We start from the raw sequence: 72,089 nt of genomic DNA, 5'->3' as shown, positions 1-72,089 counted from the left end.
ATGTAAAATGTAAATGTTTCCCAACATTAGTTCTGCAATTGATACAGTTTTTTTATACATTAAACTCATTCAGAACTGGTTGATATCCCGTGTTTAACACACATTTCCTTTATCAGATGTTTAGTTTTCTGTAAAAACTACATTTAAAAATGTCGGTATAGAAGACAAGAAAAAGCTTGAATAACTTTTGCAGTTCAGCTCTAATGATGCGTCTCTCTAGTCTTAATTTTGCCTGAAAAGTAAGTTTATAATTTAAACCATGAACGGATTAAAAGTATTTGGTAAAACCCAAACTACACACGTTCTTCAATCATGTAATTTTACATTGTTTTCAATTGAAATGTTGCAATACTTTTTTTCCTGCCGTATAGATATACATTGTAGGTTAAATTTTTCAACAGTTTTGTTTTTATGCCCTTTTAATGACCTCTTTTTGTCTGTTTTATATCTAATATAATTGATATAAGACACGCCTTGAACATATCCTTATGCTTTTTTTATTGAATTGCAATGTTGTTGATATCTATTTTTGTCATTCAAGGAACATGGATGTAACCTTTTTCCGTGTTACAACAATTCTAAAACAAGGTGTAGTATAGACCTATTCTTTAATCACAATATAGATATTTCCGAAATCAAAAGAAGAAGTAAAATCATATGGTTTTTCAGATCTAAATTTAAGTTTCTTTTAAAACAATTTTTAAAAATATATTATTGTGCTTATTATTTTTGATATCAATATTCAAATGTATTATAAACAAGGGAATGCATAATGTATGATAATTAAACAAAAAAAAAATCGGTTACAAAACACTTACATTTTCTTCTTTAACAGTTACTCGTTATTTTTACAATCATTCAAGGAACATGGATGTAACCTTTTTCCGTGTTACAACAATTCTAAAATAAGGTGTAGTATAGACCTATTCTTTAATCACAATATAGATATTTCCGAAATCAAAAGAAGAAGTAAAATCATATGGTTTTTCAGATCTAAATTTAAGTTTCTTTTAAAACAATTTTTAAAAATATATTATTGTGCTTATTATTTTTGATATCAATATTCAAATGTATTATAAACAAGGGAATGCATAATGTATGATAATTAAACAAAAAAAAAATCGGTTACAAAACACTTACATTTTCTTCTTTCACAGTTACTCGTTATTTTTACAATCATTCAAGGAACATGGATGTAACCTTTTTCCGTGTTACAACAATTCTAAAATAAGGTGTAGTATAGACCTATTCTTTAATCACAATATAGATATTTCCGAAATCAAAAGAAGAAGTAAAATCATATGGTTTTTCAGATCTAAATTTAAGTTTCTTTTAAAACAATTTTTAAAAATATATTATTGTGCTTATTATTTTTGATATCAATATTCAAATGTATTATAAACGAGGGAATGCATAATGTATGATAATTAAACAAAAAAAAAATCGGTTACAAAACACTTACATTTTATTCTTTAACAGTTACTCGTTATTTTTACAATCATTCAAGGAACATGGATGTAACCTATTTCCGTGTTACAACAATTCTAAAATAAGGTGTAGTATAGACCTATTCTTTAATCACAATATAGATATTTCCGAAATCAAAAGAAGAAGTAAAATCATATGGTTTTTTCAGATCTAAATTTAAGTTTCTTTTAAAACAATTTTTAAAAATATATTATTGTGCTTATTATTTTTGATATCAATATTCAAATGTATTATAAACAAGGGAATGCATAATGTATGATAATTAAACAAAAAAAAATCGGTTACAAAACACTTACATTTTATTCTTTAACAGTTACTCGTTATTTTTACAATCATTAAAACCAGAAAACCAAGTAAACGATTGGGTTCGATTTAAACAATTGTTCGTCATATGATTATCTGTATAACTTATATAAGGTTCATCGACACATGAATTAAATGATTCGAAATGAGAAGCTTATTATCATTATGACAAATTCACTAACATAAATAAACACTATCTAAACAAGGTAAAGATTGAAAATAATTTAAACGATCACTTCTTAAGTTCATCCAAATACTTAAGAAATAAATACATAGGCAAGTTTTTAAAGGTCAGGATTTAAAAGATAAAAAAGATACTTACCAATAACAAGTAGCTTGTTGATAATATTAAACGTCAATAAATCCTTTATTCTTTTCAACACGATCAACAGTATCAGACACATCTATTTGGTCCTTGTTCGGGTTATTGCCTCTTTACCTCATTCTATTTCCAGTCTCAATTTTATATAAATAATATTTACATTTAACAATATATTAATATTTCCAAAAAATATAAAATCCAAAGTAAAATTATCTACTTATATCTATTGGGTTTTTTATGGGTTATTATTACAATGAATTACAACACAATAATTTCCGTCGGGATTTTGTTTATACATCAGTAACAGTAGAAAGCCTTAGAGATCATGATAAGAAGTTTACGTGCAAATAGTTATTTTTCATTTTAGGCACCTTTAAAACGTATTAGGCAAAGAAAAATTGACAACTCCATTCAATAATGACCTCACTATATTTAAACTATGGAATCTTTCTCTTGTTTTAATGTGTGTCACAGTGAGATTATTTATCGATATGAAAGTAAATTGTTATATTGTGCTGGTAATGAAGTCAAAGTCAACAAATTGACTATAAACAAGCATAGATAAGGAATAAATAATTTCACTGACCATGTACAGTCTTCTAATTAATGTATCTTGTAGTCTTTATAACTCTAATACCGTGTTCACACTATGAAATCTTAATAGAGTCAAACTCCGGCTAATTATTCTGAAGTATCCCAGTTCACTTTCAATGAAAAGTAACCTAGTTTAGGATTTTCACTTTCATCAAAAATAAAAATGTAAGAGCCAAAATTGAAACCCGCATTTTTCACTGTATATAATTACATTATTTGTAATCACAATTGCATGATTTCAGAGTCTGAAATTCATCACCGCACTCCAGATTGACTACTTTGTAGGAATTCCACATCAACTACTTTCCGTTTTTTTCCGTTTTTCAAAAAACGATTATCCAAACTGCCCCAAAATAAGCGAGGGAAATCTTCGTTCGTATTTTCATAATTTGTCATTATGTAAGTCTTCCAACATGCCTAAATACACTTATCCCTCTTTCTGCCCCTTATTCAATGTGGTTATATTTTGTGTGCTAGAAAATACATGAGCTCAACAGCTGTGACGTACAATGTGAAAATATGTGATGTTATACAATAACTACGTTACATTTATGACAAAGGAGTAAGTCCGGTAAGGGCAGATTTTGGCCTCAAATTTCAGGTTCATCTAACGAAAGATTTTGAACATTTTTTAAACACTTAAGTGTCTATTTCAATTGATTCAATTAGTTCATGTATTTTTTTTTAACTGATTAATTAGTCATTAAAAACGCTCCGATTCAATCTTAAATATGAAAAATCTATCAAATATGCAACAAAAACGTCACTTTTCAGATGGTTTTGTCAAAAATGAAAATGGCCTCCTCAACCTTTATATATGTTATGTGCTATCATCAAACACAACTTCATTTCAATATTATGAATGAACACGAATGAGGCCACTTTTTTTTAAGACGGAAACCGTCTAAAATTTAACTAAAATGCCAAAATTGTGAAGATCTCAGTAATTCAGCATGATTTGATGGTGCTAGTACTCGATATATGTGAACTGTATTGTCGAAAACAGCCCATATTCATGTGGCAGACGCATTCTACTTTCCAATAAATAGCTAAAAGAATACATTTTTACAATTTTGTAACACTGCTATATTTTTGGGCCAAAAAGAGATCTTACTGAACCTACTCCTTTTAAGCAAAACTGAATGTTGTACTTTGTTTTGACATTTTAATAGGATTGTAACTTTTCTGATTGGAATTTACAATTTTAGTTTAGTCATTTAATAGTACTTTCTGAATATATTATATCCTAAATACCAGAAAGTGATACTGCTTACTTCAGATAAAAATTGTTTTTAATGTGTTTTTTTTTGCGTGGGGGGAGGGCATGCTTTTTTTATTTTCACTGAACTGAAGTGAACGCCACAAAATAGCACAATAGTGTTGCAATGGCGTAAGACACCAATCAAATGCATCCATCCATTCATTTATGATATTTAAGATGATACGATATTTTTTTTTTTTTTTTTACCAAAATTTGTATGCAAACTACTTTTCATCTAATGCTTCAAATATGTAATTAAATATGGGTTCTCGTTGATTGAAGTCTTGATATACTTTAAACTTATCATTTTTGTCTAGGAGTAGAACGGAAATGACAACACAAAGCTTTTCCTCGTATATCAAAAAGTGCAAGTTAATAATTGATAAAATGCCAATAGACCTATCGTTGGATCTTTTTGAAGTTTAAAGGTTTGACGGTAATTGAAATTGTACTTCTGTAAGGGATATAAGCCGATAACAGTCCATTCTGTAAAATATTGAACAGGTCCTCGGCCTGGTGCCTCAGACCTGTACAATATTTTACAGAATGGATTGTTAGAGGCTTATATCTTACTTAAAATATTGTTTAACACGTTCAAAAAGGTAAAACGAAGAAAAAGCAAGCAAAGATTTATTGTATGTATATTGTTTTGTGAATGAACTATTTTTTTTATTAAAATATATCCCACATGTTAGCCCCTTTGAACAGTAGATCAACTTTGAAGAATAGACAAAAAGAAAGCACAGCTAAAGGTAAACAACATGTATTGCTATATGGAGGATAAGACACAGGGTATGCGTATCATGATTTTTGCGGGCGCAAGTACTACTAATAGTTTCCGCTCATAGTCATTGTTTCCGTGAATACCTTTACATGCGTTTTGTGTTTCAAAATGGATAAATTGTTGAGAGTACATTCCTTATGCAAAAAACAAAGAAAGAGATGTCTTTATTAGTGATTGTGTTGTTTCAAACTTTGGATTTAAATCAATATGTGTATTCAGAATCTATTCAGATACATTATTTCAGTGTGGATTACAAAGAGAATATAGTCAAAGCAGCTAATAATGGCAAGTTTTATATATATTATATTTTAAAATTTAATCCTCTACTATTATTTTCTTGTTTCTTCTCGGGTTTCAAACTTTACATAGTTAATGAGAAAAAAAGAATAACATATGAAGACAGGTTCTTGTTGGACTATATCGAGTGCACCGAAGTCGATTTTATTTCAAATACATAATTAATATGAAAAAACGTAGAGATAACAATATGCAATCAGTTATATTCGATTTTCAAGAGACTGTTATTGTGTACCCAAACGGTACCACTTGAATACCCCCCCCCCCTTTCTGTATTTTTTTTCTTTCTGCAAGGTCGTATAGCTCTTTTTTTGTTTATTTGTGTATTGAGTCCCTTGTGTTTTTTAAATGTTCTTTTATAAAATTATCACTGCGAACAAAGTGAGAATCGGACACACGATTGGTTTTTAACAGATAAAATGCGTGAATGTCCTCCTTTATTCTGCTTCCCATATTCATCGTCGTTCATAAGCAAAATTCTAAATTCGCACTGTGTACACAGGATAAGGTTGAGGTTGTTCGAGGACATTGTATTGCGGCATGATCTATTAAATTTTAGAAGCATTACTTAATTGGTTTTCTTTTAATTTTAATTATAGTTACTACATATTAATTGTAGTAAAATGATATTAGGAAGAATAAGAGCAACTTCAGAGGTCAACTCTGATTACCTAAAGACGGATGAGGATAAATCTTTCTAAAAAAGAAATTCATAAAGGCAACGAAAACAAGACTTGCAACAAAATCAAGACTTACTTGTATTGCTTGTATTTTTCTTTACATGATGAAAACAATTAGGGTAATTTTGTTTCAGTCATTGAACTATCATTTATCTTTAAGAATTAGTTATGCTACCTTTAGCTGTCCAATATTTTTTAAGAAAGAGGAGAGCTATTCTTAAAAATATTGGTCAGCTAAATGGTTTCTTACAGGTAAATGATAGTCCAATCACTGAAATAAAGAACAGGTAGAACAAGAGAATGACGTCACAACAATGTTTCAAAACAAAAAGGTCCCTAAATCAGCAATTTTTTTTTTTTTTTAAAGTTTAGTGATATTTCTCAACTAAACATCAACATCGTCTAAAACCTACAGTTAAACTATAAATGGTCTTTCGATTTTGTGCAACTGTAGCCCTCGTGATATTGACTATTGATAGACTTTCACTTAATGTAAGATATGTGAAAAACAGTTTGTTTTGCCAAAACTCTGACATTGCTACTTAAAGTACGCAAAACATTCATCTGAAACTGTTCCGAATAAAAAGGTAATAATACGTCCTACGAATTGAAGATCTGAACGCTTGAATATAGTTCGGTGTTGCAATTTCTCGTATTCTTATCAATAGCGCGATTCGAGTATATAATTCTCCCATTTATTTATTATAAAAACATTTTAACATAAACCCATATTGCAAATGTATCAGTATGTACGTCATGCATTCTATACAATTGTATCTTTTAAAACACAATTTGGTTTAAGATCGAATGAATTATAGTGCAGCAGATATAGTATTCTTTGTCTTTATAATTATTATGTGTATGTATTTCTTTTGAAGTGGCAACGTTTGCCATAAAATTCTTCAGTTGTTGTCCAGTCGTTCCATTGGTTGATCTAACGTTTGATTTTGTCAGGTTTTTGGAACTTTTCCCTTTTCTGAACTTAACTAACTTAACTAAGATTCCTGAAATTTCGGTAATGAGATGTATTTTGCATTCAGGCCTGTACGTTGGTATGACGAATATTCCTTTTATGTTAAGCTATGTTAGTTTATCTGTGAATGTCTAAAAATAAGGTGATGTCAAGCTTACAAATGTTAGTGTCTATAGTCGTTTACCTACTGTCTGGTTGATTCATAAGCACATTCTAGTTAAGATTATATTTCAACTTTCCTGAATCTTCGCAAATATTTATACATAGCAAACAGCTTTTGCAGTAGTGAATTGGTGTTTGATCAATCATATATATCATGTATAGTGTGTAGATTTAAAACAGATTCTAGATTTTAATCAAACAATGTATAAAATTGGGAGTAATGAGACAAATAAAAACCCAAGAAACAATAGATGAATTAAGTGCTAAATATCTAACGTTTGCTTTATATTCTCTTCTTTTTCCAACTTGCGATACTGTATTTCACTAATAGTTGTTTACAAAGCCCCGTAATGTTGTTTCAACAATAACAATGCTTTATATCGTCTCTACTTTTTTTAGTATGGTGTTCGAGATTAAACGATATGGTTTCGCACATAATGTTTCTTGTAACTTGCGGTTTGGTTTCCTCAAACAGCATTTTCGGTTGTAATTTCATTGATAATAGTTGTTGGAATTGATGTGGACCATGTGTTAGGTACATATATGTTGTTTTATTAAAAAAAAAATGCTCTTTTCGTTGAGATGTCTCTTTCTGTGATTTTTATTACTCTATTTGTAAATAGATCTGGGGAATCGATTAAATTCTGCACGATAAATTTGTCCGAGGTTAACTTTTAAAAGATGCCTATGGTATATACAGTTTGTCACGCTTTTGAACGTTAAGGTTTTTTTTCATTTTACATTGTGTTCACCTGGTTTTCTTTTCTCCATAATACTTATAGTATGTAGCAGCGAAATATTATGTGTTTTATTCTTACTATGCAGCAAAAAACACCTCTGATAAGTAACCATTATCAACCCTATTGACATTTCGGGGGTAACCATAGTGTCTGTAATCTTTACGCACATTCAGACGGAACAGGGGCAAAACCAATAATCAAACGCTAATTGACTATATATTTGGGTTTTTTTATATTAAAAAATTACTACATTTCCAGAAATATATATATTTACGCTGATAAAAGTTTCATTACATTTGTTTAAAGTGATCTCATTATAATTCATAAATTCGCAACATACATAGCCGAACTATTAGATAACACCTCCATACCCTCCTGTCTTATAACATAACATTTTAAGAAAGAAAAAATAACCTTAATAAAAACAAAAGTTTGATACTTAAACAGTATTGTATAACAAGAATATTCTCATTATTAATTGATTTCAGATTAATATTTAAGGATTTATGTTAGTTACCTAGTTAGGATACATGTTTTTTACGACATTATATTCATATTTTATTTTACCTGTTTTTACACTCACTACATTTGGTCAGTATCAAGGATATGTTACGATACATGTGAACTGATAATAAATTCCTGATATGATTTGGATCTGTTATTAACAGTCTAAATCAAATATTACTAGAACATGTCGAAATAGAATTGTAGAACTTCTTTTCCTAAATTTAACAAACACAGCAGAAAAGTTGCATAAGTTTATTCATACATTAAATTTAGAATTGAATACTTTTAAATAAAACTGTTGGGAAGACAATGTTATTAGTGGATATATTTTGTAGTACGACATCTGTATATTCGTACGTCTTCTATATAACTTATGGCAAATGATACAAACTTATAAAAAGAGGTAGAGGAATAAAGTTAAAGAAGAACAGGAATCTTAATGAAGATGAACAATTGATCAAACCAACACTAGGAAAAGAAAAAGGATATTTGATATGTTCTGTATATCGTAACAAAAGTCCTGTTCTCTTTTCCTCTTTGTATTTTAACATACACTCTGTAACATAACGGGTGACATTAGTTGAACTGCTTTCATTTCCACAGCAGTTGGATGCACTTCCGCTTTCTATGGGGTTTTTTTACAGAAGCGCTCTCACCAAACATGTATCGCATTAGATCACTTGCATACTATGAAATTAATAATATTGATACTTTTTATATCACCTCGGATATGTTATACATGTCGTAGCCGAAATCATTTCGTCTTTTGTAATTTAACGAACAGTTTGTAACACTACGGATGTCATCATGTAATCATGAACTGCTTATCTTTCCACATTATTTGGGCTCCACCCTGCTTTTTGTTGTCCTCGTTGTGCTTAATGTTTCGATTTCAGCGGGGTTTGCCTGTTTCTTTTTTATATTCTTTTTTTGGGGGGATGAATGGGGAGGGGGTTATCGTATAGCTCTTAAAGTGTTTTGGTTGCCTATACGTCTTATACAAGGGTGCATGCAATTTAAACCAGGCTTTTAACCATATTGTTGTACACTACCTATTTCGTGTTTCATTTTGTTTTCATTCGAATTGGCTCTTCAGAATTTTCTTTTATTGAATATTATAGTGATTTGTGTTTACAGTAAAAAAACATTGACAGTTGGAAATTATTCATTTGTCTGTGTTTTATCCTTTTGACTTTTGACTTTTGATAACGGCGATATGTTTATAATCGCAATAATTTAAACTCGCATTTTAAAATTTTTCAAATGAGATGGACAGGATTTTCTCAATATCGGAAAAATAAAAATCGCAATTAAGTCCAAAATGACAAAATAGCAATAATAAATGCACGCAATGATTTCTGAATTTACAGTAATCTGTTAGTTAAATGGAAAGGACAAAAAATATTACGTAAATTAGTCTTGGTTTATTAAAAAGCCAGAAAAGTAAGTATGCATGAAGTTAGTAGCAAATTGTGAACTTCCAGAAATGCCAACAACTTCCGTCCACACTTCGTCACCAGCAGTCACGTGTATTATTATAGCATCTCTGTTCTTCAGCCATTGCCCTTGCAGTAAATCAAAAAAGATATAGCCAACTTCTGTCCCGTTTTTTTTAATCTTAATTTTCATGGTTTTCCTGGTTGATTCTGAAACCGTTGCTGCTACATTTATGTAATAAATTGGAGCAATAAAAGTGCCATGAAACTTGTGGTAGCCATGTCCAGTGTTAAGATGAACGGTGCTATAAATAAGGTGTTGGTCGACAGTAGGAGTAAATAAGAACTACCAAGTCCAGCTAGGAAAGCAACAACTAGAAATAAAGCAACATACAGTTCTTATTTAGACAATAAAAGAAAGATATGATGTACCGTCAAGGAAACTAAGCTGTAGATTAGATCCATGCAATGTATTTTTAAGAGAAATTAAGGCTATTCATTCGATAATATTTTACATTGTTGAAGCTTTTCGGATTTGTAATAAGGTATTGTGCATTTTTTAAATGATTCGCTTTATACCTTTGAGTCCGTCTCTGGAATTATTTCCCATTACAGTAATGTAAATTCAAGTTATTACACGATGGTATTCAATACAATTAAAACAACCGGTGATAATCCGTGGGAAAGAAAATATAAGATGCACAGGATGCAGTCTTGTTTCGAGGTATTTGACTTCCTCGAAAAATGCTCCCCACATGGGTTATCGTTTGATTGTGTGGTATGTTTAGATATGCAGTCAAGTTCAGTTGGTATAGGACGTTAATTGATAGGATGCACTCTGTACGCTGAAGACTTTGTGGTGTTTTTTGTGGACTGTTATAAAGCCAAGTATTTGCTCTTATCCAATACTTTTATTTTCAAGTCAAAATTATAGTCCCTTATATGGTTAAACTTTAGGACATTCTCATTCTTATTATACCGGTATATAACAAATAGTTTCCGTCTTGAATATACATAACCATCTAGTGTTGTTCAGTTTGAAAATGAGCACTCCAACCACAAGAGAATTTGAAACCTATTGTTAAGTCGGAGGACATAAAACTCTTAGAGCATACATTTCAGTCACGAGAACACGTTGTACGGCATAACAAATTCAAAGTCATGAAAAATTCAGGTTGTAAAGTTTGTTAATGCCCATCTGTATATCCCAAACCTAAAATTTAGTACGAAGTAGTTTTTTTTAACTTTTCAACTACCTTTCCTAGCTTATATTTCTATGCTCTGGTAAGTGTTAGTACTTTTACTTGCTACCAAATTGTAATATTAACATGTTTTCAAGATTTACACAAATTACTGTGCTGAACTTAGTCATTGGTGTGCCCCTGTGACGACAGGAAAAGTAGTCACGTAATAAAATATAAATTCAATTATGTATGATGACGACATAATATTCCGGTTGAGGTTTTTAGGTTTCATATTCACTTAAATTAATTGTAACATATATTATTTGATTGTTAATAATCACTCGGGAAGACTTTGCAAAAAGTTGGTTTTGAAATTTGCAAATAATTTCCCTCATTGCGTAATAAATCATATGAAATCGAGAAGGTATCCAAGGATCGTTTAAGACATAATCCTGAACACAATATTTGCCAAATGAAATATATTGCTTGGGGAGCTTTATGGAGGTTTTTGTATGTTCATCGTCTATTCTGGTTTCTATTTTTATTATAAAAATTGATAAGATATAAGAAGATGTGGTATGAGTGCTATATGAGACAACTCTTTATTCAAGACACAATTTGTTAAAGTAAACCCTTATAGGTCAAAGTACGGTCTTCAACACGGAATCTTGGCTTACACCGAACAACAAGCTATAAAGGGCCCCAAAATGGCTACTGTAAAACCGTTCAAACGCGAAATCTAAGGCTCTAATTTGCGATTAATTATAAACCAAGTAAATACGAAATTAATCAATAAAAAAACACTGCCAATACAGTCGCCATCTATTTTACCAGAACATTTTATGACAATACGTAGAACCCCATAAACTGATTCTAAATGTGCTACAAATACCTGTTGGGTGTTTTAGTTTTTCAACTTCTTGTTTCAATACAGCCACTGTTTGTTTCAATTCGTCAACGTCGTGCTGCAATGTTGATTGGGCATTGTTATCCAATAGTAAACTATTTATATTTCCAAATAAGAAAAATAGAAAAATAGTCAACAAATAACACATTCGTCATTGTAATTTGAATAGGTATTTCGTTTGAGCGGTCGACTGATAAGGAACATTTTCAGAATTGTCGGTTTATAGAACATCGAAGCTGTTATCTTTATGTATAAGGTAACATTATGGACAGGTCAATAGTTCTTAGTCTAAATACAATGATGGCAACTATTGAAAAGGCGTGTTACCCTATCTCCCATGTTTTATAATAGTAATAAACAAAGGAACAAAAGGAATTGCTTTTAAAAGCAATATTGTCGAGGTTTACAACTGTTTCGACATGTGTAGCCTTCATGAGCACCTGAGATCATTCACGTTTATTTTAGGTTCATGGTTCTCACTGTAGTTTTTTATGAATTGTATTTTGTGTTTTGCATTGTTGTTTGTCATTTTTTACCATGTCATTACATGTCTGTTTATTTTTCACTTATGATTTCGAATGTACCTTTGGTATCTTTCGTCTCTGTTTATTTTATATAATTTAATTTTGGATGTAACGCGTCTTCTGATTGACTGACGTTATTTTGTTGTCAGCCCATAGACATAATTTAGTCATGTGACCGTGACGTCATCAACGTTTTTTCATGGTTTCAACGGTTTAAAATGGAATTTAGAATTAAATTATAAGAACTGACTGTAATATTTTTTCTGTCTATTCGAAATAACATAAAAAATGTTTTGCACACTGTAAATAACCCGCTACTCGCGTTATTCAGTGTGCACCACATTTTTTATGTTATTTCTTCATAGACAGAAAAAATATTACTGTCATTCCTTAAATGAAACAATACATACTAGTAAATAAACTCATCATAGATACGAGGATTGAAATTTTATATTTACGCCAGACGCGCGTTTCGTCAACAAAAGACTCATCAGTGATGCTCAAATCATAAAATGTTATAAAGGCCAAATAAAGTACGAAGTTGAAGAGCATTATGGACCAAAAATTCCTAAAAGTTTTGCCAAATACAGCTAAGGTAATCTATTCCTGAGGTAGAAAAGCCTTAGTATTTCAAAAAATCAAAGTTTTGTCAATAGTTAATTTATAATTATGAACATATCAATGATAATTCCAGTCAAAACAGAAGTTCTGACTACTATAATATATATAGAGAATAATACATGGCAAAATCCGTATCATATGTCGTATCATCCCGAGACATCAATATCAGCCCGAGGGATGATATTGGTCGAGGGTGATACGGCATGTGATACGGATTTTGCCATGTATTATACGCTTTATCATATATTTCAACAGAAGAGTATTATATTATAGGAACTGTTTTCTGATCCATAGCACTGGGTTACCTTCAGTTCTGCTTTTTTCTTGTTTCAAAGCCTTAAAAAAACTGCTCAAATTTATATGAAGCACCTGGGTTACCTTACAATCTGTTGTTTTAAATATTTTGTTTATTATTGTATTTATTTGAGTGTTTTGTATGTTTATAGCCAAAAAATATGTTGTAAAAACGTAATGTTCGTGACGTCACATAGAATATGAAAACTTAACGTTCGTGACGTTACATACCAAACAATGACGTCATTCAAAAAATTGACCTATTTTTTTGAAATTTTTTCTAAGCAAAAAAAAACTAAAAAACTGACTTGATGTATAAAAAAAAAAAAAAAAAAAAAAAAGGTATGCGATACGGATTTTACCATGCGATACGGGGTATGCGATACGGGTTTAGCCATGCGATACGGGGTATGCGATACAGGGTAGGTGATACAGACTGGAAAAAAGAACCTTTATTAGATATACAAAATAGCTATATTTGGTACTAAATATATGATAAAAATGAATACAGTGTCCAAATTACAGTATAGTGTGTGCTTCATTACTTATGAAAAGCATATGATTATTTGTAATGCATGGCAGTTGTTTGTCGTTTTGCATTTTCTTTGGCAACTAAGATTCGGTATTAGCACGAGGACCTATCAGTTGATTCCCGAAACAATTTGAAATTTTTTTGATTATATGAAACAAGCGATTATCAATACAATCTGTTTGAAATTATAGGGGAAAAAATCACAAGAAATTAACATTCATATACTAATATATGAATTGTATTGCATTAAAGAATAGCATAGAAATATGTGACCAATGTTATTTCAGACTGAGTTTCAGTGTTTTCGCACAATTGACAGCGGATTGAACGGATCGAGTATAACATGCTGGATCTTCCTTATTGATAATACAATGGTTTCTGGGTCACTATAATATGTAGAATATTTTCAACTAGAATAAACAGCTGCGCCATGAGCGCATGATACGCCCGACGTCTTGTGTGGAACTTTTATGCAATAATCATAAATAGTTTCTGAGGAAGTTTTAAGCAATAACCATTTATTGTTTTTGAGACACGGTGGGACATGTAAACCCCCCCCCCACACCCTGTTTTTTTTTTTACAAATATCACTAAAATAAAATTTTGAATCAAACCAAAAAGTATACAGATCTCTAAATTAGTATAACAAAGAAGTGTGTACAGTTTCAAGCAATAATCATAAATTGTTTTTGAGATACGGCGCGACATGTAAAAAAAACCCTCCCCTTTTTTACAAAATACTCAATAACTCAAAAATATAATTTTGAGTCATCACCAAAAAGTATACAGATCTTTAGATTAATATAACAAAGAAGTGTGTAAAGTTTTAAGCAATAATCATAAATCGTTTTTGAGATACGGCACGACATGTAAAAATACCCTCCCCCTTTTTTTACAAAATACTCAATAACTCAAAAATGAAATTTTGAATCATCACCAAAAAGTATACAGATCTTTAGATTAATATAACAAAGAAGTGTGTAAAGTTTTAAGCAATAATCATAAATCGTTTTTGAGATACGGCACGACATGTAAAAAACCCCTCCCCCTTTTTTACAAAATACTCAATAACTCAAAAATGAAATTTTGAATCATCACCAAAAGGTATACAGATCTTTAGATTAATATAACATAATAATATGGCTAATATCTCGAAAACAAGCACATTGGCCCCTATATTTTTTTCTTTTTTTATTCCTCAATTTATGAAAAGTTATTTATTTTGAAACTGAGCAGCGAACATCCTTAAGGGGCCTTACTCTATAACAGAAAATAAATCAAAACCAAATCGAACTTTGATTGAGAGATGTATTGCTTAGCATTGTGTATGAGTTTCATAAGATTTGAACGAGAGAATACAAATAATTAGAATAGGAAACGACGAAAAAATCCATTTCTTTAGAACCGTACTTTCTAATATCCTTATATGTGCGTTATTGACATTTCTTAGTGCAGATTTATCATAGATTATGTTTTATGTCAGATGATTTCATTTATTTTTAAACACTTAATGTTGCATGTTGTTTTACAAATTTAATCTGTTTTTGGATTATTCCTTCATCATGTTCATCTAAAGTATGTCTGATTTTGTTAAAGACCAAGCACACATTATTGAACATCATGTTGAACGGAATTTTAAGACGAAATAAGTTTTATTGATAATGATGTAAATTACTGCTGTACATGACTATGGTAAATGCATCACTCAATAAAATTAAATGATTATTTGAGAGCTTCTTGGTTATAACCTCTAAGGGAGAAAACATGCAACTGATATCTAAAAATATTTAATTAAAAGTTTGAACAACAAACACAATTTAACAGTTATACTCTTTAAAGAGTTACATTTCATCATCCGCACTCTTTTAAACAAACAAAAAACGTACATATGATGTCTCATTGCTGAGTTTTTAGATCTGTAACAATGACATTGACATGACATATATAAGAGTTTTTAAAAAAAATGATTAGTCTTTGCTTATCAGAAAGCCTGAAAAGTACGAATACATTTTCATGATCTGGCTAGTGGCAATTTGTGGTCTTCCCTGCAGGTAAGTTACTTGGCTCATAACTTTATCATTAGCATTCAAATGTATAATGATAGCATCACTTCTCTTCACCCATCGTGACATTGGTGATTCAAAAGATAAAAAGCCTACTTCGTCTGCATTACGCTTGATTTTAACATGCATTCCATTGCTTGAGGATTCTGAAGCCGTGACCGCTACATTAAAATAATATATTCCACTGACTGGGGCCGTAAAAATGCCTTGATACTCGCTGTAGCCGTGACCAGTGTTAAGATGAACTTGGCTGTATATTAGTGTTTGTCCGTAAGTTGGAACGAAGTAGTTTCCTCCAAGCTCAGCTAAAAAGGCTACCACTGGAAATAAACAACAGAATATTGTTCATTGCTGAATCAAACTAGGATCATAATAACTTATACTTGGAACGTAACATCTTCAATATTATTCAATTGACTTCTTTTTTCACATCTAGTAGAGAGTTTTCTTTTTCAAATTCGAGATAATTCTTTGACATGCTTGAGATGTTTGAATTTCAATAACTGTAAAGTAATTTATTATTATCAAACATAATTAAGTGACATATGTTTTTAAGATGTACATTTATGACAAACGATAACATGTTTGAAAAATTGCAGCTTATCGTGATGTTAGACAAATATAGCACTTAAGGTCCTAATGTAAAATGGCAAAAATGACGAAATGGAAGCACCATGTTTAATTTTAATTAATTTGTGTCATTTCTGCATTATTTGATCAACTCATAATCATTATCAGAAAACTAGATTTTGCAGACCAACATAGGCATACATAATCCAAGTATTTTTTTTCGTAGAAGACAAGTTTGTTAATACACTCAAGCACACATTTTTTACAACAAGAGCAACATGATATAGGAACCAAAATAATAAATTTGTCAATAATTTTTTTTGGATTCGAGCGTCACTGATGAGGCTTTTGTAGACGAAACGCGCGTCTGGCGTATATACTAAATTTAGTCCTGGTATCTATGATGAGTTTATTTACAACCACTGGGTCGATGCCACAGCTGGTGGAGATTTATTTCCCCGAGGGTATCACAAGTCCAATAGTCAGCACTTTTTGTGTTGACATGAATTGTCATTGATAAGGTTATATTTATAAATTTACTGTTTACAAATTTTTGAATATTTTGAAATACTAAGGCGTTTCTACCTCAGGCATAGATCATCTTAGCTGGCAAAACTTTTTGGTTCTCAATGCTCTTCAACTTCTTACTTTATTTGGCCTTTTTAACTTTTTTGGATTCGAGCGTCACTGATGAGTCTTTTGTAGACGAAACGCGCGTCTGGCGTTTATACTAAATTTAATCCTGGTATCTATGACATGTTTATTTGACATAGAAAGCAAAACGCAACCCTTTTATATATCCTTTTGTTGATCTTCACAAAACTCGACATAACAAGTGTCGATAATACAAATTTTCAATCCTGGTATCTGTGAAGAGTTTATCTATTTACCGACCATGCTGATTTCTAAATTCTTGCTATACAAATGTTTTTGCAATTCATGTGTGCCCCTAAAAGATCTGTAAAATACCTTTTGGGTGTCTCAGTTCTTCAACTTCTTGTGTCAATCCAACAACTGTTTGTTTCAACTCGTCCACGTTATGTTGTAGTATGGCTTGAGCAGTTTCATCTAATGGTAAACTTTTTACACTCCCGACCAATAAAAGTATAAAAATATGCAAAAAGAATGTATTCGACATTTTATGATATAAAATTTATATCGTATGACCTGTCTATCTTGCAGTCGGATTTTTTTCTGAAAACAGCTACAAGGTCGTGATGTTATTTATTGTGTATATAAAGAATAATTATAGATAGCCAAAGGTTTGTTTACTTTATAAAGACAAAAATGAACACGATAAAAAGAAATAGCTCCGTCGACACATTTGATATGTCTTTTAAGGTTAAGATATAATAAGTACTGATAAAGGTTGATATTGAATTTCTTTTGCAAACGCACTTATTAAAAACAAAACGCTATTTAAAGGTTAATGTAGTTATTTGATATTTATCAAAATCTTAACATGTCTCAACGAAATACTCAAGTTTGTTTTCATTCCAGAATTGTGTTACAGAAAATCATTTTTGCATGTTATATACACTTCACACATTATTTTTTTTTTCCTTTTTTACCTTCCATGAAATAGATAAAAAAAGAGGATAATTTGCCTAAATTTTGTTTAATATCAAGCTTCTTCCAAAATATTTTATATTTTCAAGCTAAAGATTAATAGGTAAAATTGTCAGATTCTGTATAAATTATCACATGCACTTGTCTCAGGATTTTTTTCTACATGCCTCAATAAAACACAAGGTACATTTTTAAAAAATGTCAGCCGGTCACGAAATTCAGATATATGCCGATTTTTCGGTTTTCAACCAAACTAAAACTTGTTAAGTCGATAATCGAAATAGAATTTTCTACACAATGGTGTATTACAAGCATATTTTTGTTGTCGGAATCGATAATATGTACCTTCATTTCGTGTGTATTTTAGTCTAAACGCCATCTAATTAACTATCAAGATGACTCGAAAGCAACCAACAGTCACATAACACGATATACACACAAACATATATATAAATAGATATATGGACCTCGTTTAAGTGGATTTTTCTATGTGCCTTTTTAATTTCAAGTTTAAAGTTAAAAAAAATTGTTAATTATCGATTTTTAACTGTTTAAAAATATTTTTGGGGGATCGAATCAGTCACTCAAATGATTTACCTTTGTTGTTTAATGTTGACATTCTTTTCTTTAAATAACATAACACGCATCAATCATAAATAATCCATATCTGGCGAAGGGGTGAAGTTCTCATGAAAACGGATTCAATGAGGTCGAACTACTTACTTGCAAGTGAATAATTCATCATCGATGTTTCTTGGCTTATTTTGACAAAATTGAACCAAACTGGCTGCTAAAAGCGAATTATTATTTCTGATTTTTGATTGTCCCTTTTTGTATGCATTTTTGTAAATGTTTATACGTTATGTTGATTTCCAGTTGCGTATTGACCTTCACTGGTAAGTCTTATGTAGACGAAACGCGCGTCTGGCGTATTAAATTATAATCCTGGTACCTTTGATAACTATTCAGTGGGATATACATTTCATTAATATTCCTCTTCTAACAAAAAGGGTTTGCTGTCTGCAATAAAAAAAAATTATATATAATAAAAAAAAAAAAAAAAGTCTCTATTTTCGTCTCTTCATCATGCAATATGAAAAAATGTATAGTTTATAGTAAATATTGTTTGATATTTAACTGCTCTTTAATCAGAGTCATGGCTCTTTCGAAGAGACTACAATGCTTACAAACTGACAGCAACAGAGATGCTTCGGAGTACGTTTTATATTGTATGCCTTTTAGGTTCGAAAATAGAAAAATTCTCAATGTACAAGCCTAATCAAAATTAATATCTAAGTTGTTTGAAAAGCACAAGTCATAGATAAATTATTGCATGCATTTATTATTGAGATATTGTCATTTTAGACTAGAGTGCTTTTAATTTTTGTAAAAAATCCTGTTTAATTCATGAATATTTTTTTTAAATGCGAGTTTAAATTATTGCGATAGTAAAATGAGTAACCCAGTCGAATTTTCGCAATAATAAAAACAACGCAATAATTTCTTTTTTTTGAATAAGATATGATGAACTGGTATTTAGCTTTATCAAATCCTGTATGTAGAATGGTCATATTTGGTCAGAAATATCAATTTCAAATGTCTATAATGAAGAGTTATTATCCCTACTGAATTTCTATTCTAGTCTAATAAACTAACGTTTGCTATCTAATTTTAATTTTCTATATACCTTATTTGATATTTATCAGGTGGTGAACAGGTTAATAATATATACACAATACTGCTCGTTGTATTTCCACTGCAACTATAAATGCACAAATTTGACAGTTTGGCCGATCTTGTTATGTTCGCGGTCTTTTCATCCCGAAGACTTAAACATTCGTATTTGTTGCGTCTCCCTAATTCAAGCAAATTTTAGAAACAAGACCAAAAGACTGGTCAGCTCAAAAACGGACAAGACGAAGTTGTTTCATAGACTGGGAAGGCAGTCAATAGAGAAAATGGGAAGACGCGTGGTTGCAAAGTTGAAACTCAAAGAAATAACTAAAGGGCACCACAAGGAACGGAACCAGCGAATGTATGTGTTTGTTATATTTCTTCCAAGAGACTATTACCATGTGAACTACATGTACCATGAGAAAATAATTTAACATGCAGCTTAAGATGTTGAGTTTGTATAACGCTTGGTTCAGTCATATAATATTTGCGTAGTCCCTAACAAAATTTAATCATTCATGTGTGTAGATTAAATCATGAATAAGTAAAGTTTTCAAATGTTTCCAATGAAGTTAATATTAACTGAATTTTGTGTAAAAATGTTTGAACTTTCGTTAAGTCCATGACGAAAAATCTGTGATGCCTTGTTTTAAAAACCAAGACACTAAAACTCTAGTTACTTCACATTTGGATATCATTGGCCAATAAGATAGCACCATGCACAATAAGTGTGTTTTAAAACTATGAACTTAAGCAAAATCTAGTCTATTCTAATTGCTGTGCTTCTTATACATAAACTGCACACAAAACTAACATCAAGAGCGACTAAAATCAACTCTACATAGGCTTTATGATCGCCATTACAAATTACTTGACCGATATGTGTCTGTGTCTCAATCATCATTACAATAAAAAGCTTCGCTGAGAGCAGCCCGATTAGACCGCACAGGTCGAACCAAGAACAGCTGGGGCAAATTCTGACACAATAGCTTGATACTGTGTGAATTTGGATTGTGATAAAATTTTGACATAATATAGGTTTCTGAAACAAAATAAATGTTGTAAAATATCTAATAAAAACCTATTACACAATACTGTACATTTTTAAATTTTATTATTGAAAATTTTCAAAAAATTTGTAATCTGAAAAAAATATGAACCTCACCTGAACCACCCAAACAATTCGACACTCCCTTTTAAATTATTACCCCCAAACTCAATCGTAGGCTGCTCTTTGAAGTGTGGAACCTTGTAGTACAATTTTTGTCTGGAAACTAGAAAAATGCTTGTTTTGGGCACCTTTTTTTCTCCATGCTTCCTGCAACCTCAGCCTTCCCTTTGTGATATGGAACCTTGAATGCTTGTTTTTGCACATTTTAGCCTCCGATTCCTTAACTGTTGGTACAATGACCCCTAAAATAAAACCGAACCTTCCTTTTATGGTATTGAACCTCCTCGTACAATTTCATAAATCCATTGACTTAACTAAAATATTATCCTGAAAACAAATGTGTCTTTGGGTGACGACACAGAGGACGACAACATCACATCATTATATGAAACCAAAATAAGTGTGAGCGGTCATATAAAAAGGTTTACCAATATGTGTTTGTGTTTAAATGCCTGGCATTCACATTCTTAGATCTTTAGATACTATATCTGTTTTCTAACCTGTAAATTTAACAATTGTAACATACTTACTAAGCTTGGATAAACAGGGCAAGTTTGTGACAATTTCCAGCTCAGAGCTCACATCTGCTCTGTATTAACTGTGTATCAATACACTGTATCAATACACTGAATATGACATGACTGTAGAATATTGTACTGAGTTTATAGATCGGAAACAAGTGCCCTACAGAGATTGTAGTGTAGTGTAGTGAGTATACAGAATTGAATAAGTGGTGTATGGAGATTGGACAGGTGATACATGCATATCAGGAGACACTTTCCCTCTAAAGACACTGGTCTGATTCCAGGAGCTCATTCCTTCAGTTTGTCTTTGTTTCCCTATTTGATGTTGAGATTTGAACAACTGTAAACCCCTATTGTCTACATTGCAAAGCAAAAATGAAACTTCAAAGAAAATTGTTACTCTTCCATGATTCTGTTACTTCTACACCATTTGTTGTTGTTTAACTCACTAATACTATCACTCTAGCCAAGTTAAGGAAATAATATCCTTTAACATGATATATGCTTTATGGCCTCATAAATAACTGTATTTTGTTTTATTTTTTTTATTCATGTAGTTTATTTAATCTTTTATGTACAAAAAATACACAGCACTTTTTACAAAACAATAATAACAATCAAAATACTACATAGACTCTTCATATACTTTTATCATAAATACAGGTTCAAATATACCAATAACACCTTAATCATAGCGGTTGGTTTTTTTTCGTGTGATGGGCTTTTGTCATGAAATTTTCAAGTTTGCTTAGGTTTGAAGTACATATATCCAATATCTAAGTACATTTTGTATGTTCAATATTTAAAAATTTGACAACTTTTTTAATCCTTTTTAGACCAACAGTATTTTCAAGCTGTTAAATATTTTTTTATTTATTGATCATTTCTGTTATTTTTTTTTTATTTTTATTAATATGTTTTAATATGTTTTATCAGTATAAAACATTTTTTCTATAATAAGTTTTAAATATTTTCTTTAAAATTGATCAGAAAAAAATGCAATTAATGAAAATGGTGATCATGAATTTATATAAAATGATGTATACTTAGCATTTAGATTAAAGCATGATCCAGTGTTGATGAAAGAAATCATACAAATTTAACACACAAAACAAAACAACAGGGAAAGTTAGGGAACCATGTTAATTTGAATATCAGGATATATTCATAATGGATAAAAGGTAGATTACAACTCTCCTTTTCTATCTGCAACTTAAGGGAGCCTTCCCTACCTTATACATGTTAAATGATTGATAGAACTATCTAAAACTCACAGAAAAGACCACTATCTTTTCCATAATTATAGTCAACAACAAAAACAATAAATTAATCGCACAATCAATGACTTTCTTTGCATTCTGTAGGAAACCAAGCCAGTGAATAAGTAAGATAAAAATTTGTATAAATACATATCTTGATTCATTATTTTAATATCATTTGCTGTTAAAATATGGATTCCAACAGGATGCAAAATATAATACCTAACGTCATATAAATGTGTCATTGTAATATAACATTTACTGTGAATGAATCTAGAATTTGCAGTTCAAATTTTGAATTACTTCCCTTTGGTCAAGTATTTGGTTTTGTAAAAAAGAAACCTGGAGTAGAAATTTAAATCATCTACTTAACCCCACAAACTTAACTTAAACATAGACCTATAGATGCTGAAATGCTATTGGAATATACCAAAAGTAAGTAATTATAAGAAAATTGGATTTTGTCAACCCACTGTGTCTGCCACCTTGGCATGATTATATGAAACCAAGCAAAGATGATGACATGGCTTACCAATTTCCAGTTTCAAAATGAATGTCTGATTGGAAATAATATACAGAGAAAAAAATGATTTCTCCTACTGTGCTGCTTAAAAAAGTATGTGCCACCACAGAAGATAAAATTTTACCAATATTTGTTTTTTAAAAAATCTGTCACATTACACAATTCGAGTAATATGAATCAAAATACAAAAACAACACTTTTAGCTTCAATATTTCCGATATATTTTAAGATACTGGTAAATCTGATGATTTAACATTGAAAGTGCTATGAACAAAAAACAACAAGTTTTGCGCCTTAAAAGTCAATATCATTAGCAAATCCTTTTCAGTTGTATGGAATGAACAATATACATGATCTGACCTAGGACCTGAAACATGACCAAAGGCCTAGGTCTACCAATAACAAATGGTATGTATGATAAATATTACATCAATGACTGTCATTTAGTGTCCATGACGTCAATAGCTGCCTTTTGAATGATAGAACACCATAATTCTCACCACCATTTACTTCAAGACTGGGAGTCTGTAATAAATTAAAAAACACATTATAAATTAATAGGTGTACTGTAGTGAGTCAGTTATAATGAAAGGTAAGAATAAAAAAAACATTCTGAATGACACCTACATCAGGGGTAAAGACAATAATAAATTCTCTTACTGTAAATAACAGTGAGTCTGTACAAATTTAAATGATATAGATAAAATTACATATATACTCAACCCAAGATCACACATTCAGGTAAATAAGCTAGGATTCTTCTTAAAACAGTCTAAAGGATTGAGGACAAGGTACTCTTTAAAATATTCACGTTTATTATGTATATCAATGATCTTGTTTATCATTTTTATTTTGTTATGTTTTAAATAAAGATTAGGTTATATATAATGAACAATTCAGAAAGGGTTAATCCTAGCCAATTTTATTACTAAGCCTGCATCTGTTGCTGTCGATAAAAAGTATCAGTTATCTTGGTGTAATCAGGGGTGTACAGAATTTTAATACCTGATTACACTAATGCACTAAGATAACATATTTACTTCTTACTAACAATTCTTTACTAATTCTTAAACCAGGATGTAAAATTGAAAAATGGTTATAAAAAATTCTAGTATAACATTTTTTTAATATTTATTTTGCTGTGCATTGTCAAATATGTTTTTTTCTTTATTTTGGGGAAATTTGCAAGGTTTTTTTCATTATTTTTGCAAATTTTGTTTATCCCTGGGTGAACAAGGGTGGGTGTCATTAACATGATAAAACTATTTGCCAATTTTCAAATCAATATCTCCAATCATGACGGGGGGAAAAAAAGCAGTAGAAAACTGATTATTAAAGTGAAACTTTGCATAAAATCATTAAACAAAAACAAAATGATATATAACTTGTCATGATAAAACAATTCACCAAATATCAAATTATTGTCTTCAAGCATGCCAGACTGATGGACAGACAGACAGACACACAGAGTGCAAACCTAAAATCTCCTTTAACTTCATTGGTAGGGTAATAATAAAGAGAAACGAAATTCTTGCCAATGAGACATTTAATTATTATTGCAAAGTTAGCCTTAAAAGATGTTCTTGTATTTATTAAAAGATAAAGTTTCAGTAACATGAGTAAATTTGTTTAAATCATTCAAAAATAGATATTAAAATGTGAAATTTATTACATTTCACATTTTCCAAAGAATTTTAAGCAATGGTTATTTCCCTTTGAACTGTTAACTAGATTTATTTACCAGAAACTTGTTTTAAAGATATTGATCAAATAAACCAAAGTTGCTACTAGAACAGACAGATTTAAAGATGAAATCATACTTTGCAATAGTCCATTAACCTGTCAAATAATTGTAAAACCAGAGTCAAAAGTCATTTGTATCAAAAAGGCCATATTATTTAATATGAAAATTCCAGATAAATACCATCATCTTTATCTTTCATTCTTTTTTTCTTCTTCTTGTCTTTCTTTTTCTTTTTATCTTTCTTCTGTTCAGCATCTTGTTTGGCTTTCTTCTTCACTTTATCATCCTTACTTTCCACAGAATTATCTGAAAAATATCAAAATAAATATGGTACTGTCTACAAAAGAGCTGCAAAGCAGATAGTTTATTTTGTTACGTAAGTACTGGAAAAAGAGTGACAAATATTTTCAAGCTTAATCATATTAAACAATTTGTTTCATCAAAAAAGAAGTTAGCTTTGTGAAAGATCAAAAAGGTTGCACAGGTTACACATTTTTCACAAAAAACATTTAAATCTAAAGGCGACTATTAATTTTTGGAACAAATTTAGTTAGATTCCGTTGGCCTATAGACATAATTCTTACAGAACCAAACACAATTTTACAAGACTGGGCTGCCAGGCCTGTGGTTTAGTGTGATGACTGATAATAATTTCATATTTTAGTTACAATAACAATTTTTAAATGTCTTTTGTTTTGTCATATAGCTCTCCAATTGTTATAATTCGGGTTTGCATGTTCCAGGAATATGCTAATGAAAGTAAACCTGAGCTATTCAGACACATGAAATTTATGAAGTGTTATTTTCATTTTACAAACTCAATGATGTCAAACTTTCAAAAAACATACACGACATAAGTTCTACATATCCTGAAATAACATACAAAATGATTTTGTGAAATAATGGAGGAATGAACTTGTGAAAAAACAAAATAACTACAAAATATATAGCAATTGCCTTTAAGAGTGAATTCTTTGTACATATTAAACTACATGTACTAGTTTTCCTGTTTGAATAGTTTTACCATTTTTAGGGCCCTTTATAGATTGCTGTTCAGTGTGAGCTAAGACTCTGTGTTGAAGACTGTACTTTGAACTACAGTGGTTTACTTTTACAAATTATGACTTGGATGGAGAGTTGTCTCATTGGCACTCATACCCCATCTTCTAATTATATTTAGTTATATATGATAAGGAAATGGAGTTGATCATGTTAATTGTAAATGATGCAATAATCCAGCAGAGTAAACAGATAAAAAACTGTTCAAACCTTGTGAATCTTGTAAAGCTCCTGATCTTTCTTCCTTCCTCTTCTTTGGTTTATGTTTCTTTTTAGGCATCTGACTCATAAATCTGTACTGTTCTGGAATCTACAATAACAAGAATAACAAACAACATATAAAACAAAAACCGTCGAAACATTAAATTAATGTCGGATTGAGAAAAAGCAATTGCAAGTCTAGTAATACTAGCATCATGTGATCAATATTTTTTAATATAATTACAATAAAACACTAATAGTATGTATACGGAGTCTTCTGAATAAGATTGTTTGCTATAGAAATTCAGATTGATGTTGGAATACGTGTATGTTAGGTGTCACTTTAATACAAATTGTAAAGTTAGTAATGTTTTTTATGCTGTCTGACAAAATGACAAACTGTAGAAAATAATGGAATTCTTAAATTTATGATATAGTTAGGACTAATGACTGTATAAAAACAAGCAAACAACATTGTAATTGATATATACAATGAATATAAAATTCCAAATTCTAATTTGATGTGCTTCTTATACTTTATGAATAAACCCATGCTCTAAATCCAATAAAATCAGTTTGCAAATGTGTACATTGACTACTGCAGAATGATTTTTATCAAATTAGCATGCATTTAATATTTCATTATAAACTTAAAACACTTCCAAACTCTTAAATGATGCACATGATACTAATTCACTTATTATGACTGTTATGTGTTACAACTCGAAATTGACATTTTTGACCTAGATACAACAACCGTTCATGCTGGCTGTTAAAAACTCATACCTCTGACAAATCACATTGCCAGTCGTTTGCCTGTTTAGGAACAAAAAAGGGAGGATCATGGGAGAGCCTACACAAACACCATACACTTTTACAGATAGGACATAGAAATTACATTAATTGTCCTAATCAGATATCAGATATCCTTGTCAAGTAGTTCCCGAGATAAATATGAAGAAAATATTCATGGGACACACGGACAAAGGTAAAACAGTATATCCCCTTTTTTCAAAGCAGGGGTATAATAATAAAATGCCTACCCATGTTAAAATAAGCATAGAGCATGGCATGAAAGAACTCTATCTGAGGTATAAATTGTTGTTTGATGTGAGCCAAGGCTCCGTTTTGAAGCCAGTACATTGACCTATAATGGTTTACTTTTATAAATTGTAATTTGGATGGAGAGTTGTCTCATTGGCACTCGCACCACATCTTCCTATATCTATTGGATGAAGAGTTGTCTCATTGGCACTCATACCACATCTTCTTATATCTATTGGATGGAGAGTTGTCTCATTGGCACTCATACCACATCTTCTTATATCTATTGGATGAAGAGTTGTCTCATTGGCACTCATACCACATCTTCCTATATCTTTTGGATGGAGAGTTGTCTCATTGGCACTCATACCACATCTTCCTATATCTTTTGGATGGAGAGTTGTCTCATTGGCACTCATACCACATCTTCCTATATCTATCGGATGAAGAGTTGTCTCATTGGCACTCATACCACATCTTCCTATATCTTTTGGATGGAGAGTTGTCTCATTGGCACTCATACCACATCTTCTTATATCTATTGGATGAAGAGAGTTGTCTCATTGGCACTCATACCACATCTTCCTATATCTATTGGATAGAGAGTTGTCTCGTTGGCACTCATACCACATCTTCCTATATCTTTGTACTTACAGGTCCTGGATGAAGTCTGAATCCTGATAGAGCACCACCAGACAGAGGCTGTAAATCTTTATTAGCTTTAGGGGGATTCTCTGCTACTGATCTTAGAGAGCTAAAATGAAAGATATCTATTCATTTGTTTTAGGAACTATAATTTATGAACAAATAGAATACTGTATTACCTTTTCAACTCTTGTATTTTAAATTTCTATGAATGACTGTCATGCATTATGTGATGTCTAACAAATGAGCTACATTGTACCTAACTGTTTTTGCTAAAAGCCTCAGTGGTAAATTGTACAAATTTACTGACAGTACTGTTCCGTATATCAGCTAAAACTTTACATGTTGATGTTCAGTGGTTGTTGTCTTTTTATGTGGTTCATAGGTGTTTCTCGTTTCTCCTTTCTTATATATATTAGACCGTTTGTTTTCCTGTTTGAATGGTTTTACACTACTAATTTTTGGGGCCCTTTATTGTTTGCTGTCCGGTGTTAGCCTAGCTAGGCTCCATGTTGAAGTCTGTACCTTGACCTATAATGGTTTACTTTTATAAATTGTGACTTGGATGGAGAGTTGTCTCATTGGTGCTCATACCACATCTTCCTATATAGTAAAACATGTGATATCTGAAACTTGAGCTAACTCTTAATGTTAAATGTCTTAATGGTACTGTACAAACCTACTATCCTGTATGCCTGGTGAATCTATATACCCTGGAAGGTGTGGCAGGAAGGAACTTAATTCTTCTTTTCCTTCCTTCTTACAGAACCTACTGTAGGCATGCTCTAACCCATAATGAATCATAAGATTATTACTGCCAGTCATTTCTGATGCCTCTGGAATAAAAAATTAAAGTGAACTCGGTTTAAAAAAACTTAAATATTGATAGGGACACCAGGAGAAATTTAAGTATGTGTGCCATACCTCATTTGATAATTGAATTAGATATATATAGCTCTTGCATATGAACAATGATGAATAACAAATTAGGTTATAATTAGATACATTGTATCACATGTTAATCGTATAAGGTACATTGTAGAAGATCCTAGTTACCAAAAATCAACATTGATTGGTTGCAGGGCTCACGCTACCAGGCGACTTGGGCGAAGAAGTCGCCTTCCCGACCGTCACTTCGCTTTCCCCGACCCCCAAAAGCGAAAACAAGTCGCCCTGTTCTTGACGACAGTCGCTTTCAGTCGCTTCCGTCATTGGACATTTTCAATTTTTACCAAGTTGATGAAACATCAATTTTTTACTGATAATTAAAGAAATTCAGACATAAACGATTCATTATCTTTAGAAAAGAGGTTGAAGCATTGTCTTCGCAATTTTGAGCAGGTTATTTGATAAAAATACAACTTTTTATCACTTCGTGCATTTCCGCAAGTCCCGCAACTTGTTGCTCGAAAACGTACATCAACCTAAATTTCGGCGGCAAAATAAGTTTGTTACTTCATTTAAACGTGATAAAAGTTGCATCCAGTAAATGTTTAATCCATTTATTGCATTAAAACCGTCATGTTCCTTTCCAAATAACTTGTCAAACATCGTTTATTTTTGTAAATTTTCTTGCATTCGTCCGCCATTGACCGATTTCTAAACTACGGATCTGAACCGGACCAGCTATGACCCAAATCCGTACTTTTACAATAATTACTACGGATGCACGGATTGAACAGCTGACAGAAGAATATTGATCCCAAAGGGGAAAATTACGTATTCCACACGCATAAGAGACTTTTGGTTACATCTAATTGATTGGTGTATATAATTCCCTATATTTTTTATGGATTGTTTCAAACTATTGATTAAAGTTGCTTAACTCTAGAGACTATTCTACTAATATCAATATATTATGGCCCAGCTTAATAACTTTTATATTTTTTTATGAGAAACACTGAATTTCATACACAAGATAATTTTTAATTAAATTGTAATTGATATATTATAATTTCTTTACATTTTTTAAAATAATTTTTTTTTAGTGCTAGATATTTAGTTGGTTAGTTTCTCACAAGAACATTAGTAAAACTTAAACAACTTTTATTTCAAATGTTACTTTAATTGTAATTTTTTACTCATATGAATTGAACAACATAAAAAGAACATTATCTACATATGGCCCTTTATACTATTGTAAAATCCAAACATTGTAGCGCACCGCGCGAATGAGCACTTCTCTTTCAAATCTCACCACTTCTCCCTATCAGTTTCAAAAAGAGAAGTCACTTCTCCCTATAATTCTGAAGTAGTGTGAGCCCTGGGTTGAAATATTTAAATGTCAATTGCAAACTTGCATTGAATGAAAGTAGATCTAGAATGTATTGAATGTTGAAAAAAAATAGATTATCTGGACTCAGAAAGGTCGTTGGTCCTAGCAAGCTAGCAAGGCACAAGAAAATGTAGAAAAAAACGTTTATATATAAGTGTACATGTATACAGGTAAGAATGTCTGACAAGTACAAAATGAGCGCAGACAAATTGTCCTGTTTTGAAAGAGCACTGTGAAAAAATTATCTAATGGTATTTATTATAAGGAACAGAATAAGGTAGCAAAATGAGGTACTGATTTGTCTAGGTCCCAAAATGTCTCCTGCCTTGTCAGACTGTCTATCAATCATGTCAACTAAATATGTCTCCTAGGTGCCAAACTGTCTATTAAACTTGAAGCTGAATCTTTGAGGTGTCAAGCACTATTGATTCGATCAGTAAGACTGGTTTCCGAGAATGTTATACCTTTTACCTTTTAAAACTACCTTACAAAGAACCAGTTAAAAATTATCTATTGCAAGTAAACATATTGAAGAAAACGGTTTTGCATTTGAATAAACAGAATACAGAAACATGTCAAATTAATAATTGTTTTCTTTTTTTTGTTTATAATTACCATGATTACTTTGTTCATCAAAGTTGAGGTAAATTTATTTTCTGCAGAATAATTGAACTTGTCCCAACGGACAATCTTGATACAGCTTTTACTTATCCGACCTTTTTTCCCTCTGGTACCGGACAATCGTTATTGTCGAGGCCTGTTGAAAGACTATTCCATTACGTTTGTTTGGGTTTTTGTTTGGGCATTTGATGTACAAATGATGTAAACAGGATAAGACAATGTAAGAGGGTCATAATTATTTGGACTTACAAACACGACAATGTCAGGACAGTAAATACTTCTCCTAAATTATACAGGACAATTGTTTCAGGTAAGAATGTCTTACCATTGCTATGTGTGTTGTGTGTTCCAGTTCCCGTGTCTTTGACGAGATAAAATGGACCTGAATGTATTACTGAAGGAACTCTCCCTAAGCTTATTGTTGTCTTCAGAGTTCCAGTCGAATCTCCTCGGGGGTATGCAGGTGATCTTGACCCCCGGGGACTGGATTTAGGGGACACTTGCTCTGGTCTTCGAATTGCCTCATTCATTGTCCACCATGTTTGATCTGTTCAATGCAATCTCGATTTTGATTGGTCAGAAAAACTGTGTCTAATTCAGGTGATTAACGGAGACGCACATGTCATCAAATATACGGAAAATATAATTAACACAGACTTTTATTAAAAAAATTAGATTAGACATCAAGCAAAGGCTTTAGGCCCTCTCCATAAAACAAGTACAATGTTTAACATTAAAAAAAATCACATACACATACATTATGATTAACGTTACACATTTTTTTCTTCTTCAAATACCACCTGTAGCTGACTGGAAGGATACTTCAAATAGCTAGACAGTCACAGTAACTCAGGACAAATATCAATATGCTGTGTGTATATATAAAATCTCAGCGATTAATTTATAAATCATTTCTATATAGAAGAGAAGAATCATTCATCATAGTGCAACCTGAATAAACAAATAAATAAATACGTGTGTAAAAATACAAAATACAAATCAGCCAGCCACTTACGTGTTTGTATAGTAAGACTCACTATAACTTCCTTGAGCCAGTCAAATAGGCTTATGATGCACATTATATATATTTGCATCATAAACCTATTTGGCTGGCTTTAGAGGGGACCGCGGGGGGAATTTGGGTTGATTATATAGGGAATCACTGAAGCATGACCGGACTGCGGGTCCCCTCTTAAGTAGTCATGCAGTGGGCCCCCACTTATGAAAATTTCTGGAGCCGCCACTGCATATATTAAATGTTAGATAACGTCATCATGGTCGTGTGATGCATGTTTTGATATCGTTTGAATTTTGAGATATTTATTGATATATATATGCTCTTATTTGTTACTGATAAAATCATATATAATTTTTACATTTTGGATTAAAGAATTTCGATTGATTTAATTTGATTACTAAACATCATATTACACATATTTTACAGAAAAATAATATAAAACACTTTATCATATTAAATTGTTTTGACAATAATCGTCTATTTTTATATATCTATAGTATTTGTTTATTAAAATCTATTATATCTATAAGTTAACACATGATGACATTGGTAAAATCTCTTTGTTCTTACTGTGCTATAATCTGGATAATGCACAGCAAAGGTGTGCATTGTAAACTAACTCAGACATACTTGTACGTAGTTTCAAAATAGGAAACAAATAAAGGTTCCTCATTTCTTTTCTTTTTTTTATATCCGTCAGCTGGGACATAAAATATTCCATCATATTTTATATACACGTGACAGCGTAAATCTTATATCTGTGTTTTAAAGTCAGAAAGATTGTTAATGTTTGGTAATTTCTGCCAAAAAAGATGTATCTAAGAATATTCGAATAACAGAAATCTGATTTGGATTAGTTTTAGACTAAATGGAATTTAGAACGTCTTTTTAAATATCTATTCCTATAAAGTGACTATTTTTGGGTCAAATTTAATGAGGATCATATTTAAGTTTGTTGTTTCAAATTATTATTTAAACGGGGGATTAGCTGGAGATCAATCCGTCTTCATTTAGATGGACGTGTCTTACAAATTAATATAGTAGATAAAAAGAAATTTGTGGGAATGGGGTAGTAAAAGTTTGGATAGAGAAACGTATTTTCTATTTTTTGAACATTTCAAATTTAGGTAATATAGAATCTTCCTCATTTCGTCTTTCTCTAAGCATATCATTGAGGGAAAGAAATTCAAAAGCAATTAATCCAAACTCAATTACCCTTTCAGTAATGATTTTTTTTTTTTTTTTATCTTTGGACAGTTATTTCAAATGGTTTGATAGTACAGTGCACTTGGCGGTTTCAGAATTTTTCATAAGTGGGACTCACTGACTGCCAAAGAGGGGGTCGCTCCAGTCATGCTCAGGGATTCCCTATAAAATCAACAAAAAAAATCCCACAAAAAAGGGGAGGGAGCGTATTTAGACAATTGCATTTAATGTATTTAAAGCCTTTCCTTCTGTTCTGTTTTATATTCTTTAACATTTTTTTTACAACTACACCCTTTCATTGACAATGGATCACGGCAAAATGCATACATTGCTATGTTACGTTTATATGTATGCTTCTCCCATCTACATCATGTACATACTATACTAGTATTACATGTATATATAAAAGGTTTAAAAAGGATGGCCACCCTAATTGGCAGTTCTTTAAAAATTAGTTCGGAAATGCTTATATAATAAATATACAGAAATATTAAGAATCGATAGAAAAATTAATTTTACGGTGATCGAAGTGTTTGATGTGTATCGGCTATGGGACAGCTGTTTCACATTTCATAGAGGCTCCATTCAGGCTTTATTAAATCAATAGATCAAACTGTAATCCGTCATAAACAAGGTAATTTCAGCGAGAAATATGAATAAATAAAATAATTTTCCCAATTTTTCCTCACCAGGTGTGCTTCAGCGACAGAAGTTCGGATGATGTCGCGTGCCACGTAGTCGCACTTTACTTTGAAATCAATTAGAAAAAGACAACTTAGTCACACGGAATAGGGGTTGAATTTCCAAGTACGACCAGAAGTGCGGACAGTCAAATCGGTATTCGTCACAAATGTTTGTTTTTATGCAAGGTATGGTATTTTTTTATTCATCTTAATGTATGAGAAAGTTAAATGTTTTACATAAAAAAGTGATGCCGGTATGTTGATTGAAATATATTTTTGAACAAATTTACCAATGGTATTTGTTATTTGCTTGAATTTATTAAATAACCAGTAATGCAAAAAGTCAGGTATAATTAATATCAAACAACAATTATTGTTTTGTTATGTGAGAGAAAAAGGGGGGATGCAATACAACTTTCTCAATATGTTTTTTGTAAAACTCTCAGTATGGTTATATTTTGTATATCTAAATACGTTCCGAATATGAATACAGCAAGATACATTATAAATGTAAATAGAAAGATTTGGAAATTGTAATTACTTTTGAATATTCCGTCATACATTTTTCTAATTTTGTTTCATTAACATTTTGAACATTTGTTTTTTTAATCAATTAATCTTTTCCTTTTATATAATTTTTTAATTCAATTTAATTCCAACATATTTTTTTTAATTTAAAATCATTTTCTATTACTTTTTTCGCAAACACTATATTTCGAGCTTACGGCTGTTACTACATATCATTCCGCGATTTTCAGATTTGCTTGATGTTTAGTTAGTAAATATGGACAATTTATTCTTGATTAAAAATATTAACTCAAAATATACATAGATTGTCAAGTTCAATTGTAAATTGAAAAGGGTGTTCAATTGTAAATTGAAAAGGGTTATCAAAATTTTTGTAAATTATGTTTTTTTTTAAATAATATACTCTTACTGTGTCCAATTTGCATTCGGAAAATATTAAGACTGTACCGTTTTTTTTCAATAGACAGTTGCTGTTGAGGATTAGCTGATACAAATCAGAAAAAAATTCTGAAGTGTTCAGCCATTTTTAAAAGGGAAGTTTCCTAATCTAGGATTTGGAGGGGGGGCAACAGAGGTTTTCCCAAGGAACTCTCCCCTGAATCTGCCACTTGTTTTCTAGATTCGACAGTGTAGACATTTAATCTTAAAGCGAGACAAACATTTTCATATTTGTAATGCTACCGTTGAAATATATATCAATTCTTTGAAGATTAGAATAAACATACATTATTCAAATAAGTAGCTTCCATAAAACACAGGCAGACTAGATATTGAACAAAGAGTGTGCGAAATATTCGTGTTCTCCTCGCAAATTTGGTTAAATGATCATTTATCAACAAATAAACTCAAACATCCTATATCGTGCGCATAAAAAAAAATCATTTTCTTTCTTGAGTCGATTGATATTTCGCAAGAAATTCTAGGCGAAAATTGTTCAAATATGAACGCATTCCACGAAACAGTATGTAGTTATCTCACTCAAGTATTACTGCTGTCGGTGTAAATGTGCAATGGTGACCGCAAAAAGTGAGTCAATTTATCAATAAAATAAAATATTTAAAACAATATTTTTATATTTTTTTATTGTTAATCTTAAAACTGAGTCTATCTAAAATTTGAAACATACTGAAATTAAGAAAAAATACCACAATTTAAAAAGTTTATCTCATCATCATAAAGAAAGCCTCTGCTAAATGTTCATAACATTATATGAAGGTTTGACACTGTAATTGAAGTGTAAAAAAACTTTAAAATCTCACTTTATATGTTTTGTTGGCTTTAAAATTAAGATAACAGATTTCCAAATGTTAATTTGGATATGGAATAGCTAAAAAAGCTTATCATAATCTGTTCAATTTTTTTTAATTATATAAACGAAATAATCACAGATTAAACCTAAACGTTGACGAGAAAGGTTCAATCTGTGGTTATTTCTTTTATTGACAGAGCCATCGCCACCGCCGACCACAAATCCCGATTGGCTATTATCTCTTGTTGGCGACATAAATGTCACAGCCTCGACACATTGTACCTAAACACATTGCACTCTTGAATAATTTCATCGATATATCAAGAAAACGCCCCCAGTACTCTGCAGTATCGATATCGAATTTCTATACAATATTAAATCCATTCATGACGAAACAATACTGGATATGTATTTCCCTAAGAATAATTTCACAATGTAATAACAGCTGCCACCATTAAACAAAATGAAATCTATTGCAACATATTGCAGTATGATTAGCGTCCATTTCTTTAAATTAATTGAAATACTAGTTATAAATTAAATGTTCATAGCAAGACATAAAAATAAAATAATATCTTCGATTTATGGATTAATGCTAAAATCATTATGGTAAATGACTGGGTAATATCATTTGTTAAAACTGTTACCCCTAATTTGAAAATGAATCAATCCACTAGATCAAGAAACTCTTCCCAATAAAAAAAAACGTGTGACCAGTTTTTGATTCTTTCATGATTTTATCAAAGTGTTCTACATACTTTGTGTTTTTCTGTAAGCCACTGGCTAGTAAATCAGTTCATACAAAGTGACAATCGTCAAACAAAAGTAATTCTTGTTCTGCACTAACATGTAACACGAATAATTATTTTATACTTATGATCTACATATACCGAAACTCGTTTACACGTAGAAAAGGAAAGTCTTCAGCAATTTTTTTTCTCAATTTGCACTATGTGAAGACCGAATATGTAGATTCAATATTTTATTAAAGTCTCACCACTTGTATAACATTATACATTCCAATAAACATATAAAACATTGCGTATAACATGAAATATTGGATAACATTTATAAAACATATTGTATATTAAAACTAACAGTAAAATATCATTAGCTTAAATACTAAAACATATACAAGTGCCATTCTATTAAGAATTATGAGAGACTAATATTAAAGGATTAATTATATACAAAATTTATACAATTTTAAAACTACACATATCTAAGATTTAAAATATATCATCAGCTATATACAATGTATGTATCTGCAATTTTTAAAATGATCATGTTACGAGGAACTTATATGGAGTTATTATTTACAATTTTCCTTTGTTTACAAATGCACACTTGCCATTTTTTTTAATATAAAAGTCAGAAACAGAAGTAAAATGAATTCATGTACATTTAAATTAACCAGATTTACTTTCCATAAGTATTTATTTTTTTCTATTTTTTTTAATTTTTGTTAATTAATTATACAAAAAAAAAAAGAAGAAAAAAATATCACACTTGCAAATAGAACATTTTCTTATAAAATATGTATTTGTAATTTCAGTGTTCAATGTTTATGTTGCAGTTTAATGAAATGTAGAGGAATGTAAGCGTTGTAACATGTTGCTCCCGGAGGAAATCTAGATGAACACATGAATTGTTACATGTTGCACCCGGAGGAAATCTAGAGGAATGCAAGCGTAGTTACTAGTTGCATCCGGGTAAATCCGGAGGAATGCAAGCGTAGTTACTAGTTGCACCCGGGGGATATCCAGAGGAATGTAGGCGTTTTTACATGGTGCACTCGGATGAAATCCAAAGGAATGCAGGCGTTGTTACATGTTGCACCCGGATGAAATCCAGAGGACTACAGGCGTTGTTACATGTTGCTACCGGAGGAAATCCAGAGGAATGCAGGCGTTGTTACATGTTGCACCCGGGGGAAATCCAGAGGAATGCAGGCGTTGTTACATGGTGCACTCGGATGAAATCCAAAGGAATGCAGGCGTTGTTACATGTTGCACCCGGATGAAATCCAGAGGAAAGCAGGCGTTGTTACATGTTGCACCCGGATGAAATCCAGAGGAATGCAGGCGTTGTTACATGTTGCACCCGGATGAAATCCAGAGAAATGCAGGCGTTTTTACATGATGCAACCGGATGAAATCCAGAGGACTACAGGCGTTGTTACATGTTGCACCCGGATGAAAGGCTCGAACGGTCTGTTATATATATGATCGGTGGGACTTTCGTTCGCTTATAATATGTGACAGTAACTACAAAATGATTTAGAAAATTGGACACATACAAAGAGAAAGAGAAACTGAGGTAATAACAGCTGTAATAAAAAGAGATACAACGAAAGAGGTATATATAGACTTATGAATTTTCGAAGGCAAACTCCGCAAAAAATGATAAAACCAATCTAATGAAAATATAGATCTCTGATTTCGTTATCCTCATACATGTACATCTCTTGACGCTAGTTTCGATAGATCTGGATTTTATTCAGATTGGATGTATATCATCTCGATGGTAAAAATACAAACAGAAGCAGAGAGGTGTATATAAAGCACAACAACAAAAAGTACTGAACTCCAAGGAAAATTCAAAACGAAAACCTAAATCAAAAGTTCAAACACATCAAACGAATGGAAAACAACTGTCATATTCCTGACTTGGTACAGGCATTTCCTTATGAAGCAAATGGTGGACTAAACCCGGTTTTATAGCCAGTCATATCTCTCACTTGTATGACAGTCGCATATAAAATGCTATTACATTGACAACAATGTGCGAACAAGCAAAATTCAGACACACCAAACCGGTCCGAGTAACACTTATCAATTCAATTTTTTCAATTCATCTTTCCGTTTGGATTTTTTATCAAGTTTTAAAATTACAAAATTCCATTTTTTTTCTCATTTTTTTTAAATTTTGAAAATTCCACCAAATTCTTAAAATTACAAAATTATAAACTCCGTTTTGAAATGTGATGGTTTTTAAACAAACTTCAATAATAACAAACTGAACGTATGTAGTTTTGATCATTTCGATTTTTGAAAGTTTGAATATTTTGATTTTTGATTAAAATATAGGAAAAGGGAAAAGACAAAAAAAGTGGATATCTGTTACAAGTGCGAAACGGAATAAGAACGGAACGAAACGAAATGAAATTTACAAAACCAAATCAAAACGAAAACAATATTTTCTGAAAAACTAAATATAATATAAAACGAAAGTCTAACTTGCTTGATATACAGGATGAAAATGATAAATATGTTCTTTACGGAGGCTCGCGGGTATAAGATTTTCAGAAAAAAATCAAACATTTGTTTTTCATTACAAATTTTATTAATTACCTTAAGTAGTTGTAACTTTGTCGTATGGTACAAAAATCATTCCAAAAAATCAATTCGTGTTGGCCCCAGGTGACGTTTAAAATGTAGATATCTATGAAAAAGCTCCCTTTGGTGAAAACATTCCATTTTTTGGCATTAAAATTGAAATATCTTTTTTAACTCATCGGTGACCTATTTTTTTTATTGTTATTTTCGAATAAGCTGTACATAAACTAAATAATTGTAAAATGTAAGCGATTTTTGTAATTTAGTTCTTTTTTTTATTTCGATATTACCGCTATTTCTCCTATTATAGTTTAACAGAAAAAAGGACATTAACAAAAATGTATGCTTCTTTCGAAGGCAGATTGTGAGCGTAAATGAACGGTGACCCCCCTTTTTTTCATTTTTTTTTTATTAAGTACAAGATAAAGTTCATTTATAGAAAAATATATTACATAAAAAAAATTGATTTAGACCAGCGAGCCCCCTTAAGTAGAAATGATAAAATAATTAATTACACTTGATTTTGACACACTTTGATTCTCTAAATAAATGAACAGCAAGCAGAAACTATTTGTCAACTTTGCAGTTATTGCTCCAAATGTGGTTATTTATACTCTTTATCTATATATATATATCTGATATGGATACGTCCACGAGGGGTTTCAATAATGGCTCATTTTTTAGTTGCAGATTCAGGAATTTAAACAAGTGGAAGCCTAGTTGGCCAACGTTTGGACTGATGATTGTAAACTTATATACATTTATCAAATATGTAGCTCCATTAGAGCTTGGCGGGCTCCAAGCCCCCTAAATCCACATTTGTTTTAAATAGCGGAATAAAGGTAAACGGGATATTTGATTTTTCCCATTAAGTGATAGTTCCGTATTTGTTATTTGCGCATTTGTAACTTGTCCTACGACAATAAAAGTATGCAGCGACGTCCAGTCAGAATGGGTTTTTTATTTAGAGTGCCACGCTCTCTTCACGTGAAAAATACATGCAACAACTCGTTGGATGCCTGTTGCAAGGCAAAATTTCTGTCCCTATCCAATATACCCTTATTTAGCAGTGGCGATCTGAAATTGCCGACCTTTGATTCTATTACAGGAATTAAATTCATGTTGTATTTTTTTGTTAATTTGATATCGTCCTGATGTGTATGAAATATTTGCCACTGGACGTTAAGCAGTCAACAATCAATCATTTAAAATAGGCCATTTATATATAATTTAATTTTGGATGTAACGCGTCTTCTGATTGGTTGACGTTATTTTGTTATGAGCCCATAGACATAATTTAGTCATGTGACCGTGACGTCATCAACGTTTTTTCATGGTTTTCTACGGTTTAAAACGGAATTTAGAATTAAATTATAAGAAATGACTGTAATATTTTTTCTGTCTATTCGAAATAACATAAAAAATGTGGTGCACACTGTTAAATAACCCGCTACGCGCGTTATTCAGTGTGCACCAAATTTTTTATGTTATTTCTTCATAGACAGAAAAAATATTACAGTCATTCCTTAAATAAATTACAAATATATTCTGATTTGATTTTGTTAACATTTTAAGTCGAAACGGATACCATAAGTTTGTAAATTTGATATTTAAAAACTTTCGAATTCCTCAGTCAAAATGGGATCGTTCAAAATTATTTTTTTTGGAAATCAAAGAAAACCTCGAAGGTCGGGGGTGGGGATTAAACCGCGGGGCTGGTCAGGCTGCTGGAAACACACACATATTTTTGAAATTCCATGCTTTTCAAAAATGTAATTGAAAGTAAAGGTCAACCACGCTATATTAGATTTTCAAGCTGTAAATAAAACGTACAATAAAATCTTATTGGAGGAATAGAAAAAAAGACAGAATTTAGAAATAAATATTCAGGTTCTATTATGTGTTTCCAGGAAAATAAAAGAAAAAACGGTGTCACCAAACTTGTTTTCTTGCTACAAGCATGACAAACAAAAAAATCGTTACCATCCCAATACATCATTTTGTACTATCTCCCCTAAGTATGTCGAAACATTCAATCTAAATAAAATAAAGTCCTTATAATACAGTAAATCAAGTAGTTTTTAAACAGACAGTATTGCTCATAAATTTCAAATTAGTCTGAAATTTGCAGCGATAATTTAATCGCAAAACTAGACTGATAGTGTGCGTATTGCTATTTTATAAATAACTCCAAGATGACAAACTCTACATGTAGTTAATCTATCTACCTTTTAAAATGTAAACTAACAAATTTGTTAAACTGGCCGCAGCTATCTTTTTGTTCAAGTACCACGTTCTTTTCTAAATCAGCGAATGAGCGTGTTTCCGAAAAGATTTTTAATCTTTAAATAAGCTTACAACACACTGGTACACGTACCAGTAAATACAGTTTAATTTGTTATTATTAAAAAATAAGAAAGCGAGTGTTTCCGAAAAGACTTTTCATTTTCAAATAAGCTGACATCATTCTATAGTATACTGTACGGTAGATACAGTATACGGTGTTACAAAAAAGCCACATTAAACTAAAATAAAAGTAAATGCTGATAGGATTGGGTGTTCATTCTTATAATTTTGAAGACATATATCATTTTAACGTCGTACCACCAAACATGTGAATTGGTGTAAGTAAACTAAATATATTTCTGATTAAGAAAATTTAATAAAAATCTTGAGATAATTTTGGGCTATATCTATTTAACTAAAAATTACAGTTGAATATTGTAAAAAGAGAATGGGAACGGCGATGTGTGCAGGAGATACAACCCGACAACATAGTCCTATAATATAAGACTTTGGAGTTGGATATCATTTACATTCAACGCTTTTTATCGGATATTTTTTTACTATCAATTTGGGTTTCAACATTGATTTTTTTGTTTACTATCAATTTGGGTTTTAAACATGTAAATGATATGAAACTACAAAGTCTTCTGTTCCTTTTGTATGTTGATATTTTGGCTTTGTAAATATTATTTCATATCTTGACTTATTTCTACCTGTTTCAAGTGTTTTCCTCTTGTCCATTCCATATGATGTTATCCTAACAAAAATATATATGCTGCATAATCATCTTATTTTCAAAATAAAGTGACATAAAAAATACACCCTATTTGAAGAATTGTCTATTTCATATGTTGGGGAACGATCTGAACGTGGAGGATTGCCAGATGAACAGTTCATTTCAATTTATTCTTTGATTTTTCTAGTAAGACTTTACACCGAAAACATCAACCCCTTCTAATTGTGACGTTTGTGTTGTCAAATGAAGAGGTTTCAAGTAATTTGTGGTAACAAAGTTTCTTACTCAATAATTAACCAGTTATAAAATTGAGAATGAAAATGGAGAATGTGTCAAAGAGACAACATAAAAATTATATTACGCTCATTGAATCCAAAACATCAGTATACAGACAAGGATCAGACAAGGGTATCATATGTTTAGCGAACGAGTTGGGATATATATATGAACACAGTGAGACGGAGGTAAAGGAACAGCACTGTCTGAAATAGTAAACTTAACAATAGGGAAAGGAAAATCGTTCCTCTTGTCGTAAATTTGTGTGTAAAGTTTCTTGTGTAAACCTAAATTATCTGAATATAGGAAAGGATAGTCATACTAAATTGCTGTTAATATTTGATTTATTTAAAATGAGTTTCTTTGGGTAATTTAGTATATCAGTATAAACGTAAGGGTACCGAAATTGCATCGGTGATGGCAGTTTATTCACCTTCTTTTATTTATGAAATACACACATCTAAAGAGTCGATTCTGTTTTTATTTATTTTTTTAGATGTAGACCCATTGGTGGACTCCGGCTGTTTTCTGCTCTTTGGTCGGGTTGTTGTCTCTTTGGCATACTCCCCATTTCCATTCTCAATTTTATGAACAAACGACATCCACTGAACTACATGCTTTTGACTCATAAAGTAGCACATGAAGGTATGTTTTTCATTACATGTTTGATTTAATCAGGTAAAAAATAGCCTATATGCAAATTTTCACGACCTTGTAAATGAGGTCGAAATTTTGTATATTTGCTCAAAATTCAGATTTGTGGCCGTAATTTCTTTTTCGAAAGAAAGACATAACTTTTTTGTTATAAAAGATAAACACAAATTGTTTTTTGTTAAATAATCGGTAATTTCTGTATTTTATAAGTATCCTAAAAAAATTATGCATTTTTTATTCAGAAATAACTCATATTTATCAAATGTTCATGAATTGAGGAAAATACGTCATTTTTTGCTGCATGTTAATTTATCAAAATAAAAAAAATTCCTCTATTTACAGTTTTATAAAATTTGGGTCACATAATCTCCCTTCAAAATGAAACAAATTGATGTTTTAAAAAATAGGGGTCCATGAACTCGTTTTCAAATTAAATCAGTTTGAATGATAAAAATCAGTCGAAAAATGCATCTTTTCCCGATATGTCACAGTTTGACGTCGCGAAAATAACATTTTACGTTAGCAACGTCATTACCTGCCCTGTAACTGTATCGTATGCCCTTAAAGCTAGGTTCACACTGCCGATCAGATCAACTCGATGATCCCGATTGTCCAAATTTCCACGACCAAGCGTGACCAAATTCTTGATCGGGCCTGTTTACGACTTCTACCCGACTACTATCCGACTGTACACGAGCTTAAATCGACCATTCACGACTCCTTGGTGATTCCATCACGACTCTAACCCGACCACTAATTGAATACATATTCGATAATTCCGACCAATTCACGATCTCTACTCGACTAGCTAGACCAAATCTAACTATACTCGATCACAGTCTGATCTCTGCCAGACCAGATCGATTTGATCGTATAGAGGTCGTAGGGAAAGTCGGGCAATGGTCGGGTATGTACAATTTCAGTATATACACATCTTATTTTTTGGGAATATCACCCACTGCAGCGGACTCAGAGGAGGAATTAAGTGTTACCCTTGTCCGTCCGTAAGTACGTATACGTACGTCCCAAAAAATAGTTTCCGTTCTTTAATTTTATTTTGCTTCAACCAAATTTTATGAAACGTAAAACCATAAAACACAGATCAAGTGATCGAATTTGGGTGGTGTCACTTTTACCGTTCTTGGGTAATGACTCTTCATAACGTTATATGCAAGCTGGGGCATTATCTGTGTCCAATGGACACGTTTCCCGTTTATTTTGTTCAATTCAGTAGTTCACAGAAGGTCTGAGTGAAAATTATACATTTAAAATATCTACGTGGAAATAACGCAGTTGGATTGTTTTGCAAGGTGGTTAGAGCTCAGATAGACCGGTTAATAGCTGTGACGGAGCTTGAAGAGAGCGTAGAAGTCGAACAAAAAGGGGTAGACAGCAAAGGGTGCCGAGAAATCTTGGTGATGCAGTGGCTGACAAGGCGACCACTGTGTCTGCAGTATAAATTATAATCACAAAAATACTGAACTCCGAGGAAAATTAAAAACGAAAAGTCCCTAATGAAATGGCAAAATCGAAAGTATGAGAGACTTGAAGGAGCTGAAAAAAGAGGACCCCAATGGTAATAAAAACGTAAAGTAGGACGCTGATTTGTTATGAGAGTTTTACTGCTCTTTTCTTCAAAATTAGATTTGTCACTGGATTAGTACTGATGTTAGATAGCAATATACATAAATTTTACCAGCCGCTTTTGCTTGTTTTTTTACAAATTAAGCATACTGTTTGGATCATATATGTGCATAAGTATGTAATCAGTATTTTTCCATAGATCTGATACCCAGTAGTTGAATGGTTCAAGATATTTCTCTTTTTTTTGTATCCATGGCAACAAACTGCTTGTTTTTACTAATTATATTGCAAAATGGGGTAAAGGTAACTTTCACATATTTTCCAAAAAATTGGCAAAAAAGAGAATTTCAATCCCCTGAAACTGTTTACATATATCTATCACGAACTCAAATAAAAATTATTTGTCTTTCGTCTCATTTTTTTTTTTTTTATAAAATTGTGTCAAAAAGCGTATGAAAAAAGTGTTTGTAAACAATCGACCGTACGGTGACATATAGTTGTTAATTTCTGAGTCATTTGGTGTCCTGTGGAGAGTTGTCTCATTGGCAATTATACCACATCTTCTTATTTTTATACTTCAAAAATTTCTGGAGATATGGAAAATACGGATAGTCAAACAAAAATAGCCCATTAAACAGGTAAAATATAATATTGATATTCTTAAAAACTAGCTTTGAAAGCTAAATTAGTCATCAGCAGCTGTCTAATAATGAATTTAATGCACAATTACTTTCATGTTTGAAAAATACTCTGGGGCCAAAATGCAGGATCTACTTCCCTTGCGAAACACCTGAGATCATCCCAGGTTAAATTGGGTTTTGTGTTGCTAAGTTTTTAGTTTTCTATGTTGTGTTATGTAGACTTCTGTTTGTCTTCTCGTCGGCTTTCGTTTTTCGCTATGACTGTGTCGGTTTGTTTTCGACCTTTGAGTTTGATTGTTCCTTTGGTATCTTTGTTCTCTCTTTTAACATTTTACACCACCTTGCAAAAGTAAAGACGAGTACTGTACATGGAGGAATTTGTGAACAGTTAAAAATGAATAGTGACAATATATTTTTGCAGAAGCTCATTTATGAGAGTTAATCAGAGCTGCACACATTTTTAGAGAATCGTGTAGCAGTTTTGTATACTCGTGTATTGCCGAGTAGAGATCGAAGAGTCGTCGAATGTGGTTGCGTAGAGATCGGATATTGGTCGAGTTGGTCTGGGATGAAAAAAATATAGAATTCGCAGTGATCACGAAGCGATCTGGCATTGATCGAGTTAATTTGGACCACATATCGTACAGGTTGTTGTTGATCGGGAAATGATCGGATAGTAATCGTGCATAGATCGAAAAAATCGAGTACTGATCGGTAAACTATTTGTATTCCGACCAAACTCGATCTCTACACGATCATTTCCCGATCAATTCAACCCCTACTCGACGAATTCTCGATCTCTTCTCGAGTGACTGGCTTCTCGATCCTTACTCGAATGTTTTTGACAGGTCAAAAACTCTCGGGTAGAAAGTCAGATCGATAAAAACCAAGGTAGATCACCCCGAACATTCTTTTCGATTGAGTCAGACCAGTCTCCCGATCGCTTAATTTGTCTTGATCGAGTTGATCTGATCGGCAGTGTGAAACTAGCTTAAGAGCATACGATACAGCTTGGATCCCGTATTTACATTTTGATAAAAATTTCCATATATATATAGACTATTTTTTACCTGATTAAATCAAATATGTAATAAAAAATATACCTTCATGTGCTCCTTTTTGAGTAAAATGAGGTCGAAATTTTGTATATTTGCTCAAAATTCGGATTTGTGGCCGTATTTTCCTTTTCAAAAGAAAGACATAACTTTTTTGTTTTATTAATATTAAGCTTCTCAATGATCAAAATTAGTGTTTGTCAAACTGCTATATAACCAGTGTACATGTAATGTTTCTGATAAAATGGTTGGTTCAAATTTTTAGATTTTTTTTTATATTTTTGTCAAAGGGTCAAAGTACATACTTTGTCAAAATTTTATGAAAATTAAACGAGCCAAATTGATTTTAGTGAAGGTGTTGGGTACAACCTTAAACCTCTATTTTGGTTTCAATGTGTTTTGGTGTTGCTGTCTTAAAGACAATTGCCTTTGTTAATATTAGATGCACAAAACAATGAACATGCATTTCAGTAACTGAAAGGAGCAAGAACCCAAACCACATCGATGACAAAGATGTTCCATGTGCTGTGTGTCTGACAAAAGGCAGAACCACATTGATGATTCCCGGAAGATCATCCTGACACAAGAATACACAGGATTTTTAGTGTCCGCTAGAACCGAGAAAAACACTGTTACAACCGAATATGTTTGTGCATCTGACGACCCAGAATTTCAAGGATCAACAAACTATAATATATCGGTTTGTAGATACTAGATGTGGAAGTATACCATGTTCTAAATATGGAGACGGAACCAAACTGAGCTGTGTTGTGTGTATTAAATAGCGAACAATTATAATGCTACAAGTTGTCTATGAAATACTTATTATACGTTCTCTTGTCATTAAGTCTTTTATCAGGGTTACCGATATCACTTTAGGTGTCATACCACCAATTACTCCCTCAAATTTAGAACGTGAAAGTAGGCCTACTCGGACAAAAAATAGTGCATTTGGTGTCATTGTTTTCTTAAACTAACCAACAAATTGGCAGAAATGAAACTTTTGGTGAAAGAGAAATATATTGAGACCATTTTGAGCTAAAATTTACTTGTTTATGAGTTTGCATTCAAAATTGAGGATTAATGCGCTCCATAGTATACTAATTTAAGATTTCCAGAAAACCAGGGGTTATTTTTAGTGGTACCTCTATTAGGAAGACCTTTTCTTTTTTATATGATTTTGAACACCTGTTTAAAATTGGCATGTAGAAAGCTGATACATGTACGATTCAGGATATATCTGGTTTTTATGAAGTTAAACTTAAGGTAAAATATTTAGAAAGCTGTGAAAATTGTAAAATTTGGTTGAACAGATAGGGACTTTTAATTGGTGGTATGACACCTTTACTGTCTAGATGGTTCCGTCATATAACCTGAAAATGATCAACTTTTGTCTTTTTCATTTTTAGCCATGGCGTTGTCAGTTTGTTTTAGATTTATGAGTTTGACTGTCCCTTTGGTATCTTTCGTCCCTCTTTTTTTTTTATTGTTCTTATCCATGTTAGCATCGTTCTGAATATGCATGAAATATTTGCCGCTGGACGTTCAGCAACCAACAATCATTCAATCCATGTTATCATAATTGTGTAATATTCCTTTTTTGTTATGAAATGAGATTGACACTTATTGCAATCAAAACTGTATATATACAGTGATCAAATAGAGTATATTAAATTGGAGAATTATTTGCATAAGTTTTTATAATCAAGTTGAAGGACTATTTGCATAAAATATATCAGGTTGAAGGATTATTGTTTGCATATATTATAATCAAGTTTCATGGTTATTTGCATCAGTTTTCATATGAACAATAGAGGTGAAGTTAAAGTTAATAAGACAGCAACCTAACGACAAAATAATGTTAACACATCTAGACGGCAACCTGCAATCTAGACGCTAGGTGGCAACCTACTGTCTTTTACAATAGATCATTGTCTACAAATTGTCAGGTAAAGAACAGCCCCGTGTACAGAAATGAATAGTAATGATTGTCTAAGTCGTCTTATTAAGTAAGACCCGACCATATATAAGCTTAAGGCATTCTATGACCCGTAATAGGCATTACTTAGTAAGTGGTACCCTTGACTTGTCAAAAGATGAGTGGTATATTGAACTAAAATTTGATATTTAGTTTGGAACTCTATAATGTTATGTAATACCGTTTATCTAATTCTATGGAAATATATCCCTTTCCGAACCCATCGTATAAAAAAATTTAATCAACGTGTGGTTGCTGGTGATCTCAGAAGGGTCATAACTTTGTGGAAAGTGGAAGGCACTCAAAGGGGATTTTGGTTTAGAAAAAAAAAAGAAAAATTATCTTTTAATCATTAGAGAAACAGATTATTACATAGTAACGCGTGGATTATCCACTTGTATCAATGTAATAATCTATATGTAAGCAATTTTCAGATCTGTTGGATAAAAACTAGGTTTACCGTTACTGAATGTACCATTGTGCTCATTGGCATGTTTCCCTAGAAACAACGTTTCTCTTTTTAATTCATGACCTATTGCATAACCGTTACTTAATGGTAATATATTATACATGAATATGTTGAAAGTATATGAAATGTTAAACATGAAATCAATAAATACGTTAATAAAATGATTATGATTACACTCGTCAGTACTATTGTAGTACACGTTCCCTAACATTTAATTTCAAATGATATATCGCGTAATTACGCGTTTTTAATGGATAATAGTATATTAAAAAATTGTTAGTGTTCAATTTCAATTGTAACTACTTGGTTATTCTTGCTACTTCCACAATAACGCATAGCGAACATAGCGGAGTAGTTTTACGATAATTGTGTTCAATTGACGTCAATACGGAAAAATCCAAATGATTTCTGATGGAGATGTTAGCAACGCATGTAAAGAAAGAAAGAAAGAACAAACAAACCTGTCATGATCAAAAAAAGAAAGTATAGCGTCCAGCTAGCGACAATAATTGTGCAGTATGAAATTTTCTTAAATGGAAATTTGTTTAAAATAGTATAGCAGGTCTAAATGTTTAGATGATCATATTGATAATGCCACTATCACTATTCAAATTTTGAAGAAAAAAATATGTTTTCCAGACAGAACAAAATAAAAAAACGTAAAATCTAAAATTTATAAAAATCAAAAGGGAGCTCATGTTAATAGATATAAACATTCACCACAATTTCTTGCAAGTTGGTGAAAGCATTCTTGAGTTATTGTCCGAAAACTGAAAAATCCCCCTTTTTTAATGAATAAAACCCCATAACTCGGAAACGTACAATCCAAAATTTATAAAAAACGAAATGGAGCTCACATCAATAGAAATTAACAATTTCCCAAAGTTTTATGCAAATTGGTTAAAGCGTTTTTGAGTTAATGTCCGACATGTTGACGACGGACGGACAGACGGTACGACAGACGGACAGACGGACAACGGTATACCATAATACGTCCCGTAAACGGGCGTATAAAAACGGAGATGTGGTATAATTGCAAACGATACAACTATCCGCCAAAGTTCAAAATAAAGTTGATGTAAGCAGTTATAGGCAACCGTACGGCCTATTAAAAACCCATTCCGTAGTCGCCTATAAAGGTGTCATACCACCAATTAAAAGTCCCTATCTGTTCAACCAAATTTTACAATTTTCACAGCTTTCTAAATATTTTACCTTAAGTTTAACTTCATAGAAACCAGGTATATCCTGAATCGTACATGTATCAGCTTTCTACATGCCAATTTTCAACAGGTGTTCAAAATCATATAAAAAAGAAAAGGTCTTCCGAATAGAGGTACCACTAAAAATAACCCCTGGTTTTCTGGAAATCTTAAATTAGTATACTATGGAGCGCATTAATCCTCAATTTTGAATGCAAACTCATAAACAAGTAAATTTTAGCTCAAAATGGTCTCAATATATTTCTCTTTCACCAAAAGTTTCATTTCTGCCAATTTGTTGGTTAGTTTCAGTAAACAATGACACCAAATGCACTATTTTTTGTCCGAGTAGGCCTACTTTCACATACGTTCTAAATTTGAGGGAGTAATTGGTGGTATGACACCTAAAGAGACAAAAAAGTTGATTAGAAATCTTTTATTTTGTTTTATTCTTAATCCTTAGTCAATTTGTAGTTAAAAACAGCCTATCTGAGCATTATGCGACTTATATTAAAATTTTCACAGCTCAATTTAAACTGACTGTAATGTATGACTTTGATAGAAAATACTTGAAAATTTCATTTTGGTCTACAGGAACATTAACTTTCAATAGCAAGATCAGTTTTTGCTGATTTTTCCTTGTTTGTTCTACTTCTTTAGAGACTTTCCACAATTTTTGCAATGAATTTAGTAAAAAATCCAAGGTATTGAAGTGTCAAGGAATATTGACCCCCCTTTAATTCATCTGGTGTCAGTAAAGTACTACAAATTGATCAAAAGTGCAGTCATGGTCATTTAACTGTGTTTATTTACATCAGTTAATAAAATTTAAGATATACAAATTTCATTTGGAATAATAAATGGTACTTTTGTGAGTTTCTGCAGTGTTTACATTAGGCTATGCTATCTGCCAAGTACATAGTATGACGCAATGATATAAGGGGTAAAAATCAAATAATTTCATTAAATCTGCATGAAAAAATTTGTTTAGGGTAGTAAACAACCTATGTTTCAATGTTTAACACCACAGAATAACTTTCTGTACATTTGTAACATTATTTAGGACATTTTTTATATAAAAGCATATTATCAGGATGGGAAAAGCTAAAAATAGCACAAACTCAAGTTTTAGGCTCTAAATTTGCAATATGTGACATTTTGCCCCCAAAAAGATTGAAATGTGGCTACTATTATCTCAAATGATCAGTTAAGACAAATAAAAACAATTGTTTTCTGATTTTGATGTTTCACCGCATTTTGCTTAAAGAGACAAAAAAGTTGATTAGAAATCTTTTATTTTGTTTTATTCTTAATCCTTAGTCAATTTGTAGTTAAAAACAGCCTATCTGAGCATTATGCGACTTATATTAAAATTTTCACAGCTCAATTTAAACTGACTGTAATGTATGACTTTGATAGAAAATACTTGAAAATTTCATTTTGGTCTACAGGAACATTAACTTTCAATAGCAAGATCAGTTTTTGCTGATTTTTCCTTGTTTGTTCTACTTCTTTAGAGACTTTCCACAATTTTTGCAATGAATTTAGTAAAAAATCCAAGGTATTGAAGTGTCAAGGAATATTGACCCCCCTTTTTTTCATCTGGTGTCAGTAAAGTACTACAAATTGATCAAAAGTGCAGTCATGGTCATTTAACTGTGTTTATTTACATCAGTTAATAAAATTTAAGATATACAAATTTCATTTGGAATAATAAATGGTACTTTTGTGAGTTTCTGCAGTGTTTACATTAGGCTATGCTATCTGCCAAGTACATAGTATGACGCAATGATATAAGGGGTAAAAATCAAATAATTTCATTAAATCTGCATGAAAAAATTTGTTTAGGGTAGTAAACAACCTATGTGTCAATGTTTAACACCACAGAATAACTTTCTGTACATTTGTAACATTATTTAGGACATTTTTTATATAAAAGCATATTATCAGGATGGGAAAAGCTAAAAATAGCACAAACTCAAGTTTTAGGCTCTAAATTTGCAATATGTGACATTTTGCCCCCAAAAAGATTGAAATGTGGCTACTATTATCTCAAATGATCAGTTAAGACAAATAAAAACAATTGTTTTCTGATTTTGATGTTTCACCGCATTTTGCTTAAATTTAAGGTGTCATACCACCAATTAAAAGTCCCTATCTGTTCAACCAAATTTTACAATTTTCACAGCTTTCTAAATATTTTACCTTAAGTTTAACTTCATAGAAACCAGGTATATCCTGAATCGTACATGTATCAGCTTTCTACATGCCAATTTTCAACAGGTGTTCAAAATCATATAAAAAAGAAAAGGTCTTCCGAATAGAGGTACCACTAAAAATAACCCCTGGTTTTCTGGAAATCTTAAATTAGTATACTATGGAGCGCATTAATCCTCAATTTTGAATGCAAACTCATAAACAAGTAAATTTTAGCTCAAAATGGTCTCAATATATTTCTCTTTCACCAAAAGTTTCATTTCTGCCAATTTGTTGGTTAGTTTCAGTAAACAATGACACCAAATGCACTATTTTTTGTCCGAGTAGGCCTACTTTCACATACGTTCTAAATTTGAGGGAGTAATTGGTGGTATGACACCTAAAGAGACAAAAAAGTTGATTAGAAATCTTTTATTTTGTTTTATTCTTAATCCTTAGTCAATTTGTAGTTAAAAACAGCCTATCTGAGCATTATGCGACTTATATTAAAATTTTCACAGCTCAATTTAAACTGACTGTAATGTATGACTTTGATAGAAAATACTTGAAAATTTCATTTTGGTCTACAGGAACATTAACTTTCAATAGCAAGATCAGTTTTTGCTGATTTTTCCTTGTTTGTTCTACTTCTTTAGAGACTTTCCACAATTTTTGCAATGAATTTAGTAAAAAATCCAAGGTATTGAAGTGTCAAGGAATATTGACCCCCCTTTTTTTCATCTGGTGTCAGTAAAGTACTACAAATTGATCAAAAGTGCAGTCATGGTCATTTAACTGTGTTTATTTACATCAGTTAATAAAATTTAAGATATACAAATTTCATTTGGAATAATAAATGGTACTTTTGTGAGTTTCTGCAGTGTTTACATTAGGCTATGCTATCTGCCAAGTACATAGTATGACGCAATGATATAAGGGGTAAAAATCAAATAATTTCATTAAATCTGCATGAAAAAATTTGTTTAGGGTAGTAAACAACCTATGTTTCAATGTTTAACACCACAGAATAACTTTCTGTACATTTGTAACATTATTTAGGACATTTTTTATATAAAAGCATATTATCAGGATGGGAAAAGCTAAAAATAGCACAAACTCAAGTTTTAGGCTCTAAATTTGCAATATGTGACATTTTGCCCCCAAAAAGATTGAAATGTGGCTACTATTATCTCAAATGATCAGTTAAGACAAATAAAAACAATTGTTTTCTGATTTTGATGTTTCACCGCATTTTGCTTAAATTTTAAAGAGACAAAAAAGTTGATTAGAAATCTTTTATTTTGTTTTATTCTTAATCCTTAGTCAATTTGTAGTTAAAAACAGCCTATCTGAGCATTATGCGACTTATATTAAAATTTTCACAGCTCAATTTAAACTGACTGTAATGTATGACTTTGATAGAAAATACTCGAAAATTTCATTTTGGTCTACAGGAACATTAACTTTCAATAGCAAGATCAGTTTTTGCTGATTTTTCCTTGTTTGTTCTACTTCTTTAGAGACTTTCCACAATTTTTGCAATGAATTTAGTAAAAAATCCAAGGTATTGAAGTGTCAAGGAATATTGACCCCCCTTTTTTTCATCTGGTGTCAGTAAAGTACTACAAATTGATCAAAAGTGCAGTCATGGTCATTTAACTGTGTTTATTTACATCAGTTAATAAAATTTAAGATATACAAATTTCATTTGGAATAATAAATGGTACTTTTGTGAGTTTCTGCAGTGTTTACATTAGGCTATGCTATCTGCCAAGTACATAGTATGACGCAATGATATAAGGGGTAAAAATCAAATAATTTCATTAAATCTGCATGAAAAAATTTGTTTAGGGTAGTAAACAACCTATGTTTCAATGTTTAACACCACAGAATAACTTTCTGTACATTTGTAACATTATTTAGGACATTTTTTATATAAAAGCATATTATCAGGATGGGAAAAGCTAAAAATAGCACAAACTCAAGTTTTAGGCTCTAAATTTGCAATATGTGACATTTTGCCCCCAAAAAGATTGAAATGTGGCTACTATTATCTCAAATGATCAGTTAAAACAAATAAAAACAATTGTTTTCTGATTTTGATGTTTCACCGCATTTTGCTTAAATTTAAGGTGTCATACCACCAATTAAAAGTCCCTATCTGTTCAACCAAATTTTACAATTTTCACAGCTTTCTAAATATTTTACCTTAAGTTTAACTTCATAGAAACCAGGTATATCCTGAATCGTACATGTATCAGCTTTCTACATGCCAATTTTCAACAGGTGTTCAAAATCATATAAAAAAGAAAAGGTCTTCCGAATAGAGGTACCACTAAAAATAACCCCTGGTTTTCTGGAAATCTTAAATTAGTATACTATGGAGCGCATTAATCCTCAATTTTGAATGCAAACTCATAAACAAGTAAATTTTAGCTCAAAATGGTCTCAATATATTTCTCTTTCACCAAAAGTTTCATTTCTGCCAATTTGTTGGTTAGTTTCAGTAAACAATGACACCAAATGCACTATTTTTTGTCCGAGTAGGCCTACTTTCACATACGTTCTAAATTTGAGGGAGTAATTGGTGGTATGACACCTAAAGAGACAAAAAAGTTGATTAGAAATCTTTTATTTTGTTTTATTCTTAATCCTTAGTCAATTTGTAGTTAAAAACAGCCTATCTGAGCATTATGCGACTTATATTAAAATTTTCACAGCTCAATTTAAACTGACTGTAATGTATGACTTTGATAGAAAATACTTGAAAATTTCATTTTGGTCTACAGGAACATTAACTTTCAATAGCAAGATCAGTTTTTGCTGATTTTTCCTTGTTTGTTCTACTTCTTTAGAGACTTTCCACAATTTTTGCAATGAATTTAGTAAAAAATCCAAGGTATTGAAGTGTCAAGGAATATTGACCCCCCTTTTTTTCATCTGGTGTCAGTAAAGTACTACAAATTGATCAAAAGTGCAGTCATGGTCATTTAACTGTGTTTATTTACATCAGTTAATAAAATTTAAGATATACAAATTTCATTTGGAATAATAAATGGTACTTTTGTGAGTTTCTGCAGTGTTTACATTAGGCTATGCTATCTGCCAAGTACATAGTATGACGCAATGATATAAGGGGTAAAAATCAAATAATTTCATTAAATCTGCATGAAAAAATTTGTTTAGGGTAGTAAACAACCTATGTTTCAATGTTTAACACCACAGAATAACTTTCTGTACATTTGTAACATTATTTAGGACATTTTTTATATAAAAGCATATTATCAGGATGGGAAAAGCTAAAATAGCACAAACTCAAGTTTTAGGCTCTAAATTTGCAATATGTGACATTTTGCCCCCAAAAAGATTGAAATGTGGCTACTATTATCTCAAATGATCAGTTAAGACAAATAAAAACAATTGTTTTCTGATTTTGATGTTTCACCGCATTTTGCTTAAATTTAAGGTGTCATACCACCAATTAAAAGTCCCTATCTGTTCAACCAAATTTTACAATTTTCACAGCTTTCTAAATATTTTACCTTAAGTTTAACTTCATAGAAACCAGGTATATCCTGAATCGTACATGTATCAGCTTTCTACATGCCAATTTTCAACAGGTGTTCAAAATCATATAAAAAAGAAAAGGTCTTCCGAATAGAGGTACCACTAAAAATAACCCCTGGTTTTCTGGAAATCTTAAATTAGTATACTATGGAGCGCATTAATCCTCAATTTTGAATGCAAACTCATAAACAAGTAAATTTTAGCTCAAAATGGTCTCAATATATTTCTCTTTCACCAAAAGTTTCATTTCTGCCAATTTGTTGGTTAGTTTCAGTAAACAATGACACCAAATGCACTATTTTTTGTCCGAGTAGGCCTACTTTCACATACGTTCTAAATTTGAGGGAGTAATTGGTGGTATGACACCTAAAGAGACAAAAAAGTTGATTAGAAATCTTTTATTTTGTTTTATTCTTAATCCTTAGTCAATTTGTAGTTAAAAACAGCCTATCTGAGCATTATGCGACTTATATTAAAATTTTCACAGCTCAATTTAAACTGACTGTAATGTATGACTTTGATAGAAAATACTTGAAAATTTCATTTTGGTCTACAGGAACATTAACTTTCAATAGCAAGATCAGTTTTTGCTGATTTTTCCTTGTTTGTTCTACTTCTTCAGAGACTTTCCACAATTTTTGCAATGAATTTAGTAAAAAATCCAAGGTATTGAAGTGTCAAGGAATATTGACCCCCCTTTTTTTCATCTGGTGTCAGTAAAGTACTACAAATTGATCAAAAGTGCAGTCATGGTCATTTAACTGTGTTTATTTACATCAGTTAATAAAATTTAAGATATACAAATTTCATTTGGAATAATAAATGGTACTTTTGTGAGTTTCTGCAGTGTTTACATTAGGCTATGCTATCTGCCAAGTACATAGTATGACGCAATGATATAAGGGGTAAAAATCAAATAATTTCATTAAATCTGCATGAAAAAATTTGTTTAGGGTAGTAAACAACCTATGTTTCAATGTTTAACACCACAGAATAACTTTCTGTACATTTGTAACATTATTTAGGACATTTTTTATATAAAAGCATATTATCAGGATGGGAAAAGCTAAAAATAGCACAAACTCAAGTTTTAGGCTCTAAATTTGCAATATGTGACATTTTGCCCCCAAAAAGATTGAAATGTGGCTACTATTATCTCAAATGATCAGTTAAGACAAATAAAAACAATTGTTTTCTGATTTTGATGTTTCACCGCATTTTGCTTAAATTTAAGGTGTCATACCACCAATTAAAAGTCCCTATCTGTTCAACCAAATTTTACAATTTTCACAGCTTTCTAAATATTTTACCTTAAGTTTAACTTCATAGAAACCAGGTATATCCTGAATCGTACATGTATCAGCTTTCTACATGCCAATTTTCAACAGGTGTTCAAAATCATATAAAAAAGAAAAGGTCTTCCGAATAGAGGTACCACTAAAAATAACCCCTGGTTTTCTGGAAATCTTAAATTAGTATACTATGGAGCGCATTAATCCTCAATTTTGAATGCAAACTCATAAACAAGTAAATTTTAGCTCAAAATGGTCTCAATATATTTCTCTTTCACCAAAAGTTTCATTTCTGCCAATTTGTTGGTTAGTTTCAGTAAACAATGACACCAAATGCACTATTTTTTGTCCGAGTAGGCCTACTTTCACATACGTTCTAAATTTGAGGGAGTAATTGGTGGTATGACACCTAAAGAGACAAAAAAGTTGATTAGAAATCTTTTATTTTGTTTTATTCTTAATCCTTAGTCAATTTGTAGTTAAAAACAGCCTATCTGAGCATTATGCGACTTATATTAAAATTTTCACAGCTCAATTTAAACTGACTGTAATGTATGACTTTGATAGAAAATACTTGAAAATTTCATTTTGGTCTACAGGAACATTAACTTTCAATAGCAAGATCAGTTTTTGCTGATTTTTCCTTGTTTGTTCTACTTCTTTAGAGACTTTCCACAATTTTTGCAATGAATTTAGTAAAAAATCCAAGGTATTGAAGTGTCAAGGAATATTGACCCCCCCTTTTTTTCATCTGGTGTCAGTAAAGTACTACAAATTGATCAAAAGTGCAGTCATGGTCATTTAACTGTGTTTATTTACATCAGTTAATAAAATTTAAGATATACAAATTTCATTTGGAATAATAAATGGTACTTTTGTGAGTTTCTGCAGTGTTTACATTAGGCTATGCTATCTGCCAAGTACATAGTATGACGCAATGATATAAGGGGTAAAAATCAAATAATTTCATTAAATCTGCATGAAAAAATTTGTTTAGGGTAGTAAACAACCTATGTTTCAATGTTTAACACCACAGAATAACTTTCTGTACATTTGTAACATTATTTAGGACATTTTTTATATAAAAGCATATTATCAGGATGGGAAAAGCTAAAAATAGCACAAACTCAAGTTTTAGGCTCTAAATTTGCAATATGTGACATTTTGCCCCCAAAAAGATTGAAATGTGGCTACTATTATCTCAAATGATCAGTTAAGACAAATAAAAACAATTGTTTTCTGATTTTGATGTTTCACCGCATTTTGCTTAAATTTAAGGTGTCATACCACCAATTAAAAGTCCCTATCTGTTCAACCAAATTTTACAATTTTCACAGCTTTCTAAATATTTTACCTTAAGTTTAACTTCATAGAAACCAGGTATATCCTGAATCGTACATGTATCAGCTTTCTACATGCCAATTTTCAACAGGTGTTCAAAATCATATAAAAAAGAAAAGGTCTTCCGAATAGAGGTACCACTAAAAATAACCCCTGGTTTTCTGGAAATCTTAAATTAGTATACTATGGAGCGCATTAATCCTCAATTTTGAATGCAAACTCATAAACAAGTAAATTTTAGCTCAAAATGGTCTCAATATATTTCTCTTTCACCAAAAGTTTCATTTCTGCCAATTTGTTGGTTAGTTTCAGTAAACAATGACACCAAATGCACTATTTTTTGTCCGAGTAGGCCTACTTTCACATACGTTCTAAATTTGAGGGAGTAATTGGTAGTATGACACCTAAAGAGACAAAAAAGTTGATTAGAAATCTTTTATTTTGTTTTATTCTTAATCCTTAGTCAATTTGTAGTTAAAAACAGCCTATCTGAGCATTATGCGACTTATATTAAAATTTTCACAGCTCAATTTAAACTGACTGTAATGTATGACTTTGATAGAAAATACTTGAAAATTTCATTTTGGTCTACAGGAACATTAACTTTCAATAGCAAGATCAGTTTTTGCTGATTTTTCCTTGTTTGTTCTACTTCTTTAGAGACTTTCCACAATTTTTGCAATGAATTTAGTAAAAAATCCAAGGTATTGAAGTGTCAAGGAATATTGACCCCCCTTTTTTTCATCTGGTGTCAGTAAAGTACTACAAATTGATCAAAAGTGCAGTCATGGTCATTTAACTGTGTTTATTTACATCAGTTAATAAAATTTAAGATATACAAATTTCATTTGGAATAATAAATGGTTTTTTTGTGAGTTTCTGCAGTGTTTACATTAGGCTATGCTATCTGCCAAGTACATAGTATGACGCAATGATATAAGGGGTAAAAATCAAATAATTTCATTAAATCTGCATGAAAAAATTTGTTTAGGGTAGTAAACAACCTATGTTTCAATGTTTAACACCACAGAATAACTTTCTGTACATTTGTAACATTATTTAGGACATTTTTTATATAAAAGCATATTATCAGGATGGGAAAAGCTAAAAATAGCACAAACTCAAGTTTTAGGCTCTAAATTTGCAATATGTGACATTTTGCCCCCAAAAAGATTGAAATGTGGCTACTATTATCTCAAATGATCAGTTAAGACAAATAAAAACAATTGTTTTCTGATTTTGATGTTTCACCGCATTTTGCTTAAATTTAAGGTGTCATACCACCAATTAAAAGTCCCTATCTGTTCAACCAAATTTTACAATTTTCACAGCTTTCTAAATATTTTACCTTAAGTTTAACTTCATAGAAACCAGGTATATCCTGAATCGTACATGTATCAGCTTTCTACATGCCAATTTTCAACAGGTGTTCAAAATCATATAAAAAAGAAAAGGTCTTCCGAATAGAGGTACCACTAAAAATAACCCCTGGTTTTCTGGAAATCTTAAATTAGTATACTATGGAGCGCATTAATCCTCAATTTTGAATGCAAACTCATAAACAAGTAAATTTTAGCTCAAAATGGTCTCAATATATTTCTCTTTCACCAAAAGTTTCATTTCTGCCAATTTGTTGGTTAGTTTCAGTAAACAATGACACCAAATGCACTATTTTTTGTCCGAGTAGGCCTACTTTCACATACGTTCTAAATTTGAGGGAGTAATTGGTGGTATGACACCTAAAGAGACAAAAAAGTTGATTAGAAATCTTTTATTTTGTTTTATTCTTAATCCTTAGTCAATTTGTAGTTAAAAACAGCCTATCTGAGCATTATGCGACTTATATTAAAATTTTCACAGCTCAATTTAAACTGACTGTAATGTATGACTTTGATAGAAAATACTTGAAAATTTCATTTTGGTCTACAGGAACATTAACTTTCAATAGCAAGATCAGTTTTTGCTGATTTTTCCTTGTTTGTTCTACTTCTTTAGAGACTTTCCACAATTTTTGCAATGAATTTAGTAAAAAATCCAAGGTATTGAAGTGTCAAGGAATATTGACCCCCCTTTTTTTCATCTGGTGTCAGTAAAGTACTACAAATTGATCAAAAGTGCAGTCATGGTCATTTAACTGTGTTTATTTACATCAGTTAATAAAATTTAAGATATACAAATTTCATTTGGAATAATAAATGGTACTTTTGTGAGTTTCTGCAGTGTTTACATTAGGCTATGCTATCTGCCAAGTACATAGTATGACGCAATGATATAAGGGGTAAAAATCAAATAATTTCATTAAATCTGCATGAAAAAATTTGTTTAGGGTAGTAAACAACCTATGTTTCAATGTTTAACACCACAGAATAACTTTCTGTACATTTGTAACATTATTTAGGACATTTTTTATATAAAAGCATATTATCAGGATGGGAAAAGCTAAAAATAGCACAAACTCAAGTTTTAGGCTCTAAATTTGCAATATGTGACATTTTGCCCCCAAAAAGATTGAAATGTGGCTACTATTATCTCAAATGATCAGTTAAGACAAATAAAAACTATTGTTTTCTGATTTTGATGTTTCACCGCATTTTGCTTAAATTTAAGAGACAAAAAAGTTGATTAGAAATCTTTTATTTTGTTTTATTCTTAATCCTTAGTCAATTTGTAGTTAAAAACAGCCTATCTGAGCATTATGCGACTTATATTAAAATTTTCACAGCTCAATTTAAACTGACTGTAATGTATGACTTTGATAGAAAATACTTGAAAATTTCATTTTGGTCTACAGGAACATTAACTTTCAATAGCAAGATCAGTTTTTGCTGATTTTTCCTTGTTTGTTCTACTTCTTTAGAGACTTTCCACAATTTTTGCAATGAATTTAGTAAAAAATCCAAGGTATTGAAGTGTCAAGGAATATTGACCCCCCTTTTTTCATCTGGTGTCAGTAAAGTACTACAAATTGATCAAAAGTGCAGTCATGGTCATTTAACTGTGTTTATTTACATCAGTTAATAAAATTTAAGATATACAAATTTCATTTGGAATAATAAATGGTACTTTTGTGAGTTTCTGCAGTATTTACATTAGGCTATGCTATCTGCCAAGTACATAGTATGACGCAATGATATAAGGGGTAAAAATCAAATAATTTCATTAAATCTGCATGAAAAAATTTGTTTAGGGTAGTAAACAACCTATGTTTCAATGTTTAACACCACAGAATAACTTTCTGTACATTTGTAACATTATTTAGGACATTTTTTATATAAAAGCATATTATCAGGATGGGAAAAGCTAAAAATAGCACAAACTCAAGTTTTAGGCTCTAAATTTGCAATATGTGACATTTTGCCCCCAAAAAGATTGAAATGTGGCTACTATTATCTCAAATGATCAGTTAAGACAAATAAAAACTATTGTTTTCTGATTTTGATGTTTCACCGCATTTTGCTTAAATTTAAGGTGTCATACCACCAATTAAAAGTCCCTATCTGTTCAACCAAATTTTACAATTTTCACAGCTTTCTAAATATTTTACCTTAAGTTTAACTTCATAGAAACCAGGTATATCCTGAATCGTACATGTATCAGCTTTCTACATGCCAATTTTCAACAGGTGTTCAAAATCATATAAAAAAGAAAAGGTCTTCCGAATAGAGGTACCACTAAAAATAACCCCTGGTTTTCTGGAAATCTTAAATTAGTATACTATGGAGCGCATTAATCCTCAATTTTGAATGCAAACTCATAAACAAGTAAATTTTAGCTCAAAATGGTCTCAATATATTTCTCTTTCACCAAAAGTTTCATTTCTGCCAATTTGTTGGTTAGTTTCAGTAAACAATGACACCAAATGCACTATTTTTTGTCCGAGTAGGCCTACTTTCACATACGTTCTAAATTTGAGGGAGTAATTGGTGGTATGACACCTAAAGAGACAAAAAAGTTGATTAGAAATCTTTTATTTTGTTTTATTCTTAATCCTTAGTCAATTTGTAGTTAAAAACAGCCTATCTGAGCATTATGCGACTTATATTAAAATTTTCACAGCTCAATTTAAACTGACTGTAATGTATGACTTTGATAGAAAATACTTGAAAATTTCATTTTGGTCTACAGGAACATTAACTTTCAATAGCAAGATCAGTTTTTGCTGATTTTTCCTTGTTTGTTCTACTTCTTTAGAGACTTTCCACAATTTTTGCAATGAATTTAGTAAAAAATCCAAGGTATTGAAGTGTCAAGGAATATTGACCCCCCTTTTTTCATCTGGTGTCAGTAAAGTACTACAAATTGATCAAAAGTGCAGTCATGGTCATTTAACTGTGTTTATTTACATCAGTTAATAAAATTTAAGATATACAAATTTCATTTGGAATAATAAATGGTACTTTTGTGAGTTTCTGCAGTATTTACATTAGGCTATGCTATCTGCCAAGTACATAGTATGACGCAATGATATAAGGGGTAAAAATCAAATAATTTCATTAAATCTGCATGAAAAAATTTGTTTAGGGTAGTAAACAACCTATGTTTCAATGTTTAACACCACAGAATAACTTTCTGTACATTTGTAACATTATTTAGGACATTTTTTATATAAAAGCATATTATCAGGATGGGAAAAGCTAAAAATAGCACAAACTCAAGTTTTAGGCTCTAAATTTGCAATATGTGACATTTTGCCCCCAAAAAGATTGAAATGTGGCTACTATTATCTCAAATGATCAGTTAAGACAAATAAAAACTATTGTTTTCTGATTTTGATGTTTCACCGCATTTTGCTTAAATTTAAGGTGTCATACCACCAATTAAAAGTCCCTATCTGTTCAACCAAATTTTACAATTTTCACAGCTTTCTAAATATTTTACCTTAAGTTTAACTTCATAGAAACCAGGTATATCCTGAATCGTACATGTATCAGCTTTCTACATGCCAATTTTCAACAGGTGTTCAAAATCATATAAAAAAGAAAAGGTCTTCCGAATAGAGGTACCACTAAAAATAACCCCTGGTTTTCTGGAAATCTTAAATTAGTATACTATGGAGCGCATTAATCCTCAATTTTGAATGCAAACTCATAAACAAGTAAATTTTAGCTCAAAATGGTCTCAATATATTTCTCTTTCACCAAAAGTTTCATTTCTGCCAATTTGTTGGTTAGTTTCAGTAAACAATGACACCAAATGCACTATTTTTTGTCCGAGTAGGCCTACTTTCACATACGTTCTAAATTTGAGGGAGTAATTGGTGGTATGACACCTAAAGAGACAAAAAAGTTGATTAGAAATCTTTTATTTTGTTTTATTCTTAATCCTTAGTCAATTTGTAGTTAAAAACAGCCTATCTGAGCATTATGCGACTTATATTAAAATTTTCACAGCTCAATTTAAACTGACTGTAATGTATGACTTTGATAGAAAATACTTGAAAATTTCATTTTGGTCTACAGGAACATTAACTTTCAATAGCAAGATCAGTTTTTGCTGATTTTTCCTTGTTTGTTCTACTTCTTTAGAGACTTTCCACAATTTTTGCAATGAATTTAGTAAAAAATCCAAGGTATTGAAGTGTCAAGGAATATTGACCCCCCTTTTTTTCATCTGGTGTCAGTAAAGTACTACAAATTGATCAAAAGTGCAGTCATGGTCATTTAACTGTGTTTATTTACATCAGTTAATAAAATTTAAGATATACAAATTTCATTTGGAATAATAAATGGTACTTTTGTGAGTTTCTGCAGTGTTTACATTAGGCTATGCTATCTGCCAAGTACATAGTATGACGCAATGATATAAGGGGTAAAAATCAAATAATTTCATTAAATCTGCATGAAAAAATTTGTTTAGGGTAGTAAACAACCTATGTTTCAATGTTTAACACCACAGAATAACTTTCTGTACATTTGTAACATTATTTAGGACATTTTTTATATAAAAGCATATTATCAGGATGGGAAAAGCTAAAAATAGCACAAACTCAAGTTTTAGGCTCTAAATTTGCAATATGTGACATTTTGCCCCCAAAAAGATTGAAATGTGGCTACTATTATCTCAAATGATCAGTTAAGACAAATAAAAACAATTGTTTTCTGATTTTGATGTTTCACCGCATTTTGCTTAAATTTAAGGTGTCATACCACCAATTAAAAGTCCCTATCTGTTCAACCAAATTTTACAATTTTCACAGCTTTCTAAATATTTTACCTTAAGTTTAACTTCATAGAAACCAGGTATATCCTGAATCGTACATGTATCAGCTTTCTACATGCCAATTTTCAACAGGTGTTCAAAATCATATAAAAAAGAAAAGGTCTTCCGAATAGAGGTACCACTAAAAATAACCCCTGGTTTTCTGGAAATCTTAAATTAGTATACTATGGAGCGCATTAATCCTCAATTTTGAATGCAAACTCATAAACAAGTAAATTTTAGCTCAAAATGGTCTCAATATATTTCTCTTTCACCAAAAGTTTCATTTCTGCCAATTTGTTGGTTAGTTTCAGTAAACAATGACACCAAATGCACTATTTTTTGTCCGAGTAGGCCTACTTTCACATACGTTCTAAATTTGAGGGAGTAATTGGTGGTATGACACCTAAAGAGACAAAAAAGTTGATTAGAAATCTTTTATTTTGTTTTATTCTTAATCCTTAGTCAATTTGTAGTTAAAAACAGCCTATCTGAGCATTATGCGACTTATATTAAAATTTTCACAGCTCAATTTAAACTGACTGTAATGTATGACTTTGATAGAAAATACTTGAAAATTTCATTTTGGTCTACAGGAACATTAACTTTCAATAGCAAGATCAGTTTTTGCTGATTTTTCCTTGTTTGTTCTACTTCTTTAGAGACTTTCCACAATTTTTGCAATGAATTTAGTAAAAAATCCAAGGTATTGAAGTGTCAAGGAATATTGACCCCCCTTTTTTTCATCTGGTGTCAGTAAAGTACTACAAATTGATCAAAAGTGCAGTCATGGTCATTTAACTGTGTTTATTTACATCAGTTAATAAAATTTAAGATATACAAATTTCATTTGGAATAATAAATGGTACTTTTGTGAGTTTCTGCAGTGTTTACATTAGGCTATGCTATCTGCCAAGTACATAGTATGACGCAATGATATAAGGGGTAAAAATCAAATAATTTCATTAAATCTGCATGAAAAAATTTGTTTAGGGTAGTAAACAACCTATGTTTCAATGTTTAACACCACAGAATAACTTTCTGTACATTTGTAACATTATTTAGGACATTTTTTATATAAAAGCATATTATCAGGATGGGAAAAGCTAAAAATAGCACAAACTCAAGTTTTAGGCTCTAAATTTGCAATATGTGACATTTTGCCCCCAAAAAGATTGAAATGTGGCTACTATTATCTCAAATGATCAGTTAAGACAAATAAAAACAATTGTTTTCTGATTTTGATGTTTCACCGCATTTTGCTTAAATTTAAGGTGTCATACCACCAATTAAAAGTCCCTATCTGTTCAACCAAATTTTACAATTTTCACAGCTTTCTAAATATTTTACCTTAAGTTTAACTTCATAGAAACCAGGTATATCCTGAATCGTACATGTATCAGCTTTCTACATGCCAATTTTCAACAGGTGTTCAAAATCATATAAAAAAGAAAAGGTCTTCCGAATAGAGGTACCACTAAAAATAACCCCTGGTTTTCTGGAAATCTTAAATTAGTATACTATGGAGCGCATTAATCCTCAATTTTGAATGCAAACTCATAAACAAGTAAATTTTAGCTCAAAATGGTCTCAATATATTTCTCTTTCACCAAAAGTTTCATTTCTGCCAATTTGTTGGTTAGTTTCAGTAAACAATGACACCAAATGCACTATTTTTTGTCCGAGTAGGCCTACTTTCACATACGTTCTAAATTTGAGGGAGTAATTGGTGGTATGACACCTAAAGAGACAAAAAAGTTGATTAGAAATCTTTTATTTTGTTTTATTCTTAATCCTTAGTCAATTTGTAGTTAAAAACAGCCTATCTGAGCATTATGCGACTTATATTAAAATTTTCACAGCTAAATTTAAACTGACTGTAATGTATGACTTTGATAGAAAATACTTGAAAATTTCATTTTGGTCTACAGGAACATTAACTTTCAATAGCAAGATCAGTTTTTGCTGATTTTTCCTTGTTTGTTCTACTTCTTTAGAGACTTTCCACAATTTTTGCAATGAATTTAGTAAAAAATCCAAGGTATTGAAGTGTCAAGGAATATTGACCCCCCTTTTTTTCATCTGGTGTCAGTAAAGTACTACAAATTGATCAAAAGTGCAGTCATGGTCATTTAACTGTGTTTATTTACATCAGTTAATAAAATTTAAGATATACAAATTTCATTTGGAATAATAAATGGTACTTTTGTGAGTTTCTGCAGTATTTACATTAGGCTATGCTATCTGCCAAGTACATAGTATGACGCAATGATATAAGGGGTAAAAATCAAATAATTTCATTAAATCTGCATGAAAAAATTTGTTTAGGGTAGTAAACAACCTATGTTTCAATGTTTAACACCACAGAATAACTTTCTGTACATTTGTAACATTATTTAGGACATTTTTTATATAAAAGCATATTATCAGGATGGGAAAAGCTAAAAATAGCACAAACTCAAGTTTTAGGCTCTAAATTTGCAATATGTGACATTTTGCCCCCAAAAAGATTGAAATGTGGCTACTATTATCTCAAATGATCAGTTAAGACAAATAAAAACTATTGTTTTCTGATTTTGATGTTTCACCGCATTTTGCTTAAATTTAAGGTGTCATACCACCAATTAAAAGTCCCTATCTGTTCAACCAAATTTTACAATTTTCACAGCTTTCTAAATATTTTACCTTAAGTTTAACTTCATAGAAACCAGGTATATCCTGAATCGTACATGTATCAGCTTTCTACATGCCAATTTTCAACAGGTGTTCAAAATCATATAAAAAAGAAAAGGTCTTCCGAATAGAGGTACCACTAAAAATAACCCCTGGTTTTCTGGAAATCTTAAATTAGTATACTATGGAGCGCATTAATCCTCAATTTTGAATGCAAACTCATAAACAAGTAAATTTTAGCTCAAAATGGTCTCAATATATTTCTCTTTCACCAAAAGTTTCATTTCTGCCAATTTGTTGGTTAGTTTCAGTAAACAATGACACCAAATGCACTATTTTTTGTCCGAGTAGGCCTACTTTCACATACGTTCTAAATTTGAGGGAGTAATTGGTGGTATGACACCTAAAAGGCTCCGGAATCAAACATATGTAACAATTCTATTCAGAAAACTAGTCGTCTATTTATATATATTAAAACACCATTCACCAAAGGTAAGAAATTAACAGCCAAAACAGAAAGTAGAAATTATGACATGCTAAATTTTCTTAATTATTTATAATATTTTTAGTTCTCGCTGTCAATATGTAATATAATTATCAAAAATATCGTTACTTACATGGCTAAAACACTAATAAACTCCTTTTGTCTTAAATAATTTATAAAAACTGCACTTATTATGTGAAAAAATAATAGAAATTAATGTAAGACGGTATTTTTTGCTCTACATAGAATGTCGTGAATAGATCTAAATCTGTGCCAAATGATACATCTAAACTCGAAAAAAATCTATCATCTTTCAACAGCAAGGGCTACAATTGTAATGTACTAACGAATCCAGTACACATTCGTCCTGAGGATGTAATGATTCTGGTTTTACCCTGCCAAGTTTTCACAATTATGTTCTTTACAGGTGATCTCGTCATCGTTTAGCGCTGTATAGATTTTATACTGTACATGCACCTATTGTGAGTCACCGGGTTGTTCCGCTATTGACGTATACTCGTACATTTTTTGTGTACATGCCCTTTCTTTGAAATTTAAGGTCTTAAGAAGACGGAAATCCGAAATAAAATGCGTTAAATTCAAGCACTGTCGTTTGAATTGTTTAAAACATATTAATTCGAGGCCTTTCATAGCTGACTATACGGTATGGGTTTTGCTCATTGCTTGATGACCTATAGTAATACACAACTTCTATGTCATTTGGTCTCTGGTAGCGAGTCTCATTGCCAGTCATGTAACACAATTTGTGTTCCAATCTACTAGCTACTAGCTACATAATTAATACAGTTTCAAGTACATGTATTTGACCCTTGCAGACATTTATCGTTCATGTATTTTGCTGACGTTATATAATTGCATTGCGCAGATGTTAATAACATTGTCAACTGACCAACCTAGTACATGTATTACTTAATAGCTAGACTACTCTATACAAATGTTGACATTTATGGTCATTTTTGACAGTTGATGGATGGCCCCTCTGAACTATATAAGATCCAGCTTTGAAACAGATTGGTACAAGAGATTGGTACCGGAGATTCCGCCAAGATCTCCCCCCTCGTGGGTAGGCTGGAACTCATGAGCTTAATATCCGAACGTTCTCCATCAGGACTGAACAGTTATACTCATGTCTAGTTACTATACGATCACGTGCCCGTGTGAGATATTGAACATTCGAACAATTCTACTTTAAAGACAGTTTGTGAACATTCGAACATTTGAACTTTAGAATCTTACTTGACTTTGTAATAATTTAATAAAATATATTTATCCTATTAACGACTTCGTTACAAGTCGTAAATTTGATGCCGTTTGACCACGATCGACTTGGATTGTCTTAAATAACGCGAAGGAATATAAAAGGTAAGAACTCAGTTACTTTCATTTTTCTTAATGGAAAATCAAGATATTTCTCTGTCAGTACAAAAAGTAGAAATGGCTTTTCAAGGGATTGCACACATATTAAGTAAAGTTTTTAATTTTAAAGGGATTGAGGCAGTACTTTTAAAAGGCTTAAAATCTGATGTTTGTTCACGAGATGTGGTTGGCACGATTTTTGTTATTAGGTATTTTTAAGTACTATATATATAGGTCAATTTAAAAATAATGAATACACATTTTTTTTCATGATAAGAATGAAAGGTTATTTTTTGTGTGTTATTTTTTATGCTGTACGTGTTGTTTAAGAGATAGGATAGATCTACATATGATTCTTCAAAATAAACCGTTTTTTGTGAAGTTAAGGGGAAGCTAGTTTTTCGTTTAAAGTAAATATGTAAAAAGATAAAATGTCTGATACATTAGCATTTTTTCCGTATTTAATGGTGTTTTTTTTGTTGTTCATATTATGGGTTATTTTTTTCGAAGATACATTCAATTATTCTAGAAAATATGTTTTTTTACGTAAAATAAGTAGAGCACCGGTGTAAAGTAAGGTTGATTTAGAACCTTTGGTAGATGAAGTTAAGGGTACATTGAGGATACATTGTTTGCGTATTAATGCCATTGATGATTATGAGTTTACGCAGTTGGGTAGTGTTTACGCACATTTGTTTAGAGAAAACAAATAGTCTATAATTTTAGATTCCAACCCCTTCTTCGGATGATTAACATAAGTGATGTTAAGTTATTAAATGGTGCAAGTTGTTTTTGGTGTTAGATTACGCCAAATTTTTATAATGTTTTATAGATTAAAAGAAGTATCTTCAGAAAATAGTACATAACAGATAAACATTGATATGTTTTGCCCTAAGGGATTTACATACTAGTATTGTTGTGGTAGATTGATATTAAAAAAATGAGAGACATATGAACTTCAGAACTAATGACACAAATGTAAATGAAATATATAATTGATATAAAAGGAAAACTAGCTTTAAAGTAAAATTGATTTTTTTTTTTCATAAGCAATCATGAGGATTATTATTATAAATTAAGATAAGAATAAGGAAATAATTTATTAAGGAGTTGAAAAAAAGAATCTTAACGATGTGTTTTGTTCATAAGTAGTTATAGATTTTTTTTAATTGTTTTAGTTGGAATAGGTTAGTTAAGTTTTAAATGTATATAATATTTTTAAACTCAGATCTCAACATATACACTAACACTAAGTCGTATTGAAATGTATAAAAGGGATAAGCAGTAGGTTTGAAATTTTAAAACAAATGAAAAATAGATATATAAAAAAGAAAGGAAATAGTATGATGAGAAAACTTTCTTTTCCCAACAAGGTGTTGTTGTTGTCAAATATGAAATATAATCAGTAACAAATTGCGCAAGATATAGTTGAAATTCTATTAAACGTTTTTTTAGAGTAAGGAGATAAATGTGTGGTCTATATTTAACGTTAAGATTAATTAATGAAACAAAATTTAAAACTGTAAAAGTATTACAATTTGGAACAAAGTAACACATATATTTTATTAGTATATATTATTTGTTATAGGTATCATGTAGGTGTAGGGGTTATAGAAAAGGATCAAATTATATATATTTTTTTAATTTGTGAATTTTTAAATCTATTTTTTATGTATTGTGTTAATAAACATATCTTTGTTTTTATTATGTAGAATTTATAAAACTTGTAGAAGTTGTATACGACAGATTCCCCCTTTTATTTTTGTTTTAATGGATAATTCGATATAAAAAAAGAACGTTTTGTATTGATTTATATATAGAAATTGTTTTACAAAATATTGCTAGGCTGCGAACTCAAGGCGAGTGAACAAACTATCAATAATCTGATAGATGATAAATAAAAAAAAGAAATAAGGGGAAGTAAACAAGTTTTTGTTTTTCCAAATTGAGATAAGTTTATCAGTGGGATTTAGGTGCGATCTTCATTGGAATAGCCATATTTTTGTACTGTTAATTAATTAAGAATATATCTTGGTTAGCCAAAAAGAATGTTGTGAGTTCTGGTTCTAATGCCACGAACAATTGGTAAAAAAAAATTGGTGTCTTCGCAATTGGTTGGAATAGATGTTACTGATTCCAGAGAGATGTCTTCCTCTGCGCCATTGATCAAGGACGAAACTTAACCGAAGGCCGATGTTAACAGCCTCTTAAGAAGGACGAACCAACCAGCTAGATGCGTTAACTACTACGTAATGAAGATGATGATGACCGACACTTGTACCAAGATTTGCGCCCTTTCCAGCAGTTGATGAACTTTATACTATGATGGTGACGGAAATACAACATGAACTATGTATATCGAAATATTGAACTGATGATTCGAATGAACTATGTGTAAATATATCCAGCTATTGGACTTGATGAATGTAATGAACTTATTATATCCTGATATTGGACTTATAGAACTTTATAAACTTTAGATGTGTGGTGATGGTTACCGAAAACTTAACAAGGAACTACTGGATTTATAATAGCATAAATGAAGAAGGACTATCATATTTTTCCGAACTTTCGTTCTCACTGCGATGGAAGGCATTATGTAACACAATTTGTGTTCCAATCTACTAGCTACATAATTAATACAGTTTCAAGTACATGTATTTGACCCTTGCAGACATTTATCGTTCATGTATTTTGCTGGCGTTATATAATTGCATTGCGCAGATGTTAATAACATTGTCAACTGACCAACCTAGTACATGTATTACTTAATAGCTAGACTACTCTATACAAATGTTGACATTTATGGTCATTTTTGACAGTTGATGGATGGCCCCTCTGAACTATATAAGATCCAGCTTTGAAACAGATTGGTACAAGAGATTGGTACCGGAGATTCCGCCAAGATCTCCCCCCTCGTGGGTAGGCTGGAACTCATGAGCTTAATATCCGAACGTACTCCATCAGGACTGAACAGTTATACTCATGTCTAGTTACTAAGTACTATACGATCACGTGCCCGTGTGAGATATTGAACATTCGAACAATTCTACTTTAAAGACAGTTTGTGAACATTCGAACATTTGAACTTTAGAATCTTACTTGACTTTGTAATAATTTAATAAAATATATTTATCCTATTAACGACTTCGTTACAGTCATACCATATCTTCCTTTATTATAATGACTTGTATTAAATAGTATTATATATATATATATATATATATTCTATATAAAAAAAAACAAAAAAAACATTAAATATACCAAGTGTACGCGCCGAATAGTAAAGTCTACAAGGCGTTGTTTTTTTGTGTTTTTTTGTGTGTTTTTTTTTTACATATATCGCATATTACAGAATAAAGTTAAGATAAAATAGACCAATTATACCAAAACAATTTTGTAATAAACATCTAACTTTTATTTAATTTTTATTTAAACATAAAAATGTTATAGTTCTGAAAATATTTTGAATGGCCGGTTAGATCTAGTCCACCAAAAAACTTGCTT

At 31.1% G+C, this 72,089-nt stretch overlaps 1 protein-coding gene and 2 long non-coding RNA genes across 4 annotated transcripts in view; all 3 read right to left on the bottom strand.

Annotated features, from left to right (window-relative positions):
• Window positions 1–15,570: 15,570 nt before the first annotated feature.
• LOC139526057 (uncharacterized) lies at window positions 15,571–17,459 on the bottom strand. The gene is made up of 2 exons (XR_011665108.1): window positions 17,212–17,459; window positions 15,571–15,992 (listed from the first exon to the last, which is right to left on the bottom strand). It is a non-coding gene; the product is annotated as an uncharacterized lncRNA (long non-coding RNA).
• Window positions 17,460–21,709: 4,250 nt separating this feature from the next.
• LOC139527521 (mediator of RNA polymerase II transcription subunit 19-like) lies at window positions 21,710–31,586 on the bottom strand. 2 transcript variants are annotated; one of them, XR_011665371.1, is made up of 7 exons: window positions 30,877–31,124; window positions 28,335–28,491; window positions 27,665–27,764; window positions 25,976–26,075; window positions 24,887–25,012; window positions 23,256–23,487; window positions 21,710–22,803 (listed from the first exon to the last, which is right to left on the bottom strand). XR_011665371.1 is itself a non-coding variant. In XM_071323027.1 (6 exons), exons 1-6 carry the CDS (start codon window positions 31,079–31,081, stop codon window positions 23,474–23,476), a joined length of 702 nt encoding a protein of 233 aa, XP_071179128.1. In that variant the 5' UTR covers window positions 31,082–31,586; the 3' UTR covers window positions 21,710–23,473. The 2 variants fall into 2 exon arrangements, 1 of the variants encoding a protein (XP_071179128.1); XM_071323027.1 differs by having other exon boundaries at window positions 21,710–23,487; window positions 30,877–31,586.
• Window positions 31,587–71,967: 40,381 nt separating this feature from the next.
• Window positions 71,968–72,089, bottom strand: part of LOC139526056 (uncharacterized) — a 9,548-nt gene continuing 9,426 nt past the window's right edge. Inside the window, exon 3 of the long non-coding RNA XR_011665107.1 lies at window positions 71,968–72,089. This exon is cut by the window's right edge and continues 708 nt beyond it. This is a non-coding gene — a long non-coding RNA (uncharacterized lncRNA).

Source organism: Mytilus edulis, chromosome 6 (genome assembly GCF_963676685.1).
Source record: "Mytilus edulis chromosome 6, xbMytEdul2.2, whole genome shotgun sequence".
In the NCBI taxonomy this organism is placed as follows: domain Eukaryota; kingdom Metazoa; phylum Mollusca; class Bivalvia; order Mytilida; family Mytilidae; genus Mytilus; species Mytilus edulis.
This window is presented reverse-complemented; position numbering and strand designations above follow the sequence as displayed.

Bases quoted from the DNA above. Each gene is read 5' to 3' on its own strand.
- LOC139527521 (XM_071323027.1), bottom strand. From the start codon at position 31,081: ATGAATGAGGCAATTCGAAGACCAGAGCAAGTGTCCCCTAAATCCAGT. The intron at 27,765-28,334 runs GTTTGTACAGTA...CTTTCATTTTAG, and splicing joins CCAGGCATACAGGATAGTAG to CTCTCTAAGATCAGTAGCAG. The intron at 25,013-25,975 runs GTTTGAACAGTT...GATATTTTTCAG, and splicing joins AGCTTTACAAGATTCACAAG to ATAATTCTGTGGAAAGTAAG.